General features: G+C 51.5%; 2 protein-coding genes across 3 annotated transcripts; one reads left to right on the top strand and one right to left on the bottom strand.

The window, feature by feature from the left end:
* Positions 1-21971: 21971 nt before the first annotated feature.
* On the top strand, positions 21972-33798 carry CAV3 (caveolin 3). The gene is made up of 2 exons (XM_039231420.1): positions 21972-22084; positions 33449-33798. The coding sequence occupies exons 1-2, from the start codon at positions 21974-21976 to the stop codon at positions 33788-33790; spliced, it is 453 nt and encodes a 150-aa protein (XP_039087351.1). The 5' UTR covers positions 21972-21973; the 3' UTR covers positions 33791-33798.
* Positions 33799-36805: 3007 nt separating this feature from the next.
* OXTR (oxytocin receptor) lies at positions 36806-60001 on the bottom strand. 2 transcript variants are annotated; one of them, XR_005528297.1, is made up of 3 exons: positions 59083-60001; positions 41615-41950; positions 36806-37971 (listed from the first exon to the last, which is right to left on the bottom strand). XR_005528297.1 is itself a non-coding variant. In XM_039231274.1 (2 exons), exons 1-2 carry the CDS (start codon positions 59999-60001, stop codon positions 41703-41705), a joined length of 1167 nt encoding a protein of 388 aa, XP_039087205.1. In that variant the 3' UTR covers positions 40912-41702. The 2 variants fall into 2 exon arrangements, 1 of the variants encoding a protein (XP_039087205.1); XM_039231274.1 differs by lacking the exon at positions 36806-37971 and having other exon boundaries at positions 40912-41950.
* Positions 60002-67954: the final 7953 nt, after the last annotated feature.

Below are 67954 nucleotides of genomic sequence, written 5' to 3'. Positions count from 1 at the left end.
TGACGAAGAGAGGCCAAAACCCAACGGACTAACATGGGCCGACACACATGGTTCTATCCTCTCACGTGAGAGCCTCAGGCAGGCAGGCCAGGCTGTGCCCCGCGGGTCCCCCTGGTGACCAGGGGCTCGGGCTCCCTCGGCTCACTGCATCCCTGTGGTGGGGCCCTTGCCTTCACAATCCAGAAGGGCTGCCTAAGCACCAGCCATCACATTCTTATTTCAGCCAACAGGAAGGAGCAAGGGACAAAAGACCCACTCCTTCCTTTTAAAGACACCACACTTTACGCTTCCCTCTTTTTGGCCAGAACAGCGTCCCTGGCCAACTGTAAGTACCGGGGAGGCTCAGAAATGCAGTCTGGATTCTGATCGGTCTCGAGGCCATGTTAAAAGCAAAATGCTGGGGCGCCTGGGTGGCTCAGTCCGTTAAGCGTCTGACTTGGGCTCAGGTCATGATCTCACGGTTCGTGGGTTGGAACCCCGCGTTGGGCTCTTTGCTGACAGCTCAGAGCCTGGAGCCTGTTTCAGATTCTGTGTCTCCCTCTCTCTCTGACCCTCCCCTGCTCACGCTGTCTCTCCCTCTCAGAAATAAATAAAAAACAGTAAGAAAACAAAACAAAACAAAACAACTACACACGCACAACATAAGTTTCGACGGTAAAGAACAAGAGGGAAAGCAGATACTGGGGGCAGCTGTCCGGCTCAGACACCCCATCCTCACCTTCTTCTCGCCTCTAAGGCCCCTTATACCTTTTCTCCCCCAGGTTCCCAGGCGGCAGTGCTGTGGACTGCTCCAGCCCTGCTGGACCCCTGGCTCTGTGCCACGGGGGCAGCCCCGGTCCCTATCGGTGGCCCCCTTTCCAGATGAGGAAACCCGCCCAGCTCTTCGGGACAGAGCCCGTCTCCAAACCCAGACCTGCGCGCGCACCACGTCGCAATTTTCATTCACCAAAACGCATGTGGCAAACGGGACATGCGCAGTGACCGCGCTGCATCCCAACCCCACGGCCCTCGACCTCCCCGTGCGCCCGAGACCACACGTAGGCCACTGCCCGAGACGGTGCCTCCACCGTGGAAAATACCCGAGGCCTCAGCTTGGGTCTCTCTCAGCCTGCGGCGTGTCCGGGGATGGCCCAGCCCCCAGGCCCCAGAGGCGCAGCCCCCGGTGGAGGACTTTTCCATTCAGCCCGGAGCACAGGCCGCCGGCTAGCTCACACGTGGGGGAGGAAGGGGTCTGTTTCAGGCAGCGCCCCAGAACCCCTTTCCTAGGGAGCCCGGGCCCCGCCCGAGGTCCCACCACAGGTCGGGGGTCCCCAGGCGCGCGGTCTAGTTAAGCACCATCCCCGGCTCCGCCCAGCTCTCTGCCCAGCCCCGAGGGGAGCAGGACCCCAAAAAGTTCGCGCGCCCTCGACACGCCCGCCCCCCCCGCCCCAGGCGCCCGCTTACTTGTCGCGGTGGCAGCCGACCTCCGGGGTGAGGCTGAGCGGCTGCGGGGCCAGGGTGCGGGCGGGGAGCGCACCAGGCCAGGCGCCCCCGGTGAGGCTGCTGCGGGCAGGCGTCCTCGCGGATCAGCTGCGCCCCCTGGCGTTCCGGCCCCTCCATGCGCCGCCGCCGGCGCGCCAGCAGCTCCCGCAGTGCCGCGATGATCCGGGTGAGCTGCTGCGGGTACTTTCTTGGCCGCCCTGCCGGGGGCTCGGCGGTGCCGGCCAGGGTCCCCGCCTCAGGCCCGCGGGAGGTGGGGCGACGGGGACCGCGACTCGGCGTGTAATTGGGCTCGTGCGGCCCCAGGTCCGCTCCCGCCTCCGCAGGCGCCACACCCGGCGTTTCCGCGCCCCGCCGCCCCGTGGCCCCGCTGAAAAGTGTCCCCCGCGACGCGAGGGGGAGCGGGAGCCTGATCGGCAGGCCATGGGGGAGGCGGGTGGGAGGGCGCCGCCTGCCGGACCCGTGCGCCCGCGCCCCCGCGCCCAATTCCCCGCCCTCCCGGAGCCCCCAGATGGAACCTCGGCTGCTTCATCACTCGCCCCCTCCCAGCAGGTCTGATGCATACATTTAATTTAAAAAGAAGTTCGGCAAAATATATCTTCATCTTGCCATCAGCAAACGACTTTCGGTGTGAGTAGAAAAAGTTAATAAATTCAGAGGAACTTTGGAGTTTTAAAAACATCGGTCCGCTAAGCGCCGGGTTGGTTGGGTTGCAGACCTTTACAAGTTTCCTAGCCTGTCCCTTCTGCCTTCTTTTTTTTTTTTTTTTTTTAATGTTTTATTTATTTCTAGGAGAGAGAGAGAGAGACAGCTTGAGCAGGGGAGGGTCAGAGAGAGAGGGAGTCACAGACTGAAACAGGCTCCAGGCTCTGAGCTGGCAGTCAGCACAGAGCCCGACGCGGGGCTCGAACCCACGAACCGCGAGATCATGACCTAAGTGAAAGTCGGACGCTTAACCGACTAAGCCACCCAGGCGCCCCATGTCCCTTCTGCCTTCTAAAGGGCTTGTGGCCCCGAAGGCTCCAACATGTCAACGGGGACCAGCCACCAAGAATCAGGCAAGGTCGTTTCGATGGCACTTCGAGTTCTGGGAGCCGATGGGACCATAGGGCAAACACCCTCCCGGACACTGGCATTGAGACCTTGGGGACACTGGCTTTGAGACCTTGGGGAACTTGTTTCGCCTCCGACCTGCTGTTTCCTCAGCACGGTTTTCTAGTTCCTTACTTTCTGTAATTGTTATTATTTTCGTACTCCAGATTTCTTTGGGACTGCACAGAGTTTTCAGTCTTTTTGGCTTGAGGAGTTAGGTTATTTCCATTGTTGTTTTGCACCAAATCCCTTTAGGCTGTACATTTACCTCTGAGTGAATCTTTACCTACGTCTCATAAGTTTCTCAAACTGTAATAATGTACGTTTTGATGGTATTTTCTTCTTTGTTAAGGGTCGCATTGCCTGGGTTTGCAGACTCTTGATATTCCAAACCCATGTTTGTTGATATCTCTCTACGTCCAGGAGAGGATGGGCCCTGCATGGAGCTCCAAGGCCCTAATCCTTCCGTGGGTACCCCCTGGGCATGGCCTATAGAGGGGGAGAGAATCGAAGTGGGACCATTCATTGGGGTCCTCAAATTCAATAACTATTACATCAGGATAAGGTTATACACACACCATGGTGAATGAAAACTCTCAACACTTATACTTGGCTCTCAACACGATGCCAATAATAGTCCTCTAGAAATTAATATTCTTTTTTAGAAGCCCTGCAGTTGCAGTGGTCTAGAAATTAATATTTTTATAAATCCCATAATCATCCTCTAAAGAATACAATATTACACTTTACTTGTGTATATGTACAGTGTTTATCACTTTAGTCTATACATTTACAATATACCAACATCTTTGCAACCCTATTTTAATATTTCCTCATTTTAGAAATATGCCAAGAACCTCCCAAAAGGGAAGCACCCCAGGCCTCTCCTGACTTTCTAAGGGGAATACCTGACCCCAGAGTCGGGCATGGGGCTTCTGCCAGTGTTTGGGAGAGAAGGAAATCCATTCTAAACCCCGGCTACGTCAGTGAGGATGGCGGTGAGGAGATGGAGCAGTGGACACCCCTCCCACTGCAACCTGGAGGCTCCTTTTAGCCATTTCAGGTGGAAGCTGCCCTCTCCTCTCCGTTTCCACACCGCCTCCCTGCTCTCTGAAGCTGCCACCTCTCCACTCAGCAGCGCCAAGCCCTTGTGGGTACGGAGACCCTGGGGTAGCAAGGCTCCATCCCTGCCTCCCTCCCTGGCACAGCCAGGCCTGGCCACCCTGCAATTGTGGGAGCATCAGGGGACCTGCACCTATACCCCAGGACTAGGCAGGACCCTTTCCTTCTGGACCTGTCACCCCCAGGACCCCTGCGCCAAACAGACGCGTCCGCAGAGCATAAAGAAAACATGGGTGGCAGGCAGGATGTCGAGTTTTGTGATGCATTTCCCCGCCCCTTCCAGCTCCTATCAAGGAGCTCCGGAGTCTCAGGCAATGGGAGAGGTGAAGGGAGTGAGCCTCCACTGACTTGCCATCTGCCTTGGGTCTTGCTCATTTTCCTTGACCTCCACCCTTGGCACTCTGGGGTGTTCCAGGTGGTGCCACATTCCTGGCACTGGTGGTTACAGGAGACTCGGCCACAAGCACTGAGGCCACGTACACCAGCTCTCCCCATTCACACCCAGGTTCTCATCCAGAACAAAGGCTGCCCCCCCTCCCCAAAGGCCTCTTCCTCAAAGAGCATCACCCGGTGGCACCTCCATCCGGAAGCCCTCTCAGACTTCTTCCCTAGCCCACTTGAAGGCTCCTTTTGGCTCTTTTTGATATTTAAAACTCTTCACCAGTTTGATGGGGCTGTGGGGAAACAGCACTAACTCTTTATCACTGCTGGGGTGACAATCGGCACGAGCTCCTTGAAGGACAACTGGGGAATCGACCTGTCCTCCAGACGTCACATGCATGCTCGAAGCTCCAGGATTAGAAGTCGATCCCACAATAAACTCACTCACAAAGTCTCAAAATGGAGACTCTCTCTGAGGACCCTCTGCAGCCTTAGATGCCATTGGGAGGCTCTCTATGGATTGACAACAGGGACCTCAGGATAGAGGAAGTGACAAAGGCTTGGTGCAGGAACGGTAGCCATGGATGTCTCTAACAATGTAACGATATGCAGGGATATGCAGATTGAGTGCTTGAATAGGTACAGACTATTTCCAGAAGGATACACTCCACATAGTGCTGAAAATGGTGCCTCTGAATGTTTCTACCTCCTCATGTATATTTTACCCTTTGTACAAACTAACGAGAACCTAGCAGTGGGAAGAAGACTGACCCTATAGCCTTTCTTAAAGGTCGGATATCATTTTCCATATGCACATGCTTTGTCTTTTCAAAATATAGCCATAATAATTAACTGACAAGAAACAAAAAATTTCAGGGTATTACATTCTCTAGGCACTTCTGCCTCTCATTTCCACCACAGTCTGTGGGCTGGAACCGTGCCTGATGAATCCCTGTACCTCCATTCCCACATCCTGCCTCCAAGAAGGGCTCAGGAAATACATGAGGAATAAATGAACGAATGAAGGAATGCATGAACTAATGAACAAATGAACGAATGAATGAGTGTAGGAGGGAATAAGTGTCTGAGAAACCTGCAGTGTTACGAGGTGTGGGCAGTCCCTGAGCTCCTAGATCAAACCTGAATCAGTGCAGGAGTGCTTCCCAGAGCTGTGCCAGGCTCCCTGGCTCCCTGAACCCTCACTAGCAGGAATTAGGGGCCAGATGATCAGGGGTGGGGGGGAAGCTCCCTCCTCCCCCTGCACACCTTCATCCCTGCCCCTGGCATTCCTGTCTTCACTCTCACTTTGCCTGACCCTTTTTTAAGTACAGACAAGTAGTAGACAGGACAGGCAGACAGACAGACAGACAAAAGCAGCAGAGCCAGGCTCAGAAATTCTGCTTGGCCACTAAGTTGCTTTTTAACCCACGGCAACTCTCTTCTCTCAACTGTCTCTTTAAGCTTCAGGTTCCTCATCTGTAAATGGGGAGACTAAGTGCCCTTTCCAGGCTGCTCTGCTGGTAAAATGGAGTCCCATATGGAAACCATTAGAAAGCACTGGCACGTGGTAGATGCTGTCACAGTGTCCCCTTCTCCACACTCTGGTTTGTCAGTGTCACCAACATCAAGCTGGAATAAAGACACCATTGAACAGTAAGCATGATTAGGAAACGAAGTATGTTAAACCTATCAAAGTGGCCATTAGAAAAATATAGAGAGAAGGCATGATTTTCAAAGCAGTAGAGAGAAAAAAAATGGAGCAAAACAATTTGATCGGTTTAAAAGTGAAACAATGAAATTATGATTAATTAAAAACCTAAAGTAATGTGGCCAAATGAGTCCACAAGATCAACAAGTACAATAAACATTAATGTTGTCAATTCCCATATTAAAAGGCAGAGACTCTCAGGACTCTCACGATGCCCAGCCACCTGTATTTACATGAGGAGCGGCTTCACAAGACCTCCCTCCAGGTTGGAGGCCCTGCCTTCCATCCCACCCACCTCACTTGTGCTGATGTTCCAGACCTCCAACCCTCAGAGCTGGCCATTTAGCCCCTTGCCCAGTGGGTGGCTGGGGGCACTTTGTGGTCAGTCCTGATGCAGCCAGCTGCTGGTTGAGTACCCTGTCACTCATTATTTTTTCTGCAAATCAGGAAGGATGCCCCTTGCTCCGCAGTCCCACCTTCTGCAGACAGGTAAGTGGCTACAAAGTTGCTGCTTTCAGGGCCCTTGGGAGCAGCTGCCCACAGCAGGGTGGGAGTAAAGACCCTCCTGAGCTCTGACACCCCCAGGGCCAAGCTCCTGGAGTGTGTGTGCACAGAGCACAGTCAGGACTCAGGCCTGTTCTAAGTGCCCCCGGTCCACTGTCTGCTGGGCCTAAATGGAAGACTTTGATCTTCCCTTCAGAAAAAAGGAATCTTAAGAATTACATTAGCACTGATGCTTTCCTGAGCCAACAATCTCTTATTACAAATGAAGAGGCCCAGAGAGGGGGAGTGACTTGTTCGAGGACACACAGCCCACCTTTAACGTGACCCCAAATTTGGTCATTCAATGTTGCCTTTGTGAATTTTGCCATCACCAGATACTCCTAAATCCATTCTTGATTTTTTTCTTTGAATTGATTTTAACAAAATACTTTTAATTTAAAAACTTTTTTACCAAAAAAATATTTGGTCTGAAATAAAGCTTTTTAGCACTTGCCATAATTAGAAGGTCATCCATAAAATAAAATAGGATGGAAAACAAATTAATATCTGGATAGAAACTGTTGTCATTCTACACTGTCAGTTGAGGGCTGTTCTTTCTAGATTAGCAAGTGCTAGAGAGAGTTATAGACCCATTAGCACATAGCTGAGCCCTTCACATTCATATAGTCAGAAGGACTGAAGAAGAGAGAGCTTTCTTTCCCTATTACCCTATGGTGTTTGGTGCGCTTTTGTCCACATCTCAAACGACCTTGGGGACTTGGTCTCAGGTGTATTAGGGCCCCACAGGGCTAGTAGTCACCCCACCCCAAGTCTCTGTCTTTCATCTGTAAAATGCGCATAAGAATATCTACTGCTGAGAGATGGTGGAGGCCATACAATCAAATGAGGAAATAGGGGCACCTGGGTGGCTCAGTCAGTTGAGCATCTGACTCTTGACTTCAGCTCAGGTCAACATCTCATGGTTTGTGGAATTGAGCCCTACATCGGGCTCTGCGCTGATAGTGGGGAGCCTGCTGGGGATTCTCTCTCTGTGCCCCCCCTCCATTTGTGCTCTCACGCACTCTCTCACTCTCTCTCTCTCTCTCTCTCAAAATAAATAAACGTTATAAATAAATAAGAAAGGAAGCAGGTGCATTTCCAGCATGGTGTCACCCTGTGAGGGACTTAGATGTTCCATCACTGTAATAAATCCGAGGGGGAGCGCCTTTAACAACACCCCTCATGGGAGGCACATGCAACTCTCCCCTTGTACAGATGGGAAGCCTGAGGCCCTGAGACAAGGCCTTCTCCCCTGTAGAGCCAGGACCGGCGTCCTCAGCCAGGAGCCTCTCAGGGGCCATGAATATGTTTCAGAAGGGGATTGGGGAAGGGAGGAAAGAAACACACTGACAAACACGTCAAAATGAATAAATGTCCAGAGAATATGATATTAGTCAACTATCCATTGCATTTCAACTCAGCTCTGATAATAGTTATACATAAATTGTATTTAATGAGGCACGAGGGTGTCTGTTAATGACGTGGTGTGGCTATGCCAAACAGGACTTAGCAGATGTCTTAAAATAGGCCTACCCACATAAAAGAAGAGGTTTGCCAAGGAGCCCTCTTACATTCATTCATTCACCCATTCATTCACTCATTCATTCAGCAAGCCGCGAGTGTGTGATTTCAGCAGAGCCCACATGAGAGTCCCTGATTCTGCTGGGTGGTGGCTCAGAGTCACTGCCTCCCTTCCCCACCCCACCCCCATGCTCCTCTCTATCTTATCATGAACTTGATCGCCCCTCCATCTCCCCCGGGGCAGGACCTCTCCTGTGCACACAGGGACTGAGGCTCAGAGAGAGCAAAGCAGAGGATCGCCCAGTGGGTGGCAGAGCAGGGATCAGCAGCCACACCTCCCTGCTGTGCCTCTCCTGGAAGCAAGCAGGCCTAGGAATCCCCTCCCCCCCCGCCCCAGACCCTGTCCTGCATCCTCATGAATGTGTACATGGCTGACCCCATCCACCCTCCCCTCCTTCCAGAAGTCTGCAAGGAATCCCATTACGGATTCATGTGGCACCGCCTGCATTTCTATGAAGGGAACACGGTTGCTCTCATTTGAACCTCACTGCTGTACTACCCCCTACTGCACTACCCCCTACTGCCACCCCTCCCTGTCACTTCTGTGAGGGAGGTTTTCACCTCTGAGAAGCATGTGCAGCCCTAACTCTCTCGTCTGGGACTTGGGATGAAACATCTTCTGGAAGGCTCTTCATAACGTGGGCGACTCTAATCACTTGTTCTGGGGTCCTAGAAGACCTTGTGCCCTAGAATGGGCAAGGGATGGGAGCAGGAAAGTGGGCTCGGAAATGCGGGAGGTGGAGTCTGCTTAAGTCCAGTAAAGCAAGGTCAGGAGTAAAACATGCTTCTTTTTCAAGGTTATGATCTAAGGAAGTGTCATTTCTTCTGGTCCCCAGTGACACGGCAGGTGGCCAGTTACAAAACTCAGAATCCCATATTCAAGTCCCAATCCCACTTCTGAATGGGTGATCTTGGGTGAGCCATTTATATCGCTGAGTCTATCATTACGATATACGTAAAAAGGGCATTCCAGGCCACCGTGTCTCCTCTCTGGTCACTTTGAATCAGATACAACATAAGCAGAAGTTCTCTGAAAGCTATTTAAAAAAAAAAAACTAAACATACAGAACAGTTGACTCCCTCCCAAACACACGCCAGGACAATGTGTATACCTGCTGAGTAATTAAAGACATTAGTTAAAATAGTTTTTCCCCCTGAAATTTCCCAGGAGTTCAATACCTCAGAACGTATCCTAAAAGCCCAGATGAAATAATCAAACACTAAAAATGAAATCATAAAGAGATCCAAATCCAAACAGTATCTTCTTTACATCAAGTAATAAAGGCAGAATAAGGCTGATAAACCTCGAAAGCAACAGACGGCCAGACGGCACATTTAGTACAGAAAGGCCTTCCACAAACCGATGTGAAAAACAGATTCTCTAACAGAAACAAGAGTTGCCAGAATTCTAAGACAATAAACTCCCCCAAAAATGGAAAGTGAATAATCAAGGAAAGAACTAATTAGATACTTCTTCTGTCCACCATATTGGCCAAAATACCAGTAATACTTAAAACTGCCCCCAAATCAAGCAGGATGGGCCCCTACCGTAATGCCATCCCAGGAGACACCTGCCAGCCAGATATGGGATTCAACACCTTCCAGGATCCATGCTAAAAGCAAAAATAACCGCATGAAATTTTTAATATCTTTAACCCAATATACCGAAAATGTTATTTTAACTCACTATGAAGTTAAGATTCTTAAGTTCCCTCCCCCCACCCCACTTTTTTTTTTTTTTTTTTTTGGAAGAGCACTGCTTCTTTGAAATTTGATATTTTAAATGTACAGCATCTCTCAATCCAGGTGCTAAACTTTTGTTGGAAAGGTTTTGCTCTTCCTAAGATTTTCTACAGAAAGATTCACATACCCATTTTGTTCCAAACATATTGAAGTCTTCCAATAACCAGACTGAGTATCAGGTTTTAAACTTAATTCTAGATTAATAAAATTCTAACCATTCCTCGGTCCCACTAGCCACATTTCAAGTGCCTGAAAGCCATGCATTGCTGGTGGGCACCTTACTAGAGGACATGCTCTGCAGGAAATCTGCCCAACTAGCTTCCTGTCCCGGCAGTAGGAAAAGGCGACTCTTGGGGCATCTGTGGGGCTCAGTCAGTGAAGCATCCGAATTCGGCTCAGGTTATGATCTCACGGTTCCTGGGTTCAAGCCCCACATCAGGATCTGTGCTGACAGCTAAGAGCCTGGAGCCTGCTTTGGATTCTGTGTCTCCTTCTCTCTGCCCCAACCCCTGCTAATACTCTGTCGGAAGGAAGGACGGAAGGAAGGACGGACGGAAGGAAGGAAGGAAGGAAGGAAGGACAGAAGGAAAGGGGGAGGGAGGGAGAAAAGGCAGTTCTTCATTCAGCCTCCTGAAACTCTACACAGGGACTCTGCTCAGCATCCATATGGCAAGATCTCCCCCTCCTGCCCCCCCACAGAGGTACTTCCACTCCGTGGACAGACCCCTCCCATCATCCTTTTCTGGTCCTGCTGGGACGGTTTCTAGAACTCTCCCCAGCCCAGTCAGTTGCTGGGCACATCTTTGATTCTCGTACTACAAACAGGAAATAATGACAAGAATAAGAAGGATAAGAATACAAAGTTGAAGGTTCCATTTACTGAGCAGAGCAGCCCATGGTTCCAAATGCTTTCTATTCATCATGAATCCACACCCGCCCATTTACAGACAAGAAACTGACTCAGGAAAGCACCGTGTTCAGTCCTGCTGGAGAATCCTCACGACGAGTGGAGCCCCCTGCTGTTGGGACCAGAGTTAATGGCCCCCGTACCTTCCCAGGCTGTTCCCTGTTCTGCTTTCAAGCTTTCCCCACCCCTCAGTCACCAACAGGGGCTCCGGGCTCTCCGGGCAGGATCAGGGTCACGGGGAGGCCCTCTGGGCACTGCTTCCTTCCAGAATAGCATTGGGCCCAGACAAAGGAGAAAACCACCAAGGGAGAACCTACTGAGTGCTGGGCACCGTCCTAAGCCCTCTGTACAGACAATGCTCACAGCAGCTTGTGAACTGGGGTCGGTCATTTCTACAATTTTACAGAGAAGAGACTTGCCCAAAGGGCTGGGATTTCAGTGTGGCATGTGTGTCCCATGCTCTGCCCAGGTGACTGGTGCTGTGTGCCAGCAAGACTACCAGAGTGGGGGACGGGGTCCCCCAGACCCCAGTCCCCACCTCTGAGATGATCAGATACAAATATCAGGAGTCTGTGGTCATGGCTGAGTAGGACCTACACATTGTCAGACGAAAGCATTCACATCAGTTTTCTGTGTATTCTACACGTGATGAGCCAGTTTGAAGGCCTGCATGTTGGGGGAGGGTTATGGGGCACCCGCTGGGCGCTAGCTCTCTGCTAAGCATTCGTGTGGATTTCCCATCCGAGTCTTTTTTTTTTTTTTTTTAAATGTTTTATTTATTTCTAGGAGAGAGAGAGACAGCGTGATCAGGGGAGGGTCAGAGAGAGAGGGAGTCACAGACTGAAACAGGCTCCAGGCTCCGAGCTGGCAGTCAGCACAGAGCGCCCGACGCGGGGCTCGAACCCACGAACCGCGAGATCATGACCTAAGCGAAAGTCGGACGCTTAGCCGACTAAGCCACCCAGGCGCCCCACCCATCCGAGTCTCTTAACAAGTCTGCAGGCTGGGTGCCACCACCCACATCCCACAGAAAACTCAGGTACAAAAGGTGAAGAGACCCATCTAAGCTGACAAAGGCATTGGTAGAGTCGGGGTACAGAACCACCTTCCAAAGCGGGAGGGGCTTTCTCCAGGCAAGCAGCATTCTGTAGCCTCCTGTGGGTCCAGCACCTCATCCTGTGACGAGTCACACAGGTCCCAGAAAGGAGGAGGGCACACAGGATGCATGGTCCCGGGGGGTTCATCTCCCCAGGTGGGGACGATTTCAGTGGCTTTTAGAGATGCCAGATCTCCAGGACCACCTCCCTCCCTGCTATCCCCAGCCCCTCCAGATTCAGGAGGCTGGGACAGGGACACTGGATCCAGCCTGTAAGCCTTCAGTGGCAGCGATGGGGGGTCCTCTCCAGGCAGAAGCACTCAGGAGTTGGGCACAACTCACACTCTCTTTGGAAGTCAGATACTGACTGGTGGAACGAGCCTGGATCCCGAGCCACCACATGGAGGCGAGCTAAGCCTCCCCTCGTGGAGCGGGGGCGAGACGTTCATAGGCCAAGCCACGGAGAGGAGAGGGAGTTGCTGCAGGAGAGCCAAACACATGCTGCTGAACACGGTGAGACAGGACCAAGCACTACACAAAGCTGCATCATAACTTAACATGAGAAACAAGAGCAGGGAGATTTTAACACACTGATTTGGTCTTGCCCGGGAAGGGAAGGGTCGGCAATGGGAAGATGGAGGGGAGAGGAGACAGGCGAGGGTGGGGTCAGGTCCTGTTTGTTAACGTGCCGAGCATAGCACAGCTTTACAAACATCTGAGCAAAAGCCAGGCTCGCGAAGCCTGAAGTTTAGGAGGGGGTGGGAGACTAGGAGGCTGGCCCTGGGCGTGTGGTTCATCAGGCACCGGTCACAGTCCACTTTCATGGAGCTAGTGGAGATGGAACCTTCAAGGAAAGCCTCTTCAGAGAGGGAATAGCAGAAAGCTGGAGGGGAAGGGTGAGCTCTGGACCCAGGGACAGCCAGAGGACATTCCAGGGGACAGCTGGTGGGTTTGTGAACCATCAAGGGGCAAACAGGAGTGAATGAGGGTGAAATTAAAGTCAGATACAGGCTTGGGATGCTACTGTAAGTCTCTGGAGAGTCTTTTTATTTTTATTTTTTTTAAGCTTTTATTTATTTCTGAGAGACAGACAGTGTGAGCAGGGGAGGGTCAGAGAGAGAGACATGCAGAATCTGAAACAGGCTCCAGGCTCTGAGCTGTCTGTCAGCACAGAGCCCGACGCGGGGCTCGAACCCACAAACTGCGAGATCATGACCTCAGCCGAAGTCGGATGCTTAACCAACTGAGCCACCCAGGCGCCCCAAGTCTCTGGAGAGCCTTGAACAGATGCTCTGATAGGCTCTCTGGTGGGAGGCCTGCTCAGCCAAAGGCGGTGGGACCTCCCCTCCCCCCCCACACACAGGGGACATCAGACAATGCCCAGAGGTGCTACCAGCTTCTGTAAGGCTGGGGATGCTGCCCCAGGTCCTGTGATGCACAGGACAGCCTCTTAGCAGAGGACGACCCAGTCCCAAGCGTGGTCAGGGCTCACTGGAGACTAGAGTGCAGACAGAAAGCAGAAGGAGCCCAATTAGGCTACTGAGTAATTCAGACAAAGTGGTGGCTTGGACCAGGGTGGCACGAATTGAATTCCCAGTGCTCTTAGAAGGAACAGCCAACAGGATTTCTGCAGGAGAATTCCAAGTGGAATGAGAGAGGGAGAAGTCAAAGACAACATCAAGGGTTATCATCAGAGCCATGAAAGAGGCATTTATGTGAAAAAAGTGTTAGTTGAGCACCTAGTAGGTGTCAGAGAAACAGGCATTAAAAAACCCCTTCCCTCGCTGACACTTACCATTGAGTGGGAAGATAGCTGGCAGCTAAGCCCCCACACAGTAATTTCTGGTAGCATTAAGCTCTCTTACTACGATTTGACAGACCTTACCAAGAGGACTTGGGGAGTTTCCCTGAGGAGCGGCCATCTGAATGCCCATCAGTCAGGAGATCTGGGGTAAAAACAGGCCAGGCAGGGGGTACAGTGGGTGCAAGTGCCCAGAGGCAGGGATGTGCACGTGTTTGCAGAGCTGCAGGAGGAACAGCGTGGCTGGACCAGGGGTGTGGGAAGAAGCAGACCCTAGACAGGCAGGAAGAGGTACAGAATCCACGGGGGCTCCAACTACGTCCGAGTTCATTTACAGCACAACTGGCTGCCATTGACGCTTTAGCTGGGAATCGTATTAACTCCCTACTCCAAGGAGGCCTCCAAGCTGCCACCAGGGAAGGGACCCAGGGGGCATCAGAGGAAGCAGGGAGATCCACCAGGAGACGAGCAGATGTCAGGAGAGGGGACGTTCTCTAGGCCCCAAAGCCTGGGAGTCAGAGGAGCTCACAGAATCTAAGAAAATAAGCTTCTGACAGCTGGGCTGGGGCCCTCTGCCTCGAGCTGACCCCAGGCCTCCTCTGCACCCTTGCTGGGATCCCATGGCGTTCTTCAAATAGCGACCGTTCTCAGCCACAAAGCCCTGCGACAGGTGTACAGCAACAGGGACTCAGGAGGCCAGAGGCCCAGATGTTGGTTCTCGGCCACCAGGCCGCAGCCAATTCTGTGAGTTTTAACAGCTATGGCGCTTTGGGGGGACATTCCCGGAGGAGTGCCCGCCAGACACGGATTAGAATCGGGACCCCACCAGCCTATGCTCCAGCTAATGCAAAAAAATGTTTGCACTTGACACTTACTGAAGGCAGTAGCGTGCCCAACCCACGGCAGGTGCTATTCTCTGGTGTGGGGATTCGTGTACTGACGTGTGCACCCTGCCCAGCCGCTTTCATTAATACACTCGAGGCCACAAGGTGTTGGATGTGAAGTTGTCAGCAAGTCTGTCTCACTAGAGCCGGACCTCATTGTGGGCACAGGGGGGCTCCTCTGATTCTGCTGAACCTCTGTGTTCATCTATACAGTGGGGGTAACACAGGATTATGAATTGGCTCCTGGGCCTGAAGCCCAGCCCGTGTCCAGTCTTTTTTTTTTTTTTTTTAATATTTTTTTATTTATTTCTAGGAGAGAGAGAGACAGCGTGAGCAGGGGAGGGTCAGAGAGAGAGGGAGACACAGAATCTGAAGCAGGCTCCAGGCTCTGAGCTGGCGGTCAGCACAGAGCCTGATGCGGGGCTCGAACCCACAAACCGTGAGATCATGACCTAAGTGAACGTCGGACGCTTAACCGACTAAGCCATCCAGGTGCCCCCCGTGTCCAGTCTTATGTGGTGGTTGTGAGTGACAGCCCAGAGGGCCTGGCATGGGGTTCAAGGCCTGCCTCCACCACTTACTGTGGCCTTGGAAAACTCAGTCAACTTCTCTGAGCCTTCCTTTCTCATCTGTAAAATGGGGTTCATAATCATACTCATCTAACTCATGGGGCTGTGTTAAATGAGATCGTCTGTAGAAAGAGCTCATCGTCGGTTATCAGCTATTTATTCCATTAACAAACATTTATCAACTCTCCTAGTAAATGCTACATCCTTTGCTAAGAACTGGTAGTTAAAAATGTTCTTAAATATTTTTATTCTTAAGTAACTCAGGAAAAAGGGTAATTCATAATATTTAATAGTTACTTTTCAAAATGCTTCCACATTTATTGTTCTCTTTAATTTTTGGTCTAACCCTATGAAGTTGCTATTATTATTCAGATTTTTTTCTCAAATGTTTATTTATTTACTTTGTGGTGGAAGGAAAGGGTCAGAGACAGGGAGAGGATCTCAAGCAAGCACCACGCTGTCAGCGTGTGAGCTGGGAGATCATGACCTGAGCTGAAATCCAGAGTCAGGCGCTTAATCGACTGAGCCACCTGGGAGCCCCAAAAATTACTTTTTCTTTTTAAAAATTCTTAATGTTTATTTATTTATTTTTAATAGTTTTTTTTGTTTGTTTGTTTTATTTATTTCTAGGAGAGAGAGAGAGACAGCGTGAACAGGGGAGGGTCAGAGAGAGAGGAAGTCACAGACTGAAACAGGCTCCAGGCTCCGAGCTGGCAGTCAGCACAGAGCCCGACGCAGGGCTCGAACCCACGAACCGCGAGATCATGACCTAAGCGAAAGTCGGACGCTTAACTGACTAAGCCACCCAGGTGCCCCATCTTAATGTTTATTTATTGTTAAGAGAGAGAGACAGAGTGTGAGTGGGAGAAGGGGAGAGACATAGGGAGACCCAGAATCCAAAGCAGGCTCCAGGCTTCGATCTGTTAGCACAGAGCCCAACGCAGGGCTCCAACTCAAGAGCCTAGAGATCATGACCTGAGCCGAAATTGGATGCTTAATCAACTGAGTCACCCAGACGCCCCCCTAAACATTACTTTTTAAAGACAAGTATCAGAACACAATAATGAAAGGTAACTTGTGATTGTGTTCAATCGAATTTATTTACATAGGGTTTGTTTTTGTTTTTGCTTTTAATCTACATGGGTCCTTTTTGATTCATCTAAAAGAAACATCCTCAGGGCGCCTGGATGGCTCAGGCGGTTAAGCGTCGGACTTCGGCTCAGGTCATGATCTCACAATTTGTGGGTTCGAGCCCCGTGCCGGGCTCTGTGCAGACGGCCCTGAGCCTGGAGTCTGCTTCAGATTCTGTGTCTCCCTCTCTCTCTGCCCCTCCCTCACTTGAGCTCTGTCTTTCTCAAAAATAAATAAACGTTTAAGAAAACGTAAAGGAAACATCAAATCTGTATGTGTGTATAGTCACTAACGGTAGAGAAATAAGGGGAAAAAATAACAATCCATGGAAGGAAAAAGAGAAGTTAGTAAAATCTTCTCTAGAAAGATGCTAGAAGTCATTATTATTCCAAGAAAAGATCTTCCCATATGTACACAGCCCTCCCTTGGCAGGAGAGCACACCTTAGGGCTCACACAGGGACCGAGTCTCCGGCAGGTGGCTCCGATGAGCCCCTTGGCGCCCTAGAGCAGTTAGCAAACTGCAGCCTGCGGGCCAAAATCTGGTGGCCACTTACTTTTCTAAATAAAGTTTTACCAAAACGCAACCATGTCCCTTGATTTCTGTGCCATCTGTGGCTGCTTTAGTGCCACTCCCACTGAGCTGAATCATTGTGATAGAGACTATATGGCCCACAGAGCCTAAAACCAGGGACAACTTCGTGGCCATGCAACCCACAGGGCCCCGGGGCTTAGGAGATACCTTAGCTTATTTTGCTGCTACCGTCTTGTGATTCATAATTATTTTCAACAAGGGAATGCACAGTTTTGTTTTTCACTGGGTCCTGCAAATTATGTAGCTGGTCTTGCCTAGAACATTTATTTTCTGGCCCCAAAGTTGGCCTACGTTTCCCTGTCCTTTTCCAATCCTTCGCTTTCTCCCTCTGCCTGAACAATTCCAGCCTTGGGAAGCCCACCTCTTTCTGAAGCAGTCTCTCAGACTTCTGGTCAACTGAGAGTCCGTTCTTCCTGGTATCCTTAACAGTAATCCCATCAGTTATCTTTACCAAGAGGCCTAAAAGGAGCCAGGCACTGAGTTGAATGAAGCCAAAGTCTGCCACTTACTCACCAGTCCTTGGGACCATTCAGAATAAATCTCATTCCTTAAACGTTTGTGGATTTGAGTAAGGTTCTTGTGTTCTTCCCTTAAGTCTTCTCTCCTCCAAACTCACATGGTTCTCTTTATCATTCAGATATGCTTCTAGTTCTTATGCCGTCTCACTTACCCTATCTAGAGAGACTCTAGCTTCTCCAAAACTCACTTAGAGAATGGAGCCCAAGTGTACAAGGCTTCAAGTGTAGTCTGACCCATGCAGAGCTGAGATCAGTCACCTCCATCATTCTGGGTGTATATCTTTGTTAATGCATCCTGACATCACATTCCTCTTTTTGGAAAGCATTCCAAAAATCTCTGGAAGGAATCAGATACGAAAATCTGGTAAGGGGAGATGGTGACCTTATCCTCATCATATAGGTGAGTAAATTGAAGCTTAGACAGAAGTGGCCTGCTGATTGGCAGATGGCCAATTACTCCCAGTTCTGTTTCCAAATCCTTAGTTCTCCCCTCTGTCAGTCAACACTCTTTGGGTCCTCAGTTTCTTCATCTGTAGAGTGCAGTGCTCAGAAGTGCTGTGATGTGTCCTCAAAATACAGACTCCAAAAGCCAAAGAGTAAACATAAAATAGATGCCCTCTGCCTAGATCTAAAACTCCTACAAAATACAAAAAGCTTTCCCATTCTTTTTTTTTTCTTAATGTTTTTTATTCATTTCTAGGAGAGAGAGAGAGAGACAGCGTGAGCAGGGGAGGGTCAGAGAGAGAGGGAGTCACAGACTGAAACAGGCTCCAGGCTCCGAGCTCGCAGTCAGCACAGAGCCCGACGCGGGGCCTGAACCCACGAACCGCGAGATCATGACCTAAGCGAAAGTCGGACGCTTAACCAACTAAGCCACGCAGGCGCCCCAAAGGTTTCCCATTCTATTCATCCCAGCCTTATCTCTCTTGGGGACTTCTGCGAACATGATCAATCTTGCTGGCTAACGTAGCCTTAAATCTAATAGTTAATTGAGCCTTCAGACTGGAGTGCTATGACTCTCCCAGTGAATCCACCTGTATCATCTTTCCAATTACTTCCCCTTTTCACATTCCACAGAGTTATGTCTTCCTCTTCCCATTTTCAAAGATTTTTTCCCCCCTCTCTCCATTAGCAAGCCAAACCGACAACAACAAAATCCCTTTATAATAAGAACACAGAGTCCTCCATTAAACCCCGGGGCACAAAATGGGCTTCGGAAAGTCACTCTCTCTGCTTTACTGGGCTCTCCCGTCATGAGCATCGCCCCGGGGTTGGCTTGAAAGCTTCACCTTTCAGTAGGTTCTCTGTAGCATCTTCTCTGCGGGTACACGGGCCGCTGGTGCCCTGGGAGGTTTGCGGCTGTGTGCGAGTACAGAGTCTCGGTGAGAGGGACACGCAGGCTCCGCCATCCACATTGGGCAGGTGAGGACACTAGGCGCAGAAAAGGCAAACAGCCCACCCGAGACCACAAAACTGGCTGGGGAGGGGGCCGAGAAAAGACCTCACGACTGACAGCTCCTGAGTGAAACGCTCTTCCTACGACATCGCCTTTGGAAATAGGATCGTCATAAATGAAACGAGAGACCGCTCTCTTTCTGCCTCTGGCATCTGGCTCCTCCCACTCTGCTCCTTGAAATCCGGTCATCCTCCTGGTCCCGCTAAGGGCCGCCGCCTCCAAAACGTGCTCCCTGGTCACATCGGGCCACAGCGTTTCCTTCCTCGGACATCCAAAGTGTGCATCAGCTGCCTCGCAACCTTGGTTCCTGAGCATTGATTGCCATGGCCAGGCAGGACCCTTCCAATGGGACAGCAAGGGTCCCTTTGCACGGCAGCCGCACACGGTGAGCCTCGACAAGCAGCAGCTGCTGTCACCACTAGTGTCACTCTCTGTTCCAGTTCCCAGGACTGTGAGACAAGCAACCCTCACATTTAGCTCGTGGACTCTGTGGTTTCGATATCGGGACAGGACACGGGACAGCTTGTCGGCTCGACGACATTTGGGCTTCAGCTGGAAGGCCCGGAGGGCGGTCTAGGGCTGACGTGCAGCCCAGCGCCTGGAGTCTCCCGAAGCCTCGGTCGCTCTCCCGTCTGACAGGCTGATGCTGGCTGACGGCCGGGGCCTTGGACCCTTCGCGTGTGGTCTCTCCACTTGGGCGAGTCTGGGCTTCCTCACACGGCGCAGCCGAGTCCCAAGGGCGGGAGCCTGAGAGGAGAGCGCCAGGAAGCGGCATCCGTCCCATGGGCCGGCCGCAAAGCCACCCGCCTCATTCGGCCGTGCTCTAGGGGCCGGGATCACCCACCCCCTGCCCGGATTAGAGAGGAAGAGCCCGGACCCACTGGAGCGGAAGGAGAGCACTAGTGGCAGAGCACAGACGTGGCCATCTCCGAGCAACACAACCGTCCATGATCGTTACCGCAGTCGTCACCACCGCTTCTGCTTCAGGATGAGCCTCTTCCTGACGGCTCCTCCATCGCCTGTGAAATACCGTTGCCTCGGTTGCCCCAACTTTTCACCAGACATCTGGTCCCGCAGCGGACAAAACGCAAGCCCGGGCTCAGCTCCCTGCCACATGGCAACACTTTCTTTGTCCCAACTCTTCGTAGGAGAAGGTACATACTCCCACGAACTCGGGGCCCAGGCAGGGGGGGTGAAGGAAAGAAAACCCCAATAGGTAATTCCTAAGAGGGTTAGCAAGAGAGTTTTCTAGTTGCCTGCCATTTACCCCCTAGTGACCACTGTGCTCGGCCACAAATCTGCATTTCCCAGCCTCGTCCGCTGAGGGACGTGGCCGGTGACACAAAAGTTGTCAAGTGGGACTTCTGCGAGAGCTTTCTAATGGAGCCGACCTAGCTGGCCCATGCCTTTTCCTGGCGCGCCTCCCCGCGTTTTCTTCTTCCATAGGCTGGCTGGAAGAGCGGCAGCCACGCTGTGCCCATGAGGTGGCTGGAAGAACAGCAGAACAGAACGATGGAGGTCTGGGACCCGGACGACATCATGGAGCTACCACGGTAGTTCTGTATTATGTGACAGAGGGGGAGAAAAGCCCCTGCCTTGCACCAGCCACTACTATTTTGCATTTTATTAGTGATAGCCTAGTGCAATTACTTACAGAGCGCAGGTTTTACGCCATGAGCATCCGGACTGTCTTCCTGCCTCAGACTCACTCAGCTCTGATCACCAGTGATCTTCCTCACTCATCATTCCGATAAAGACTCTGCTGTGCTGACGTCTTCAATGGCTTCCCACTACCCTTATAAAATCCATACTCTTTTTTTTTGTGTTTATTCATCTATTTTGAGAGATAAAAAGAGTTCTTACAAGCAGAGTGGGGGCAGAGAGAAAGGGAGAGAGAGGGAGAATCCCAAGCAGGCTCCATGCTATCATCACCAAGCCTGACGAGGGGCTCCATCCTGCAAACCATGAGGTCAAAACCGGAGCTGAAATCAAGAGTCAGACACTTAACCAACTGAGCCACTCAGGTGTCCCAAATCTGTACTCTTTAGTATGACATTTGGGTCCTTCCCACACAGGCCCGAGCTGAGCCTGCCCCCGCCAGTGCACACTGCTCAGCATCCTACTTCACACCCGTCCTCTGACACTTATGGTCTTTCCACCCAAGATGTTCTAGGTGGTGAACTCCTGCTTCAACACCTAACTCTAAAGGCACCTCCTCCGGGAAGCCTTCCCTGATTCCCTCAGAGTAAGCTATTGTGTCCTGTGGACCTCACAGGCAAGTCCTTTGTAATATATCTCTGATTCGCAGCACTTGCCACACCCGATTATAATTACTTATTTCTTAATCAGTCTGCCCCCCTTGTCTGGGAGCTCCTCAAGGCAGGAACACAGCCTGATTGATGTTTAGTCCCAGCTGTGGACACATCCTGAATGACTGGGTGGGTGGATGGCTGAACAGATGCACAGACCCGGCACCTGGGGACTCAGACTCTTCACCCTTCGTGCTGTGGGGGCCTTGAGTGATGGCTGAGTTGGAGAAGGACCCAGGAACATTGAACAGGCACCTAAGAGAGGTGCATCCCACTGATGCCCATGCAATGTCCGAGGCCCATGAACACCCTGGAAGCTGTCACCAGGGGTGGGACAAAGGGCAGCATAAACGTGGACCTCACATCCCCTCCATGTGACATCAAGAGGCATGGTCTGCTTCCCTGGAAGGCCAAGAAGTGGGAGAAAACGTTTGCCCTGCTCCAGGCCACCCAACAGCAAGGTCAGGTACTAACTATCCCAATGAGACTCCCTACCAGACAGTATTTCGCTTCCCGAAGCCCCTTCCCGCACCAGAGCTCATCTCTCCCTCTCCACGAGGGTAGGCAGGCGTTCTCACCACGACCCCATTCCACAGGTGGGGGTCTGGGGGACCAGAGAGGAGAGGCGTGCCCACGCTCACAGCCCGCAACAGGCGGGGCTGAGGACACCCCCCTGCCCTCCCAGAGGAGCCCGAATGCTGATGGCAGCAGGGCAAATTCATGGCGCAGCTCCACCAGCCCCGCTTTCCCACGGCCCACTGATGCCAGCACGCCTGCTCTCTCGGTGAGGCCCTGCTCCCTGGGCGGCCCCCGTAGGGGGAGCTGAGCCTTCCAGTAGAGTTCCAGTCTTAATTTTAGCTTGGAGGCCTGCCACAGAGGCTTTAGTAGAGGCAGGCTGAAGTGATGTGGGACAGCTGTCAGCTGGCATGCTGGGTGGGGCCTGTGGGGCCGGCGGGGGCTCAAGTCTGGGGACTCCGAACTGTGTCCCTGCCCCAAGTCTCTTCAGCCCCGCCGGTCACACGGCTCAGATCTCCTCCTGCGGCCCCCCGGCTCCGCGATCATGGCCGAGGACCACACGGATCTGGAGGCCCAGATTGTCAAGGACATCCACTGCAAGGAGATCGACCTGGTGAACCGGGACCCCAAGAACATTAATGAGGACATAGTGAAGGTAGGCTCCGCGGGCTGTGGGGGCGCCGAGGTCTGAAGAATGTCTGGATGCAGGCCGGTGGGCAGGGGCGGGGGGGTTCTCTGCTCTGGGCACAGTCGGCTTCCTGGACAAGAGGCCCTGTTTCTCTGTCTTCTCCAAACCCTCCCTCAAAAGCCAGCATGGACACCCCGCAAGGAACATTTAGCCTAAACAGGAGCAAGACCTCAGCAGCACAAACGTGACGCAGGTGTTGACCAGGGCGGGGAGGCAAGTGACAGAGGAGAGAGCCTCCCTACTCCTCTGAGGTTCTTCCTATTGGCTCCTGGCCCTGGTGCCAGGAGGAAGAGCAGCGGGTGGCTGATTTGGGCTCTTTCTCCAGCCAGGGGTCATGTCTGCGGTCTCCATGGTGGGCGTGGGGTTAATCCCCAAAAGGTGGTTGCCAGCCCTGCTCGCGGGGGCGCTCGACCCCCCAGAGCACTGCCCCATGTCCACGGCCGGCGGTGTGGGGGCCATGCCCAGCGCTCACACCAGGCCCTGCGGCCAGGCCAGGGCAGAGGCCTCTCAGAGGAACCCAGGCTCCTGAAAGGGAGCACTCAGAGGGCGGTTACCCGGCCTCTGGGGAGTCTCCGCAACAGCCATTGCCGGGGTCAGCCTCCTTCCTCACTGGATGCCGCCAGGCCCTCACCCTCACTCTAACCTCCACTCGGCAGCCCCGGGGATCTTTCTACAGCAGAATTCCTAGAAGCAGGGTGGCCAAGCACTAGCATGGGAGTCACTGGAAGGGCTTTTAAAAGGGCAGGTGCCTGGGGCCTCCCGGGTCTACTCAGTGCGTCAGAATCACAGAGCAGCCCTGTCCAATAGAAATATAATGCAGCCCATCATACAATCAACAGACGTCATTTTACATTTTCCTAGCAGCCGGGAATGTTTTCCAAAAATATTTTTTAACGTTTATTTATTTTGAGAGAGACAGACAGACAGAGGGCAAGCAGGGGAGGGGCAGAGAGAGAGGGAGACACAGAATCTGAAGCAGGCCCCAGGCTCTGAGCTGTCAGCACAGAGCCAGATGGGGCTCGAACCCACACACTGTGAGATCATGACCTGAGCCGAAGTCGGATGCTTAATTGACTGAGCCACCTAGGCGCCCCTAGCAGCCATGATTTTAAAGAGGCAAAAAAGCAGGTGAAATTAATTTTCATGATATTTTTAATTTAACCTAATATTTCCAGAATAGTATCATTTCAACATATAACTGATATAGAAGCAGTTATCATCTTCGAAATCCAACATGTATCCTACCCTTATGCTGCTTATCAGTTCAGATTCCAAATTAATCAGAAATCCTTACCCTGTATTTAGATCTCATAAACTGTGCTGTTGAAATCAATCCAACACACCCAAATTGTTTCAAACATTTAAAAAAGTCTTCCAATCTCAGAATTAAGTATCACTTCTTACATTTGAACTAAAATTAAAAAATGATTTAGAGTTCTTCTGTTGCCTTGGTCATAGGTCAACGGCTCAAAGCTTGTGACCACTGCATCAGACAGGGTTGCTCTGGGCTTGCTCTGAAACACAGCCTCTGCGCTGTCTTCCTTCGGTGGGATACCGCCCCCGCTGGAAAGTCTAACTTCTCCCCACGGCTTTCAGGCCCCAACTCAATCCGGCCGCAACCCTCTTCTTCCACCTTCCAGCCCTCACGCCAGCAACTGGCCACACCAGCCAGAACATACTCTTGTGTCTGTGCCAGGAGCACCCTCTCGCTCTCCTCCCTATGGGAAAGCCCTGCTCAGCTTTGAAGACTCAGCTCAAAGGTCACCTCCTCCAGGAAGACTTCCTCAGTTCCTCCAGGCAGTCAGTAGCTTCCTCCTCCACGCCTCCCCTTCCCTCAGGGCACTTTTCCTTAATAGCTCATCTTATGCTATTATTGTATTTTTCTACACCATTAGTGGCAGAAATAGGGTAATTATGCCTCAGTGAGAAAAGCTACAAGGGGGAAATTACTATACAAATGTAAAATAGTATTCATCACCGTTTGTGCAGTGCAGTCTGGAGGAACTGGTCCCAAAACTCTGATTTAACAGACCTGGATTCAAATTTACTCTCTTCTACCTCAAAGCAATGACCCCGGACACGTCATCTAGGTTTTCAGAACCTGAGTTTTCCTCTGCAAAATGAGTGAAATATCATTTACTCCATCAGGTAAAGGACTCTCAAAGCAGCACTGTGCAAGAAAAGTATAGTGTGAGGAGTAAAGAAAATAAAAGAATTGAAAGTGCCTAACACAGTAACGGTGTGACACGTGGGAGAGGAGCTGGAGCCCGGAAGAGCTTGCAAGACAGGACAATGAAGCCAGGGGCCCGCTCTTACAACCAGGTTTCCCGCCTGGCGGTCCCTAGCTGGCTGCTGGGGTAGAGGAGAGAATCCCAAGGGAAAATGTGGCTTCTGAAAGAGACCCACACCAGGTGACAGGCGTGGAGAGGCTCTCGGGCCCTACTGAGCCCAGAGTGAGCAGGCTCCAGGCTCCAGGCCCAGGTTAAATCCAAGGGAGCGATGGGGGCAGCCATACAGACGCAGCTGTTTACACAACCCTCCCCCGGGGCTGAGACCTGTCTCTCCCAAACCCCAGAAAACAGCCCTCAAATGGTAAGATTTCAAAAGGCCCTGCAAGTAATCTTGTCGAGAGGAGATTTTTATTCGGTATATTTATTGGACGTTCCTGGCTTGGGGAGTTATTTGACTTTCTTTCTTTTGTTTTTAATAACTGAGAAATGAAAAAGTTTTGAAATTCAGGATGAGGATCATAGAACGGAGTCGGATAAATAGCACCAACAGGTTGAAGTAGACTTCAGGTTTGTGTATGGTCTGCGAAAGAAGAAAGGAAAGGAAGAAGGGAGACAGGAGAGTTGGCTAGGAAGGGGGGGCCTGGGTGGTCCATCTGAACAAGAGCCTGGGGCACCTAAGCTTCTTTGATCAACTGGGGAAAAGACAAGATGGAGGGAGGAGGGAGAAAAAGAAAGTGAGATGAGAGAGACAGAGAGAAAGAGAAACAAGGCAGAGGCCGAGATGAAGGCTCGAGGGGCCTGTCAGGATGGTCACCAGGGCTAACCTCGTGGCCTAGGATGGGAGACAAGTAAGATCCTGAAATAAGACCGAGCTACCCAGGTTCTGGTCCCAGACTTGACATTTGCTCGCTGTGTGACTCTAGGGAAATCCCTTTCCTCTCTGTTCTGAATCTTGGCGTAGACAGACACTGGGTAGAGAAGAGGGAAACCCGTCCCCTCTGCAAACAGGTTCTGGGTTTCATACCTATGCGGAGCAGGAGAAAGACCCACGGTGATGTGGATTTGACCCCCAGCAGATGGGACGTGCTCTGTTTTGACTTTATCCAGAGTCAAAACTTCCCCAAACTTCCCCAAGTAAGGCCTGGTACTTCCCTCGAACCTGGGCTGGAAAATGAGTCCCAAATGCCGAGGGAGAGCCTTGTCCAGCCTAACAGACTTGAACTGTGGTTCCCAGGGTTTGGGGCTGGGTCTCGGGCACAGGGGAGGCTCATGGGGATTAGAGCTGAGGACCTGGGATGAGCACACCCCCAGTTCCCTCTGCACCCCCCACCCCAGAGTCACCTCCATTCACTGAATACTGCTTCCCGAGTCGTTACCGAGTGCATGCTGTGCACCAGGTGCTGTGCTCAGAGGAGACAGTAATGAGCCGGACAGACTCACAGCGCATAAGCCCCCCATGTCATGCCGTGGGGGGTGTGAACGTGTAGCAACAGTCCCCAGGGTTCTCCACCATTCCCTTCAGACCCACGTTGTAAACCTCCAGCCATCTTCCCGTGCATTCCTGCAGGGCCGCAGCCCCAGTGCAGAGGCCTCTGAGTTATTTCTGAGAGGGCTCAGGGCCGTCTCCCTAACTCGCACTGAGGCACCCAGACCCTGAGGCAGGGATGCTTGAGCCCAAAGTATCACACCACCTCTTCAGCCTCAGCCTTCAACCGCTCTCCCCTCAGCCACTCAAGGTCAAACAGGGGGACAGACATGACCCCAGCCCACCCCACCTCCAACCTACATCTGCTACTAAACACCCTCCTCCCTTGGAAAAACACAAAACCACACCCTGGGCCTATCAGCTCAGGTTAACAATCAGAAGACCCAGTGGCCACTAGCTCTGTGAACCCTGCTCCCAGTTTCGGCCCATCTGGACACACTGTTGCAGAAAGAGGAAACTGACCTGGTACTTCCTCTCAAGAAGAATCCAACCCAACAGAGAGGATGAGACTAAAATGATGAGAATATCTGGGAGAAGGTGCTACACACCATAACTTAGTGCCTGATGAAGTGTCACAGGGTTTAGGGAGAAAGATTTTACTCTCGTGTGGGAAAATCAGGAGCCACCTTCAGGGGGAGGTGGTAGCCCAGGTGCATATAAAAATGGGGAAAAAATGAAAATGTGAAAAGGGAAAATAAGGCTTTCGAAGAAGAGGGGACAAAATAAGTGAAAGTCACAACATCAGCAAGGATGTTGGGTGGAACTGGCAAACGTGAGAGATGAGAATAGCCATTCCGCCTACCTATGTCCATGGCAGACATTACTAATGGATCACAGCACTTTTGCAGGAAGCCATGGACCACTGGTGAGGCATTGTTGGCACACAGATGAAACCCCTTTGCTACTCTGCCTGCAGAAGAAAGACAAGGGTTGAGCACATGTGAAAAGGAATCTGGGAGAGAAAGCAGAAGGGGCAGGTTGAGACAGTTATAGGTCATCCATCCTGCCAGTCATTCTGCATTTGGCAATTTCTTCCTTTTGAAAATGTCTTACCCTCCGTCAAGTACCTCTAGGAAGGGATCTAGTGGACTAACTCACACTGAAGTGTTTACAATTTAGTGTTATGGGACTCCTTGGTATTAGCTAATCTGGTTTTTCAAAATATCATCCGTTTTCTTGGGGTGCGGGTTAAAATGCAGATTTCTGGGCTCTGCCACCCAGAAATTTTTATTCAGTGGGGCTGGTGAATGTTTTGCACTCTGATGTACAAACAGGTCTCCCTTGTCCCTGGAGAAAATAAACCTGGAATCCAGCTTTCCCTAAAGACACACTGTGTAAGTTATCTATCGCTGTGTAACAAATCATCTGAAATCTCAATGGTGTAAAGCCACAACCATGTGATGGCCTCCCACAGTCCTGTGGGTTGGCCAGACTCAACAGGGCAGGTCTGCTGCTCTCACTGGTGGCCTCTCACGTGGTGGCAGCCACCGAGGGCCCCTGCTGAGCTAGAACACCCAAGATGGCTCATTCCTATGCTCGGAGCCTTGGTGGGGATGGATGGAAAGCAGGGCTCAGCTGGGATGCTGAGATGGCTGGGTCTCTCCCTCATGTGGCATCTCCTCCAGATTCTAGGACAGGGTAAAGTAATGGACTTCTAACTCCACCAGTCTCTACATCAGGTCATAAAAGTGGACTTTTAATTTGGCGGCTCAGAGCTCCCCAAGGGAGAGACTTCCAGGCCTTTGTAAGGCTTAGTGCTCGACCTGGCCCATCGACCCTTCTACCGCATTCTGGTGATTAAAGCAAGTCACAGGGCAAGCCCAGACTCAGTGTAGGATGAGAAGAGACAAGGGCACAAACCCTCAGGATCATGACTAATTGGGGGCCATCTTTGGAGACTGGTTAACCACCCACCAAAGGTTGACAAAACACTAAACACAAGATACATGGCCAGAAACCAACACCAAGAGGGCCAAACTGTGGGCAATGACTTGGTTATCCCAGATTGTACACAATTCTACTATTGTTATCACCGCTTAGAACCCAAGAAGCAAAGCTCTGCCATTTCTCAGCTGTTTTATAAACAGCCATCACCTCCTTTTAGCTTCCTACTGTATACGCGGATGCTTCTCAAATTATCCGGGTGAGGGGCCACTTTTGTTATGACAATCTCAATCTGCTGCATACCGATACTTTTGTAAAATTCAACACAAATTAATGGCCAGGGAAGCGAAATGAAAAACGGGCATCTCCAGGGTAAGCCCCAATTTTTTATTCTTTTTAGACTTAACAGACCTAAAACTACTGGCTCACAGTTCTGTGACTGTTTTTAAATGCTTACTCTCAACTTCTGTACATACCTTGTCGGGAAGAAGGTCACTGGCCACGGACCGCCCTTTGAGCAACAAGGTAACGGGCAGGAAAAGGAAGACCCAGCAAAACTCAGCCTCCCCCGCCACCCCCCCGCCCCGGGGGTTCTGACTCCAAATCTAACTCTGAGTCACTAGGAATGATGGCCTAGTCCTCTTGGTGTGGAGTGTAAAACAAAACAAAACAAAACAAAACAAAAAGCTAAACACGGGAGGCCCAGAGAGGGAAAGTACCACGCCCAGAACCGTTTGATAACTCAGTGGTCAAGTGGAGACTGGAACCAGATGTCTGCGTCCCTGCCTAGAGCGATTCCCCCGCCACGGATACTCTATGTGAATTGTCCAGGGCCCCGGATGCCCAAGGACTGAGTCACACGGGAATCTGGGGAGGTATTTTTGACCGGGGGTGGCTGCTGGCCTTCCCCGAATCCTCAGGCAATGCCCAGACCTGCTGTCTTGCACCTTGCCTGCCCTCCTGGGAGACGGCGGGGGGCCCCGCTGGCGGGTTCCGATTAATCAGCTGGCTCTCTCGCTGTTCCAAAAATAAATATGTCAGAGAAGGGGACACCAACTGAATGAGCAGTCTCACTCGCCCTTCCCACCCCTTCCCTCCAACTGCACACCCAGCCCTGAGGCTCTTTTGAGGGGTCCAGCACCCCCGCCCAACCACCTTTCCAGCCATCTCCCCTCTGCTTTAGAAAGGAATTAAGAAATGAAGTCACTGTGTGCTTCTGATACACTGGCACAACTGCCGAGCCCTGCCTGAGCCGAGTCTTATAAATATCTCCCCAAGTAGGCACTGTGGACAAAGCCCTCCCAGTGCTCGATCTGAGTCAGGGAAACAGCTGGGCCTGACAGCACAAGCCCATCCCTCTGAGAGCACATTTTCCGATTCCCAGAAAATGGAGAAGCCACCCCATGCTCAATGCCCCAAGGCAATAATTCAAATGTCAGCGTCAATGTCTTCTGCAAAGTAATAATAATTAAAAGACACAACAGAGAGGTCCCTGGGAGTAAGACTATTACCGTAAACAGCAAATCCTTATCAGCGCAGGGGGAGGTGTGCACGCACGCGCGCGCACACACACACACACACATTCACATTTATGACTAGGTAGGTTGGAGACTTACTGTACTTAGGATCTAGGGTGTCAACAGATTTTCTGAGATATATTTGCATAGGAAGTTCAAAACAATTGAACAAATAATTACCTTCACTGAGCACCTACCATGTGCTAGGTATTGTGCTGAGTGTTGCCCAAGAGGTGCTGTGCCCAGCACAAAGTGGGGGCTGAACAAGGATGTGTTTGAATGGATGGGGGACATGCATGGATGTCTGTGGATGGATGGAGAGATCCACGGATCAATGGATGGGTGGGAGATGGGTAGGTGAATAGATGGTAGGGAGCAAATGGATGGAGAGACAATAAATTATTTCTATTCCTCATAACAAGGTTGTAAGAAACAGCAAATGCATTTTTGCACATGAGGGAGTGAAGCTCAAACAGTCAAGTCGTCTATCAAAGTCACTCATCAGAGCAGCACCCGCCCAGGGGTGCAGAGCCGCCTTCGAGCTTGAATATCCTCCTGAAGCAAGTGCTTTGTAACAACCGAGAACAACAGCTAACAGTCATTAACCAGGTATTCTGTGCCCGGCAGAGTTCTGAGTATTTAGATGTCTTAATTTATTTAATCCTCCAACAAACTTTATGAAGTGAATCCAGGAAACTGAGGCACAGAAAAGCTCAGTCACTTGCTGATAGTGACAGAGCCAGTAAGTAGCAGAGCCGGACTCAACAGTGTGACTTCAGACAGAGTTCTTTTCCACTCTGCCACGTCTTAGAGGCCAGACACCAGTAATCAAAGGTGTTGAAAGGCAGAAAACACTAGACTAGACCAACACGGCAGGCGGGGCTACAGAGGAGCAGGGTGGGTGGGTGGCTTTAAAGAAGGGGCTGGGAGGGGCGCCTGGGTGGCTTAGTCGGTTAAGCGTCCGACTTTCGCTTAGGTCATGATCTCGCGGTTCGTGGGTTCGAGCCCCGCGTCGGGCTCTGTGCTGACTGCCAGCTCAGAGCCTGGAGCCTGTTTCAGTCTGTGACTCCCTCTCTCTCTGACCCTCCCCTGCTCACGCTATCTCTCTCTCTCTCTCTCTCTCCTAGAAATAAATAAAAAACATTAAAAAAAATAAAGAAAGAAAGAAGGGGCTGGGAGCCCTGCCTTGGGGCAGGTGTCTCTGGCCAACAAGGACCAGACCTCAGATGCTGCATAGTAAGCATCCACCTCGGGGTCTGGCCCCGGCTGGGGCAGCGTGGAGAGATTAGATTAGAATCAGGATGCCTAGATTCAGTCTGGGCCCCGCTCCCACCTCTGGGCTGTGTGCCCTCCCGGGAGGCGAGGGGGTGGGGCTGGGGAATCTGTGAGTCAGAGAGGCACCATCCCAAGGACCAGCCACAAGAAGGGCAGGGGAGGCCACAGGGATGAGCGGGAGAGGGAAGGAAGGAGGAAGTGCCTGCTGGGACCAAGGCAGGGAGGCCCGTCTCGGCCGTAATGTCTCCTTTTGCTGGCTGAGGTCCTGGGGCTGCACCATGCTCCAGAAGCCAGACGAGTGCTAAGAGGCATCAGGCTGAGGCTTGGCCGTGATGGAGGAGGGGCAGGCAGCAGAGGTCAGAACTCCTCACTCCAGGATCCAGGCCCCAGGGATCCAACTGCCCCTCAGTAAGGGCTGGAATGATTCCCCCGACCTATCCTTCCCACCTTCTTAGATTTGAAAGCTCCCCCAAGAAACAGCAATTCTGAATTTTTGCCCCGTATAAGCCAGATGTAGAAGATGGCAGCCCCTTTCATCCACTGTCTAAAGCCACGAGACCTTCCCCAAACAACTTGGGCCTTCTTTTCCAAGTATCCAGCACACCGGTTTCCCATCTCTCCCTCCAAATCCCACAGTCCACCAAAGTCCCAGACAGCCACCACCTCCTGGAAGCCCTCCAGGAATAAGTGCGATCTTTCTGAGGAGATGAGGACCATGTTTGTGTTCTTCCTTTCAGCCCTGCCCTTTCAGCCGGGGGCCCATAACAGACCTCCGCTGAGCCCCCAGCACAGAAAGCTGGAGGCTGAGACTTACAGGAGTGGGGCCCAAAAGGCCTACTGACTCCCTGAGTCAGCGTTCCACATCACCTGTAGCCTGAAATGTTGGCGCATCCACTCTGTTCCCCATGAACACACCATCCCCTGGGTAGGGCCTCGTCCACCAATGTCTCCGGGGGGATCTGGGGATCTGAGGCACAGCACAGGAGCTCAGGATCTAGTCACGTGAGAATAACAGGACCCGCCACTGTACGTACACCACGGGTACGTCCACCTCCTCCCCCAAAAGTTACCTTGGAAAGGAAAGCACCACGGCAACGGCCCTGCTGGCACTAGAGAAATACAAGTTGGAGATGCTTTTGTTTCCTTTCTGCTCTTGCCTGAATTCCCTGCGATGCGGCTATGTAATTTTATGATGAAAAGTCATTTGACCCCCATGCCTAGATGAGAGGATCCCCTTGCCCCAGCAAAAGTGGGGAAGGGGCTGGCCCCGGAAGACTGATGTTTGCCCCCACAAGTGTCTCCTCCACCATTAGTCTGATCGGTTTGAGCATTCACTCAACCAACTTTTATTAAAATAGCCCAGGAACATGGAAGACGGCCATGCTCTCATTTTACAGACACGACAGCTAAGGCTTAGTGACGCTGAAGGACATCACATAGGAGAAAGCAGCTATGATGGTCTTCAATGTAAAACAGGGACGCAAGAAAGGTTAGTTAAGTGACTTGGCTGAAAGTACAACCTTCCCCCTCCCCCCAGGTTTACTGATGATTCTTTCCCACTTTCCAAATGGGGCCTCAGTCATCATCTCAGTGGAATGTATGAACTGGACTCTCAGAGCGCCCATGCTCCTCCCACAGCCAGGAGGGCTGGGTGGGCAGCAGGGGGAGGAGAGTCTGAGGCTGCCATAGGACTAGAGTGAGGGGGGAAATCCCTGTCTCCTGTCTCCTGCACAAGGTGCTTCAGGCCTGCTCGGCCACACCCGGGTTGCAGACACCTTTACGAGCCAGGAAGACACGCCCCTCACTTTGCTACATCCTAAAGTGACTCTCAGACCCGTGCGCCTCTCTCTAACCCCCCACCATCACCCCAAACGAGGCTATCATCAGGTCTCACCTGGAATATTGTGACCGCCCCTGCTGGACCCCACCTGCATCCTCTCTCCCAACCACCCCTGGCCCAAACAGCTGCTCAAAATTCAGATCAGAGAACGGACAACAGACTGGGGGCTGCCAGAGGTGGGGGGAGGGGGCAGGCGCAGGGGGTCCGGAGGAACAAGCCTCCACTTATGAAATAAACAAGTCACGGATGCATGGTGACTATACCCAACAATACCGTATTGCATATACGAAAGGTGCTAACAGTAGATCTTAAAAGCTCTCGTCACACACACAAATTTGTACCCGTGTGTGGTGATGGATGTTAACTACACTTAATGTGGTGATCGTCTCCCGATAGATACAAATACTGAATCATTATGTTGAAACTAATATAAAATTATGTATCAATTATACCTCAATTAAAAAAAAATCAACTCAGATCTGCCCACGCCAGTCCCAAACGCTCATCACAGAGTGACTGTCCCTCCAGGCCTCTCCGGCCTCACTCTGGGCACTCTGGCCTTGGCCCCCCGCCTTCCCGGAGTACCTGCCTCGCCCTGAGGCACACACTGTCCATCCCGTTAGGTCCCAGCAGCACCCAATATGCTGTTCCAGCCCAGGCGCCTGCCTCCACCTGGCTGCCTTCAGGTATCAGCCTGGCTGGATGTGTCCTCCGTAGCCCCAGGATGCCTGGGACTGTCTGACTCTCTAGGATCAGAAAATAACAGATTTGAGGACCACACCTCTAGGTCTGTGTCTACCTTACCGTTGGCTTTAAGCAAGTCACTCAACTCCGCAGGGCCTGTGTACCCACCTACGAGACGAGGGGCTGGACCAGCCCCCGTCTCACTGCTCTGGGGAAGCAGCAGCAGCACACGTGGAGAGCTTGCTAGAAATGCAGTCTCAGGCCCCGCATGCGCCATGCTGGGTCTGAGCCCCTGGCGGCGGGGCCCAGCCGTCAGGTGTAACAAGCCCTCCAGAGGGTCCTGACACTGGCACACCAAAGCTCGAGGAGTGGGTGGACGCCATGACCTGAGGATTGCCCCCTCCCGCCCTGCAGGTAGATTTTGAAGACGTGATTGCGGAGCCCGTGGGCACCTACAGCTTCGACGGCGTGTGGAAGGTGAGCTACACCACCTTCACCGTCTCCAAGTACTGGTGCTACCGCCTGCTGTCCACGCTGCTGGGGGTCCCGCTGGCCCTGCTCTGGGGCTTCCTGTTCGCCTGCATCTCCTTCTGCCACATCTGGGCGGTGGTGCCGTGCATCAAGAGCTACCTGATCGAGATCCAGTGCATCAGCCACATCTACTCCCTCTGCATCCGTACCTTCTGCAACCCGCTCTTTGCTGCCCTGGGCCAGATCTGCAGCAACATCAAGGTGGTGCTGCGGAAGGAAGTGTAAAGCCAGGTGGGGCGGCCGGGGCGGTCGGGCAGGGGGGAGTCAGGGGAGGCTGGCCCCACCATACGGCTCCAGGGGCCTGCCGGCCAGCTGCTAGTCCCTGCCCCCTCCCACCCTACGATGGGAGCACACGGTTTAGGGAAGCCAGAAAGAAAAGACAGTCCTGCCAGAGAAGCCCAGTGGCCCTTCACTCTGCCCCCCACCCCCGCCCCACCTCGCTGCCCCTGTGACCGGGCACGAGGAAAGATAATTTGCTAAGAGGCAGCTACTGCAAGTCTTTGCATTCACTTGTACTGTAACAGCATAAACCTGCACTCCGTTCCCACCCGGAGTCAACCTGTTGATGCACGCCGCCCGGGGAAGCTACCGGTGACTCCTCGCATTAGGAGGGTGGCTCCAATAAAGGGTTTCGGCTGCATCTTGGGAACGCTGTGTTTTTGTGTGTCCGTAAGGTAGGTGCGTGGCCTGATGAGCTCCAAAAATACAGTGTTGCTGCCCTGAGGAAGCGGGGCAAGTCGGCTGGCCCTTCTCTCTGCTAAACTGAAGAGCCAGAACAGAATTTGGTTTCTCTTGGGCTTCTTCTTGTTGGCTGGGCATCTGCTCCCCCGTGTTCCTTGAGAGACTGTATTCCCATGGAGACCCTGCGCCAGCCAGCAGTCACCGACAGAAGAAAACGACCTTTGGGCTGGAAGGGGCAGGAGACCCTCCCTGGGCACCACTGAGGGCAGGGCTTGGGTTCAGAACTCTCTGGGCCTCCCCTTTGGCTCACCAAACACCGAGCCCCTTGGGGGGAAGAAAAGAGCAATCTCACGTTCTTTAGAGATGCCTTTCCCAACAGTGTTATCCAGATCTTAGTCCTCAAAAAAAAAAAAAAAAAAAAAAGGTGGGTATGGCTTTTTTTTTTTTTTAATTTGCCTGGAAAATGCTATATATTTCTCTCAGAGATTTTCAACAGACTTTAGTACATTAAAGGCTCTGGCAAGTCCTGCAGTAAAGAAACTTGTTTACGCCAGTGTGTCCCAATCCCACTTTTTTTTTTTTTTTTTTTTTTCATACAACACCCATTTAAGTCTCATAAAATTGCGGTTCCACAGCAGGGTTTCAGAGGTATCATCTCACTGGTGCCTGGCCACGAGCCCAAGCAGTGTGGAAGAGTGGAATGAAAGGGGACAGGCAGCCTCAGGTCCAGTCTTGTCTCTCCTCTTAGTTGCCTTTTCTGGCCTCTATTTTATCATCCATAAAATGATCTCTAATGTCCATCTCAGCCCTAAAATTTTGCCTGTTTTTGTTTTTTCTAGTATCTATCTTATCATGACACTTTCAAGCACAGAGGAAAGTTGAAAGGGTTTGCTGTGAACACCTATCTGCACACCGTCCGGGCTCAGCAATGAACGTTTTACTGCTGCTGCTTTGTCGAGCTCTAACATCCACCAACCTCAGGTTTATTTACGCATTTTTATATTTTTTAAAATTTTTATTTATTTGAGAGAGATGGAGAGAGCAAGCACGCACAAGTGGGGAAGGGGCAGAAAGAGGAAGAGAGAGAGAATCCCAAGCAGGCTCTGAGCTGTCAGTGCAGAGCCCGACATGGGGCTCTCACTCACAAACCAAACTGTGAAATCATGACCCGAGCTGACACTAAGATTTAGACACTTAACCAACTGAGCCATCCAGGTGTCCCTCTTTATGCATTTTTAAATAAGCTGCAGATATCAGTATTTTTACTTCTAAACACTTTAGTAGCCATCTCTTGGTTGTTTCCAGGTGGGGAAGTTAGAGCCCAGAGAAGTCAGCAGACTTGCCAGAAGTTTAGACAAGCATCTGAGCACACCAGCTCCAGGCCATCGCTCTTGGCTGTATCCTGGGCCTCTTCCCATTCCCAGGTGGACTCAACCAGCCCAGGCTCCTCCTGCTGAAAAGGTTTACAGTCAGTATTACTTACATCCCCTCAAAGGGGCTGCCCTTTCAAACATCAGCCCATCAGTTTCAGACTTGGAATCTTGGATTATGCAGGGATTTCCCACCATCTTGGCATTTTCTATAACCTGATTTGACAACAACGCCAATTTTTCAAGCTTGCTCCCTTTCTCTAGGGGCAGACTATAGCACGTGCTCAGTTACCTGTCAGGTTCACAGAGCTGGAGAAAGGTCACCCATTTAAGATGCATGTATGTCTGAGTTCTGTTCCTTCCAGAATCTCCTTGAGGAGTAGCGGGAAGAGCCGCACACTGGGGGCAGAGTGGGGACAGGCCAGAGGAGGGAGGTGGAGTTCTACCCTCTCTCACATGCTACCTTCAGCTCATCAGGGAGTCCTGCTAAAATGCAGGCTTAGGGGTGCCTGGGTGGCTTAGTCGGTTAAGCGTCCAACTTTCGCTTAGGTCATGATCTCATGGTTCGTGGGTTCGAGCCCCGCGTCGGGCTCCGTGCTGACTGCCAGCTCAGAGCCTGGAGCCTGTTTCAGTCTGTGACTCCCTCTCTCTCTGCCCCTCCCCTGCTCACGCTGTCTCTCTCTCTCTCCTAGAAATAAATTAAAAAATATTAAAAATAATAATAATAAAAAAAAAACTAAAAAAAAAAATGCAGGCTTAAGGTCCCAGCTCCAGAGCGTGAGTCAGGAGGCCCAGGAATGAACACGAACCCATCTGTGGTTCTGCAAGTGCCCCCCCGCCCCGTCACTGGAAGAAATATGTGTTAGGGTCCCTTTGAGGTGACAATCCAGAGTCTCATTATCTCCAGAGTTAGCCCCAAGGAGTGTGGCTAAGTCGTACCAGAGGTCGATGCCTGGGTCTTAGAGCATCTTCTGATAGAACTCTGACACGTCGTGACTGCCAATAATGGGACCAGGTACCCCCACCCCCATCCCAGACTCAACCCAGGTGCACCTATGTCACCATCAGGCAGAAAACTCTGCACCCCCCGCCCCCACAGGGGACTCCAAATCTGCAGGGCACCAGACATGGTCACTGTTTTGAGGAGGGAGAAAGAGGCCAAAGCAATGCATGGGGGAAAAATGTTTATTCATTGCACCTTTTATAAAGCAGTTAAGGAAGCAGACACCTTGTTATCTGCCACATCATTCAGCGATGGGCACAGTCCACAGAAAAGTCACCACAGGAGAACAAAATCAAGGAATTCACATTTTGCATTCAGTGGGGTTTCATCGCAATGAAATACAACAGGTGGAGCACTGTGAAACAAGGGTCTTTGTAAAAGGCAGCCTCCTGCAGGGTAACCCACAGATCCGTCCCCAAAGGAGAGCAAATTGTGTGGCACTTTTTTCCCCAGGGCCTAAAGAAATAAGGCTCGGCGTCTTCAAGTGTTCACATGTCACTTTTGACCATCAGAATGAATCATCCCAGGAGAAAATGCTCATGGTCCAGTTTACTGGCGCCTCCAGCCACATGTTAGGTTTGTCGACAGGTCTGATGCTGTGGGAAAAGATGATTCACAGACCTCAGGCATGGGGTCTGGGGAAGGACAGAAACAACCGAGCTTCAGACACTGTCCTGGGCCACGGGCTCATGCTTCCGGGCTTTGGCAGGGGAAAGACTGAGACGGTGGAAATTTCCTCCAGCATTGGGTGGGGTGTGGACTCACGGGTGCTGCTGAAATCAAATCCCACGGATTTGCTATACAACAGACTCTGGCACCATTATAAGATCCAAGGAACCATCCAGAGCTGTCAGAGGAAGAGAATAAGGGAAACATCCCAGTGGCTCCAGTGCCCAAGAATCTTGCAACTCCAGGGGTCTCAGGGAGGTTGTGCCCCTAGTCAGGAAAATCCGTGAGTGGCTGTGCCCTCGAGCCCCAGTGGCCTCTGTCAGCTGCTAGGGAGACAACTTTCCTGGAACAGCAGAGACTGTAGCATCGCTGGCTCACGAACAGAAAGGCTCAAATGCCAAAAGGCCCTGCCACGGGTGCTTTGCTCCCAGAGTGCTCCGGGGTTGTCTATGTGGCCACAAAGACCCCAAGTGGGCATCCTGTTCGCTTTCCAAAAAGCAAGGACTGGCTGGTGTTGACGCCATCAGGACGTTCACAGCAATACTGTCTCAGGGCCCAAAGGTGATGCAGTGTTCAGTCCCCAGTCAGTACTGAAGATCCTGTGCTAAATGGCAAGAGTCTGAATACCGGCATTTCAGCGCATGACTGCTCCCCAAACATCAGGACCGTGCTAGCTTCTTGGACTGTGTGCATACATGCGTGCATAATGCAGGGTGGAGCGAGAAGAAAGTGTGTTTAGAGGGTGGATCTGTGACTTTTGGGAAGTCCTCTTGCTTGCGCCACAGTGAGTCCAAAAAATATGTGTAGAAAAAAAAAGTGTCCCAGGGTGCCAGTGAGCTGGCCAATCCCAGTCGGAAAACCTCTGATCCAGAACATCCTGTATTTAATAACCAAAGGTATTTCTCGGGCATGCTCACGTCCTACCTCAAGCCTGAGAGGACCCTTGAAGACACATTTCCTAAGTAAGCAAAACCTTTGAGACCCCTGGTGAATTACTCTTCTAAATAAAACACAACAGTTTGCAGCCACAAGATATCGCTTGTGCCTTTACTACAGCAAGGGCGGGGGAAATCACTCCTGGTACCTCTGGCCAAGTGGTACCATCTCTTGCAGAAAAAGTGAATAAGAAAACCATCCCTCCTAAATGGTGAGTCACAGAGAGAAACAAACAAACAGGCAGCTCAGGGGGATTCTGAGGGATTCATGCTTCCAGCTGGCCACCTCTGAACTTAGCTGGTAAACATTCTGTTGTTGTTAACTTCTTTTAAAGTGCTCAACTCAGTGGTTTTAGCCCTATTCTAAACATCACATACCATCATCACTAATTCTGGAAAATTGTCATCACCTACCCACCCCACCCCCACCCCCCAAAAAAAACCCTGTATCTATTAGCATTCATGGCCTCCAGCCCCTGGCAACCACAATTCTGAAGACTTCTCTACAGATCTGCCTACTCAAGACATTTCACAAAAATGGAGCCATACAGTATGCGGCTTTCTGCAATGATTTCTTTCACTCCCATACTGTTTTCAAGGTTCATCCATGTGGTAGCATGAATCACTCTATCTCATTTATTTTTACAGCCCCATAATATGCCATCATACGGACAGACCGTGTTCATCCATTCACGTGTTGATACACACCTGGGCTATTTCTGTTTTGGGCTATTATAAATTATGATGCCATGAGCATTTATGTACAAGTCTTTGTATCTGAGTAGGCTCTCATTTCTCTTCTTGAGTAAATACTTAGGGGTGGCATATCTGGCTCATATGGTAATTCTATGTTTAACTTTTTGAGAAACAGCCAAAGTATGTTCCAAGCGGCTGGACCATTTTCTATTCCCACCAGCAGTGTATGAGAGTTCCAATCACTCTGCATCCTTGCCAGTACCTGCTATTGCCCATCTTTTTGATCACGGCCATCTTAGCAGGTGTGAAGTGGCCCTTCACTGTGGTTTTCATTTGCATTTTCCTAATGAATAATAATATTGAGCATCTTTTCGTGGGCTTATTGGCCATTTTTATGTCTTCGTTGGAGAAGATAGGAAAATATGTCTTTTTTTTGTTTATTTGATTATTTTGTGCCCCTTTTCTTTAAAGATTTTATTTTCAAGTAATAAGACTCACAACCCTGAGATCAAGAGTCTCACACTCCAGTGACTGAGCCAGCCAGGCACCCCTATTCTGCCCCCTTTTAAAACTTGGCTTGTCTTTTTATTGTTCTGTTGTAAGAGTGCTTGATATATTCTGGATAGGAGTATCTGATTTGCAAACATTTTCTTCCATTCTGTGAGATGTCTTTTCACTTTCTTGACTATGTCCTTCAAAGCACAAAAGTTCTGCACCCCGTTTTGATGAGGTTCAATTGACCTACTTTGCATTTGCTTTTTGCTTTTGCTTTTTGCATTTGCTTTATCATGGCTATGAAATCACTAGTAGTCTGATTGTGACCTTAGTCCAAGGTCACAAAGATTTATGCCTGTTTTCTTCTAAGAATTTTACAGTTTTAACTCTTACATTTAGGGCTTGAAGCATTTTGAGTTAATTTTTAATACAGCGTGAGGTAGGAGTCCAGCTTCCTTCTTTTGTTTATTGAAGTATAGCTGACATACAAAGTGATATTGGTTTCAGGTGTACAACATCAAAGTCCCAGAATCCCATCCATTACTCAAGGCTCACACCACGGCAAGTGTGGTCACCACACAACCTGATTATGACATCATTGACCATACTCCCTGTGCTGTACTTTTCATCCCTGTGACTTATTTATTTTTCTAGCTGGAAGTTTGTATCTGAGTCCCCTTCACCAGCTTCATCCTTTTGCACATGGATATCCAGTTTTCCTAGGGCCATGTGAGACTGTCTTTCTCATTGAATTCTCTTGACACACTTGTCAAAAATCAATTGGCCATACATGTGAGGGTTTATATCTGCATTCTCCATTCTGTTGCATGGGCCTAGATGTCTACTGGTATGCCAGTACCACACTTTTTTAAGTTTTGAAACCAGGAAGTGTGAATCCCACTTTGTTCTCCTTTTTCAAGGATTGTTTGGCTATTCTGGGTCCCTTGCATTTCTGTAGGAATTTGGGAATCAGTTTATCAATTTGTGCAAAGAAGCCAACAGGATTTTGATAGAAATTGCACTGATTCTGAAGATCAATTTGGACAGTATTGTCATCTGAACAATATTTAAGTCTCTGATCCCTGAACATGGGATATCTTTCCTTGTATTTAAGTCTTCTTCAATTTCTTTCAATGATATTTTATAGTTGTCAGGGTATCAGTCTTGTACTTTTGTTAAATTTACTCCTATTTTATTCTTTCTTAAATGATTATATGTGGAATTATTTCTTAATTTCATTTTCATTTGGTTAATTGCTAGTATCAAGAAATACCACTGGTGGGGTGCCTGGGTGGCTCAGTCAGTTGAGCGTTTGACTTTGCCTCAGGTCATGATCTCATGGTTTGTGAGTTCAAGCCCCACATCAGGCTCACTGTTGTCATCATGTAGAGCCTGCTTCAGATTCTCTGTCCTCGGGTCCCTTTGCCCCTCCCCCACTCACACACTCTCTCTCAAAGATAAACATTAAAAAAAAAAAAAGAAATACCACTGGTTTTTGTATATTGATCTTGTACCCTGCAACCTTGATGAACTCATTTATTCATTCTAATCGGTTTGTACGGGAGGACGTATTCCTTAGAATTGCCTACATACATAATCATGTCATTTGCAAAGAGTTTTACCTCTTCTTTTCTACTTTGGATGCCTTTTATTTCTTTTTCTTTCCTAATTGCTTCATATAAATATTAGCTTCTTAAACATCTGTAACCCAGGGTTTAATCAGCTACCTATGCCAAATGGTTTCATAAGGGCCTGTCTCTAGGGCTACCTCCTGACATGTTGGCGCCTCAGGATACTGGGATGGGTCCATGCAAAGGTAAAAACACTGTGAAGTCAGGAGGATATTAGCACCACCCTCCGCAGCTGAGCTCACTCTTATCTGAGCTAAGAACACTAGGTTTCCACACACAGGGAGTTGCCAATCCTATACTTACTGTCTCAAGATCCCAGCATAAAGGAGTTAAAAGATACTGGGGTGAAATGACAGGTCCAGGAGAGAAAAACAATCCACCCACCAGCCAGGGGTGGCAGTGGGCCCAGGGTACATAAACACCTGTGGGAACCCAGGGGAGATCCAGGGATTGTCTGATGGCTGAGTCACGCCGTCATCTTCCACCATGAAGACTACTTCCCCAACCCCATGTCAGAATTCCCCACTTAAGCTACCTCAAGGTGTGAAAGGGTGCAAACTGAAAGGTACCTCATACACACACGCACAGGCCACCAAGGGGCAGACTGTCCGTGTTGGCACAAGCTGAGCCGCGGGAGGCAGTCCTGGCCCAGGCTGGTCACACTGCAGATGGCTGCGAGGAGCTCCTCTGGCTGGAGCTGTGGTGGCTCAGGACAAAGGTGGATGAGTTGCTCTTTTTGCTGACGCTGGTCTCTCCCGGCCGGCTGCCCCTCAGGTAGCTGGAGGAGCAGCAGAGGAAGCGCTGTACAAGTTCGTGGAAGAGGTGGCCGGTGAAGAGCATGTAGATCCAAGGGTTGCAGCAGCTGTTGAGGCTGGCCAGGAGCATGGCTATGATGAAGGCCGAGGCTGATGGAGGGCAGGAAGGGAGGGAGAGAACAGGAAGGGAGGGAGAGAACAGCCCATCACTACGGGAGGAGTCCCCATCCTTTCCGGAGAACGGCCTTTCCCAGGTACCAGGTGCCGGGTCACAAAGTCTGTCTTCCTTCCATATCCTAGCTGTGGGCGTGCTCTCCGCCTGCACTCCGCCCCCAACCCCTAACACTTCCCAGGCTCTGCCCAGCCCTATAACTCTCTCTATCCTCCCTCTCATCCAAAGCATACCCACTGCATGCTTCTGTCAGCAGGAGCTGCACTCTTCACGGCCACCTGTTCATTCATAACTCACCCAGCAAGTATCTGGTGCCTACGACTCGGAGGGCCCAAGAGCACAGGGTCTGGAAGCTGACAGACCTAGTTTGTGTTCTAATTCCGCCAGCAACACATTTACTTTAGTTCCCCCAAGAGACTGCTGTTTGCTAAGCCTTCCCAGGAGCTCACAAGAGTATCCAAACCTCACGGGAATCCTGCAAGGACTCAAAAATGCCTGGTATGCAGCAAGCACCCAATACATGGTGGCTGCTATCATGACACACCAGGCTAGGCAATGCGGACACAAAAATACCATGAGTAGCACCATAGGGTGGGCACGATGCAGGTCAGGCTGGGCACACCGAGGGGTGCAACTCTGAGTGAATCATGGCCAGCCCCATAGAAACCTGCATTCAAGCTGATACCTGATGGATGCTTACAAGTCTTCCAGGCAGAGGTAAGAGCATGGAAGGTTCTGTGAAGATACCCTAGGAGCAGTGCTTCAGCAAGGCAAATAAGACGTACACAGGAAAACGAGTTATACTGAAATTATTTGAGGCACTGTGCTGAAGCTGTCATGCTGCGGACTTACTGAGTTCCAGGCAAAATCAACGATCAACTTCAAGACTGCTATTCATGAATTCAAGCTTGAAGGGGGAAAAAAATTCCTAATCCTGGGGCACCTGGTTGGCTCAGTCAGTAGAGCATGGGACTCGTTGATCTCGGCATCATGAGTTGAAGCCCCACATTGGGTGTAGAGCTTAGAAAGAAAGGAGAGAGAGAGAGAGAGAGAGGGAAAAAGGAAGGAAGGAAGGAAGGAAGGAAGGAAGGAAGGAAGGAAGGAAGGAAGGAAGAAAAAGATGGTACGCCTGGGTGGCTCAGTCGGTTAAGCGTCCAACTTCAGCTCAGGTCATGATCTCACAATTCATGAGTTCAAGCCCTGCCTTGGGCTATATACTGACAGTTCAGAGCCTGGAGCCTGCTTTAGATTCTTTGTCTCCCTCTCTCTCTGCCCCTCCTCCACTTGTGATCTCTCTCTCTCTCTCTCTCCCTCTCTCTCTCTCCCTCTCTCTCAAAAATAGAAACGAAAAAGAAAAAAGAAAAATTCCTAATCCTATATACCTCCAAGCAGAAGCAGGGGGAAAAATCTGAGTTTCTTGCAGTGGACTTCAATCTGAGAAACCACAGACCCTTCCAATGAAGGAGCAGAATGCTGCAAGGAAATTATGAATGAAGGCAACAGCAAGAAGGGGAAATCTACTGGTCTTTGTTTTTTTCTGCAAAAAGTTTTCAAAAAATAACTCCCCAGAATTCAAGAGCTAAATCCAGGAAAGGATTTCTCACAGGGACAGAGGAGCCACAAGATCTCGATGCCACCACAGATGCAGAGCATAGAGACATTTGTCAGCAAAGTCACCAAGCACCAAAAGGAGAAGGGTGTTTGCAAAACAAATGCAGTGCTTTTCAAAGTGGGATCCCAGGATCACCTGGGAACTTGTCAGAAATGCAAATTCACCGGAGACCTACTGGGTCAGATTTCTGGGGGTGAGATTCACCAGAGTGTTGTAGACAGCCCTCCAGGGTTTTAAACACACACAAACACACACACACACACGCGTGTTTGAGAACCGCTGGTCTAATTACTTGATGCACCTGTTGGCACAAAAGCAAACTACAACAGATAAAAGCAAAAAAACAAAAAAATTGCAACAGAGAATGTTTAGAAAACAAAGGAGGAGCAGCTAGCTAATCCTTAGACTAAAATAGGAACAAACAGAAAAGTGGAAAAGTGAAGGGGGGGGAAAGCCAGTACTACTGAATCCCTCATTTCCTATAAAAGAGAATGAAAAAATAAATATTTGATTTGGATGGCTAAGAAGATCAATTTAAGTTTAGAAATTCTGGTGAAAAATCACCAAGACTAAAAAGGATGTCCTCCATCCAGATGGCCAACAGACACATGAAACGATGCTCAGGATCCTTCCTCATTAGGGAAATACAAATCAAAACCACACTGAGATACCACCTCACACCAGTCAGAGTGGCTAAAATGAGCAAATCAGAGAGCTCTAGATGCTGGCGAGGATGTGGAGAAACGGGCACCCTCCTACACTGTTGGTGGGAATGTAAACTGGTGCAGCCCCTCTGGAAAACAGTGTGGAGGTTCCTCAAAAAATGAACAACAGAACTCCCCTAGGACCCAGCAATAGCACTGCCAGGAATTTACCCAAGGGATACAGGAGTGCTGATGCATAGGGGCACATGGACCCCAATGTTCACAGCAGCACTCTCAACAATAGCCAAATCATGGAAAGAGCCTAAGTGTCCATCAACGGACGAATGGATCAAGAAGATGTGGTTTATCTATACGATGGAATACTACAAGGCAATGAGAAAGTGAAATCTGGCCATGTGTAGCAACATGGATGGACCTTGAGGGTGTTATGCTGAGCAAAATAAATCAGGCAGAGAAGGACAGATACCATATGTTTGCATGTATAGGAGGATTAGGAGGAACTTAACGGGGGACCATGGGGAAGAAGAAGGGGGAAAATAGTGGGGGAGAGGGAGGGAGGCAAACTATGAGATTCTTGAATGCAGAGAACAAACCAAGGGCTGATGGGGGTAGGGGAGAGGTGGAGGGGGAAGATGGGCATGGAGGAGGGCACTTGTGGGGATGAGCACTGGGTGTTCTATGGAAACCAACTTGACAATAAACTACTAAAAAAATAAAAACACTTCATGTATAAAAAAAAGAAAGAATGTCCTCAAAGTCATAATTAAACGTATAAATTAAAGGAGGTAAAACTGACGCATAAAAAGTTGAAATAAAGAAGGGCACTGAGAAGTAAGCTGTCAGACACAAAGGCAAGAACGTAGGTGTGCAAGGATCTAAACAAGGTAGAAGCTCGTAGCAGGAATGAAGTTCAGGCTTGGACAGGAAGGCACCACATTTGCCTAACTACATATAGTTACAATATAAGTGTATCTTTTTTTCTTAAGCTACTAGCCTGACTTTACATTTGAATCATTTAACTTATTTCTCCTATTTCTAAAAAGAAAGCATACAGAAACATCAACAGCAAAAAAGTAAGCAGTTAATGAATTCCCAAGTAATCATAATGAGACTTTTTACCTCCGCGCCGCCAGCCTGGGGGTGGGGAGGAGTTGAGACCAGAGCCAGCACCCTCTGCCCCCACCTGGTGGCCACAGACCTGAATCACAGGCCTGGCCTGGCTCCTTGGGGGATGGATGATCCTCTATAAACTGAACCTGCTTGTGATAGGCTGCCAAATGCCAAGGTCACATGCGGACTTTTAAAATTCACCGCTATGCTAACTATCCAGAGACATGAGTCCCCAGTGGTGGAAATGCAATCCATTAGCATGGAGGAGAGCTATTTGGGAATTTTAAAAAGTCTGTGGAGGACATTTCAAGGGAAGGAAGCAACAGGAATGAAGGCACATAGGCAAGAATGTTCAAGAACATTCAGGGACTGCTAGAGTTGGAGTAGGGGTGTTTCAGAGGAAAAGAAACTGGAAAGAGCTAGGCTGAGGAAGATCTTGAATCCAGGCTGTCTGAGCTTTAATCAATAGACAAGGGGGAGCCATTGATGGTTTCAGAGCAGGTGAGTGACCAATTGCACTTCACTGGCTCTCTGCTCTTACTGTACCTTGTTTAGGCCACACTGCTGCAACCTGCATAGGGTTGCAGAAGAACAGGCACAGAACAAAGCATGGAAAATAGTGTCCTCACAATTCACGGTGTTGTTTCCGAGGGAGCACACGGCATTAGCAATGCTGACCACTGGAATCGCTGCTCAAGCTTGCACAGGACCGTATGGTTTTCAAAGCAGGCTCATCCCCATTTTATATGTGAGGAAAGTGAGGCTCAGAGAAGGGACATGACTTCTCCAAGGACACACAACAAGTCGCCCTGTGTTCCTACCTGAAATTAATGACTAGGTCAGCATTCACAGGTCGGTACTAGTTGGCGAATCCTCTCAGTCCCTAAGCAAAGACACACGCTGGTCAGGCAATCACCCTCCTGGTGTGATCTGAGGGACAGAGAGACAGCGACTACCCTTTTTCCCACACAGATACAATTGCCCTTGGAGGCTAGGTACCGCCTGTTCCCAGGGATAGTCTTTTAATATCTAAGTATATCTGGGATGGAAAACACATCGCTTCCTATCAGATCACCATTGCTCCTGGCAGAAATGTCTCCTGGTTGAGACTAGGGACCAACAAACTATATAGCCCATGATCCAAGTCCCGCCTGATGCGGATTCTTCTAAATAAAGTTTTATCGGAACACAGCCACACCCATTCATTCATTTACTGTCTATGGCAGCTTTTGCATTACAAGGATGAAGTTGAGTTACTGCCTGGCCCTTTACAGAAAACATTAGCCCATCCTTGATGCCTGTAGGAGGGGCAAATATTAAAAAAAGCAGTGGGAAGGGGCTCAGAAGGGCAGGGGAAACCCCACAGGGCAGGCCCAGCGCCCCTCCTCCCATACTACAGAAGGAGAATCAAGTGATGGCTTTGCTCTCACGTTACTCAGACATGGCCCATGTCCTGGCTCTGCCACTTTGCACCTGTGAGTGACCTCGCTTAACCTCAGTTTCCCCACCTGTGACACAAGAACTTCTTTACAGAATCATTGCCAAGTTTCATTACATAGGAGATGCCAAGTACCCACCACAATGCCTGGCGCTCAATGAAAGTAAAAACTTAGTAAACTTTGCTCTTCTCATCATCACTCCCACGATGCCCGATAAATGCTACTTTCCCTAACTAAGAGTTAACACCAGCATGGGTGAAACAATGTGGAGGGGCCGCTCCCTGGGCTGGGCTGTGTCTCAGAATCTGAGACAGCTCAGGGTGGGGCACAGGACACAGGAGCTTCTGGAAGCTGCCCGGCCATGTGGCAATGTCTGTTCAGTGTGGCTCTCGGGCCAGACCGTGTGGCCAAGAATGTCAGCTTATGCGTAGATTTGTCCCCTGGCTCTAAATGCCTGTGTCACCAGTGGAACCAGCAGACCTGACCTACCCTTCTCAGCTAGCTGGCAAATTCCTGATGGGTTTAAACAGACTGCAACAATGGGCCACCTTCAGGGAGTGCTATGGGGGTGCCTGGGCTCTGTGTGTTGAAACAAAGACCTAGCATTTGAGGAGAATGTTCTCGCCTCATTCCCTATTACTTTGGGGGTCCTGGGAATGTCTGCTCTTGTCCAGCAAATGTCAGCGCGAAGATGTGTTTTAAGGCACACGCCTGGCGCAGCTGTTAGGAGCGGCTGTTTCTCCTGCTTGCTCCATTCCAGCTCAAGGTTCTAGGGCATGCCACCCTCCGGGTATTCTATACTGAAATGCTGTGTGACGGTCTTCTTTCAAAACACAGCCACCCACTGGGTAGCTGCTGCTGGTGCGGCACCGATTGAAAAGGTGACTCAGAGTGACGCTGCCTCGGGCCGGGTCTAGCAGGTGTGCAGCGGATGCTGTGGTGCCCCAGGGCCCGGGTCCACCCTAGGGGGCTCATTCCACCCCCACCCGCCACATGGCCAGGGAGCAGGGCCAGTTGGCCCATGGCTGAGTTCCTTTCGGGGCACTGCCTTTAGCTAGAGCGGAACACCATGTCACAGGGGCAGCCCACGTGCAATGACCAGCCTATGCAAACGTACAAAGGTCCACCCTTTGCCTTAATTCAGGCTTCTCTGAAGGGCTGTCCTTGCTCCCAAGCTCCAGGCCTGGTCCCCACCACACTTTCCACAAAGCGGAGAAATGACCAAGTCAGAGCGGAGAAAAGGAGGAGCTGGAAGTCAGAATCTACCCGAGTCCTCAGAAGGTGTGGTCTGTAGCCAGAACCTCCCCCGGGGCCAGGAGGGTGGGGGTGCAGTTCACAGACGGGCCCCTGGGGAGCACTGGCCCAGAGGTCCGAGGGAGGAGCCAGGGACACAGGATTCAGATGCACACCCCTGGGGTCTGAACCCTCCTCACCCCCAATCCTTCTCTGAGCCTTAACGTCCTTATCTATAAATTGGAGATGACACTCACAGGGACTTTAGGAAAACTGGGGGAAAAGTGCAGAAGGGTTTTGTGAATGGCAGTGGTAATTTAGGTGATTAGTATGAGTATTAACCGATAGGAGATATGACCAACTGCATCATTTTTCAAAGCCCAAAGTTTGGGGGCTCCTGACCCCAGGTCAGTTAAAGAAATTGTCCTTTGTTCTTTTTTCCCCCATGATTTCAAAAATTAAAAAACAAAACAAAACAAAAAATCAAAACCAGAGCCCTGGGATTGGATTCCAAAGGAACTCCAGACAGTTCATGAGGAAAAACCTACCTGGCCAGTGACATGAGACCCCCAAAGGGAAAGTGGCCAGGATTTCTCAACCCCGGGAGAGGCCAGGATTTCAGAGTTTCCACTAGAATCCTGTCTCTTCCACTTGCCCCCCCCCCCCATAAAAATAACATCTTTCCCCAGGACAGAGCCCTGAGCAGTGTGAACTGCTCTCTCTGGTCCTTGCTAGAAAGGAAGGGCTTGTGGGAGGCACTGGGCCCTCACACCTGCCTGGCCGTGAGCTTAGGGCATTTCTCTACGAGGATGTTCCTGCCTCCTTTCATGCCCGGTGCCCGGCGCTGCAGCACCAGTCCTGGGGACCTGCTCACAGCGAAAGCCAGACGCATAAGACAGGTGGTCCGCTAAACAAGGAGGTGCAGCACCCGCAGACAGGCTGGTGGGCCCAAAGCTGGGAACTAAGGGTGACTGATCTTCCAGCGGGAGCTCCTATGTGCCAAGCAGGAGAGGTGAGCACAAACGGCCGCCCAGCGAAAGCCAACATACCCTGCTGGGCCACCGCACTCCCAGGACACAGAAACAACTGTGTGTGTCCGCTCGGCACTGTGACTCCTGGAGGGGTGGGCGGCAGAGGGCCACTCGAGGACGGGGACACTATGCCCCGGAGCGCTCCACCCGCCTACAGCCTGGCTCTACTCAAGCCCCAAGCACTCCCATGTTCGGATTTCCCAGTACCCCCTCCGCCCTGCCACTGAAGGCCCAAATTAGCCCAGAACAGCTGACGGGCAGCGGGCCATGGCCTCTCTGGGCTGTGTGCGCCTGAGGTGACCAATGCATTTCACATACACTTCAAAGATTTATGGCTTATCTAACGTCTCTTAGCTGGATCACATCAAGCTTATCAACTTTGAGAAGGGCCCTCACTCCAGAAACCGATCTCTGGATTCAAGGCCTCCTGGCCAGGGGATTGGAAATTTGGCCATGAGCCCCTTATTCCTATAGAGGCTGTGTAGGAATCTGAGAACTGTGGTCTACCGAAGGCTTTTTTCTTTCTTTAATGAGTTTCGAACGTACACTTATATAAAGAGTGAATACTAGTATGCATTACACAGTGCCTTCTTTAAAAAGACCATGATTTTACAACATTGGAATTGCTTTAAAATTCACAGCTACATGATCTCCCCATGTATCATAAAGTCAGGAGTACGAGCCAAATGCGTGGGCTATGGAACTTTAAATGGGCTTCTGTTGTGTCACTGCTCAAATCTGGGGAACAGGTTGAGCTCACTGGGCTGAACCTAAGGAATAACCACCTTCTTGGAAACACAAGAGCCGGGGCCTTGCTGTAAACGACCAGCCCTTCTCTACCCTGCAGGGAATGACAGGCCCTGAGGCCAATTTCAGCCCTCTGTGCAATGGCAAACTGCACATTTTGTAAGAGAGGGAAGATACTAAAGACTTACTGCTCAGTACGCAGTCAGTGGGCCAGCTGCATAAGCACTGTGTAGACATAACCTGGATGTTTGGTAAATGGGCAGACTTCTGGGCTCCCTCCCGGACCTCCTTCAGGACCTCCTTCATTGGGATCTGCATTTTCGCAAGATCCCCCACGTGATTTGTGTGCTCGTTGAAGTTTGAGAAGTATCCCTCCAACAGGGAGACAGATAGCATTTAACTGCCCCAATGATCTCAACATATAATGCGCTGCTTTTCTTTGCCAGCTCCTCCTGCTCCCACAGCTCCCTTTTCAAATGCTGCTCCCTCTCTGAAACCCTCCAGGTTTTTCCCCCCAGGGAGTCAGAATCAACTGATGCCTCCTGGGGCACTCACCCGCGGGTGATAAATAAATATTTATTGATAACTAAAGATCTCTCTTAGTGCCTCATCCGTTCTTGTGGTCGTTACTTCTGTTTGCAGACTGGTGGCTGGGGATGGTGTGTCATTTGTGGCTCTGTCCCTGACTGCTAGCAGAGACTGGAAAAGAGGAAGCATTCTGTAAGGGATGGAAGTGAACCGAAGCATGAAATTAGCAGACAGGAAATCCTGAGAGATCTGCCGCCGCCACTGGCACGCTGGGAAGGCAAAAAGGCAATTTCCCTGCTTGATAACAGGAGGTAGCTCTAACACGATGAGTGGATTCTAATGCCGTTCCTTCTAGAAAAATTAGGCTCACACTCAGATCCAGCTCAGAAATGGAATGAGCAAGAGGGGTCACCATGTGTGAGGTGGGGGGCCATGGAGGGCAGAGGTGACAAGTACCGGAGAGCCTGGCTACGGCAGGAAGTACCAGCTCCCTGCGGAGAAGGACTGGAGACTGGCAGAGGCTGCCCCTTGGTGGTCGGGAATCGGGATCACAGGCATGGGGGGGCTGGGACACGACTGCCTGGTCACACCCCCTCCTTGGCCACCCCTTATGCACGAGTCCTCTGGGGCTTCTAAAATCCAGAGCTAGAACCTTCCCACCTGGCTTCCTGTTGCCTCCGCTAAGTGAGGCTTTTGTTTTTCTTCACCTCCTCACCTCCAAGCACCCACGGGCTTGCCTCCTCACTGGAAACTGCAGCCCCTCTGCTAAAATACACCTGAGCTCACAAGGATTCCCATCCCCAAATGCACTGACTCAGCCCAGGACCAGACATATCTTGGAATTGCTCTCCTTTGTAAAGCAAATTAAGCACTTACTATACCCCAGGCACTGCTACACCAGCACAGCCCACCCTCCCCACAAAACCGGCTTGGGGCAGGTTTAGTCAGCTTCCCAGGGTCATTGTGGCCGCCTCATCGTTCTACGCCTCGGGACCTCACAGCCTGGCACCAGCCCGGCTGAAAATGGGGGTATTGCCCCCAGAGCTCTGTAACCCACCTTGGCCTGACTGTCCCAAGTTCATGCAAATGCCAGCCGTTGGCCCTAGGAGGGCAGGTGAGGAGCTGGGGATTGGCTCCCTGCAAATTCTCCTCAGTGAAGGACTGAGGTACCAAAGCAGAGGTTGTGTGGACAGGACCCTCCGGCGGCACAAGTAACTGGCCTTCAGAGGAGGAAGGAGACCTTCTGCTGGGGGAAGCAGGGAGGCTTTCAGGGGAGCACTGGATGAGGCTGCCATGCCCAGCTGTTCGAGTTGTGCCCTGCACAGCTCCCGGGAGCATCATTCCTACAGGCCATAAGGTAAATGGTGCCCACTGGAACTGTGCCACAGAGCAGCCCACACTTGGACTTGCCCTTTGAAGGATGGCAGGTCTCCACAGAAGAGACTTGGGGTGGGCATTCCTCCCGTGGGAAGAGAATCAGCCTGGGTACAAAGCAAAAGGGACCTCGTCGAGACTGGCGAGTGCTCTGGCCTGGCTGGGGGTACAGTGGGCAGACTGGCCAGAGCTCAGGGCAGAAGAAGGCACCTCACTCATTAGATATTAGTTCAGTCCATACCTACCTACTGGGCCTAAACCAATGCTTCTCAACCAGGGGCCATTCTGCCCCATAGGGGACTTTCAGCAATGTCTGGAAACATTTTTGGTGGTCACCACTGACGGAACAGTGCCAGTGGCATCTAGTGGGTAGAGGCCAGGGAGGCTGTGAACCACCCCACAGCGCCCTGGACGGCCATCCTCCCGACAGAGATAATCTGGCCCAGAATGCAGTAGTGCCAAAGTCCAGGCATGCTGCTCCTGACCCAAAAGCTGGCAATGGGAAGGAAAGAGTCACCACGAGAGGTGCAGTACGGCTAAGATGGGGGGGTGGGGGTGGGGTCAGTGGGTAGCAGGGAGAGTTGGGAAGCAGAGACTTTGAACCCAGAATGCCAAGGGGGTGGTGCTATGAGTAGATGTGCAGCCAGGAGGGTGCATGTAGAGATACTGGGGTCACAAACAGGGTGCAGGGCTCTGGGGCAGGGCCGGGAACCAGCTCTGTAACGAGCACGGTGGACCACCTTGAAAACTGGCCTGGGGAGGGGAGGCAGTGCAGCCTGGCAGCCTCTGGTGTGAGAGGACTTGGGTTCGGACCCCAGCTCCACCACTTACTCAACAGCGTCCTCAAGCAGGTCATGCCTCTCTGGGCCTCAGTTTCCCCCCACTGTAAAATGAGGATAAAGCCCCCTCACCTTGCTGTGTTCAGGTGAGGGTGAGAGGTGGGGCTGGGTACTCACCCAGTGGTGGCTGTCCCCGACTCATCCGACTCCTCATGTCACCGAAGCGGATGCCCAGAGAGGGTGTCCTGTTCTATCCCCACTGTTCAGATGGGAGTGACAGAGGCCCAGAGGTCACACAGAGATGTGCCTCAAATCAAATCACAGAGACGGTGACAAGACCAGGTCTCCGAAGGGGGCTCTCGCCACTGCTCAGTGCTGTCTCCAGAGACTGACGCAATGGGGTCAGGCAGAGCACAGGTCAGCCCCCACCCGGCCTCTGCCCCTGGCACTGAGCCCTGTGGGGTTCCCTCTGCTCCCGGTAGCTGCTGGCAGAGAGCGGTGGGGTTGTCAGGTGGACCAACCCCTCAGGCAGCTGACTGGCCAGCTCAGCCTCTCCAGAGATGCCCTGAAGCCAGGGAGCTGACCTCCTGACCCACAGCCCCCCAAAGCCTCCCCAACACCGCCCCCAAACATCCATCAAATGGGAAAAAGTATACGGCAAAGCTTCATCCAACAGACCTATCTCCCTTCCTTCCTTCCTTCCTTCCTTCCTTCCTTCCTTCCTTCCTTCCTTCCTTCCTCCCTCCCTCCCTCCCTCCCTCCCTCTCTCCCTCCCTCTCTTCCTTCCTGCTGTTATTAATCAAACTTTTGGGGGAAAAATGGGTGAAGTCACCTGGGGCAGGAACTCAAAAGGAAAGGATTAGCATTAGCCAAGAACACAATTCACAACTGCTTAATGCCAAGAGTGTGATCGTTAACTGTCCATCTAATTGCAATTTATACTTAGAAGGGCCAAATTCAAGAGCTCTTCGGGGCAAAGAATTACCTGTCCAATCTCCTCCTGCCCTCCCTACTCACTGCTCTACATACCAGCGGGTCACCTGAAGAGCAGACCCCCCGCCAAGGTGCCTGGCCCCTCCAAATCTGGGCACAATGTCCTCGGAAAGGTGAGGTGGGCAGGGCCACATTGGAGGGACCACAGTTCCACAGCGAAGGGGAGAAGCTGGGCACCTCATTTTCAGGTCCCTGGGCATTTCCACCTTCCTCCTAGGACACCAGCCCTGACATACGTTTGGTCGCCCACTCACCTCTTCTGTTGTTGGAGGGCTGCTTAGAAAACCCTTATTTCTGGGGTGCCTGGGTAGCCCAGTCAGTTGAGTGTTGATTCCTGTTTTCGGCTCAGGTCATGATCTCAATATTCATGAGTTTGAGCTTGCATCAGAATCCCTGCTTGGGATTCTCCCTCTCCCTCTTTCTGCCCCTCCCCTGCTCATTCTCTGTCTGTGTGTGTCTCTCTCTCTCAAATAAATAAATAAACTTAAAACAAATGTTTAAAAACAACAACAAAAAAGAAAGCCCTATTTCTCCGGAGTCCAACTCCACACCCCATTCTGGCCCGTCTCCAGCACCTTCCTCCTCCCGTATCTTTCATATTTGGTCAACAAGGACTGGCTGAGCTCCCGATGGACACCCAGCCCTATGCTCGGCAGGGACACACAAGGTGCCCCTGTTGTGACAAGGCTCCTAGTCCAGCCCTAACAGGTTTCCCCTCCACATACCAACCTCCCTATTGCCCAGCAGGCTCTGCTCCACGCCCACCCCCTGCCGCCTCGGCTCTCAAGAGAAAATTGCCCGTCGCCTCCCTCAGGAATACCTGCCAAGGTTCTCAAAGTCAGTCTCAAGAACGCAAACAAAACTTTCAGCAAGGAGGATGGGTACAGGGGAGGAGGAGAGTGACACTGATCACGTGGCCCCCAGGCGTCACGGGTCCCATCAGGTCATTCTCCCAGCAACCCCACAAGTAGGCTCTGCTTCCTTGACTATACACAGAATGAAGCTGTGGCTCAGAGAGGTACAACCGCTTGCTCAAAGGACACACAGGAGAAAAATGGCAGAGCCAACTCCAAGCACGAGCCAACCGTGTGGCTCTTTCTCTGCGCATGCGATGTGGGATTCCACAGCGGCTGTCCGCTGTCTGGGCCACCAGATGGATTGCACGGTCCTTCTGCAATCCCCATGCAGCGGAGGTCCCCACCCCATTCTCCGGGCATTTTCCTGCTCCCATGGAAACCGGCCATTTTGAGAGAAAATGGGGACTCTTCTGAAAGACACCTGTGGCTCATCGATGAGCTGCGAGTGAGATTTTTTTTTTTCGTAAATTCAAAAGCTTCTCCTCTAGCTTCTAGGCACCTTCTGCTGAACAGACAGGAGCCACGAATAGTGTTTGGTATGTACAGAGAGCACACCTGTCCAACCTGTTCCCCCCTCCTTTCTCATCTCTGCGCACTGGACCAGGCATTTCACAAACACTAGACACAGAGACCCAAAATCAGCCCCACCGTACCCAAGCAGCATCGATGAATCCCTGTAAATACAGATAATACCCCCACTTCTCCATCCCCTCTCTCAGAACGACCCCAGGGTCCGAGTCCTTGGGACCAGCAGCAAAGCAAACCCCACTGAGTTCAGGGTGGAAAGGGTGGCCAAATCTTTGACAGTGGGATTTGGTTGTGCAGGATCCATCTGGGACACATCCAAACCTGCCTTGGGTGTCTGGCCGCACCAAATCGGGGCTCCAAGAGCAGGTGGCTGCCTTGGGTGGGGCGGGGCTCAACCATTACCACGATGCTCCTTTCCCTTCTTCTTCCCTCGCTGTTTTTTCTTCTCAACAATGGAAATACTGAAATTGAGAGTTTCCCTCTTTGCTTTAGCTCTTATGAAAAGGAAGCCCTGTGTACGGCTTACCTCCTCCCACGGAGCCTTTATTATTATTATTACTATCATGTTACAATCCTCCTATACCTTCTCCCCCCTATTTTTTTTTAAATTTTAAATGTTTTTAATTTACTTCTGAGAGAGAGAGACAGCGTAAGCAGGGGAGGGTCAGAGAGGAAAGCAGACACAGAATCCGAAACAGGCTCTAGGCTCTGAGCTGTCAGCACACAGCCCGACACGGGGCTCGAACCCACGCACCATGAGATCATGACCTGAGCCGAAGTCGGACACTTAACCGACTGAGCCACCCAGGTGCCCCCTTTTCCCCTTTCATCCAAGTTTCCTTGTATCTACTTATCTTGCCGTGGTGCCTGAATCTTTGTGGCCAACCTCCACTACTTGTGGAACAAGGAGAGCTCTAAACTCATAAAGGCAGTGTGTGTTGTGAAGGATGGGGTATGAAGGAAAGAAGTCCCTCAAGGGAGAGCGATGTGAAAGGCGCATTGGGGTTTGGAGAGAACGCCAGAGCACACAGACCCTAAAGGAGGCAGGGACTCTGAGTCCCATGAAGGACCGGGAGGCCAGCTGCCAAGGCTTCTCCATCCACCCAGCCCATGATCTGCAGCCAGCAGTTAAAGAGCTTCTCATTCTCTCAGAGGTGTTCATCATGAAGCTATTGGCAGGAACAGGCCCCACGCTTGCCCCTCTCCCTCCACCTCCATCTGTAGCTGTCCGCCCCTGGGCTTCCCTAAAGAAATGTCAGGCTGCTCTCAATGGGCTTCCTGAACTTGCAGCCTCCGCTCCCCAGGAGATGAGCAGAGCAAGGGGCCCTGATCTAGATGTTTAGCATTTCTTTTGAATTCCCTTCCTCTTGGAAAGCGGGGGCTGTGCATTCATGCCACGGTGCTGATCAAAATGTCTTGGGTGGCTTGAGTGTAGTTTTCTTTTGTCCCTTAACACTTGTCGATAGCCTGGGGACAGAGTCATGTCTCCAAAATGACTATAAACACCATCGTTTCTGATGGCCTAACCCACTACTTACAGGAATCTCAATTAATGCCAAGTGGGCCCAGAGCTTGTGGTCCAGCTGAGCCCCTGTCCACTCAGACCCCGGCTGCAGTCCTGAGGCCGAAGCACGACTTCGTGCTGGTGACCAGCGAGGCTGGTGACCAGACCCCAAGTCCTCGGTGCTTGGTGGGCCTGGCACGTGGGGACTGGGCGCTGGCCCCCGGCAGTGGCGGCACCACGAATCCCCTGCTGTCTGCATTTGTTCCCTTCTAAGAGCACCAAAGACAGAGTGCTGGGCAAGGGGAAGGCCAGAGGGACCTGGGCTCTGCACGCAGCACCCACCCTTTCCTCTGCACTGGGAAAGAAACACAGGGACAGAGGGAAGATGGGAGGTTCCTGGAGTCTGTTTATTTCCCTGCTCCTGGAGCCTGAGGACAGGGGTCCGGCTCTACTGAAGGGCTTGCTCCGGAAACCCGCAGGGAACCACACGTACCCAAAAGACCTCTGGCCCCCACTTTAGCTGAGGGTTCCTTCTCACTCTCTCTCTCTCTTTGTGTTTTAAAGACAGAGAAATGGACTGTCTGATGTACTTTTAAAGTGTAGAATCGGGGCACCCCGGTGGCTCAGTGGGTTAAGCATCTGACTTTGGTTCAGGTCATGATTTCACAGTTTGTGAGTTTGAGCCCCCCACTGGGCTCTGTGCTGCCAGCTGAGAGCCTGGAGCCTGCTTTGAATTCTATGTCTCCCTCTCTCTCTGCCCCTTCCCCCTGCATCCCCCCCCCCCATCATGCTCTGTATCTCTCTCTCAAAAAGAAACATTAAAAAATAAAATAAAGGAGAGCAGGGGACCCCTCACCCGAAACCTCACACTAGTAAGGACTGGAAGGAGGACTCCCCAGTCTATCCACCTAGGATGTGCTACCAGTATCAGTCTCACTTCCTCAAGGGTTACTGCCTGAGCTTGTAAGTCTCAGGTCTGGGTCTTCAGCTCCTGCCTGGGAAACAGGTGCAGCCTGATGCCCCGACTGGAAACACCAACTGCTGGCTTTTGCCCAACCCAGCTCCCTAGTTGTGTGTCCTTCATAAGAAGCCTGGCAAAGGATGAAATAGCTCTACTCTGCCTCCAATTTGCTGTGTGACCTGGAGCTAGTACCTTCCCCTCTCTGCACCCCTGAACACTTTCTTCGAGGCATGACTGGGGGCTGCACCTTGGAGCCGGGCTGGCTTTGGTGAGTCTCCACAGCAATCCTCACCCCACACTGCCCCGGCCTGCCATCCCACAGGTGCTCGGTACATGTCGAATGATAATTGCTCTGGCCACTAGGCAAACACTGCATTAACAGGGAGGGCTGGATAAAGCCAGGAGTCTGTGGTTTCTGGAAGAGAGCAAAGCAAAGTTATCCAGCTGAATGAGGGGAGACTTCTGCTTCCATGGAAAGGTTGTATTTTAGACTGTTGGGAGCAGGTGTGATTATACTTAAAAATGGGGCATTTTTGCAGAAAAGGTGAAAGCAAATTCCTCCATGTTTCCTTATACGCATTAGACGCACCTGCATCCCAGTGCAGTGTTAGGTGCTGAGCCTCAACCCAAAGGGTGTAAGTCGTTCACCACTACAGATCATCCCGCCTGCTCTTTGCAAATGAGCCGCTGGAGACCGTGCAGTGAAGGCAAAGCTGCCTGGAGCCTGCAGTGGCCCAGCGCTGGCCACAAGCCTCAGGACCCAAGGCGCTCTCTGCTCTCCCAAGCTCCCTGCCCACAGACCCCAGTCTATGCTCTCCTCCTGGCCTGCCTGACAATGGCCACCCTCAGCCCCTACGGCTTCAGTCCTCCAATCTGGAGGGTGCATCCCCTGCCTACAAAAATCACCCGGCCCCTTGGGTCAAATCAGGTTTGCATCTGGGCTCCTTTCCTTTTCCCACCCTACCCGCCCCCCCAAGCAACAGTCCCTGGTCCTAGGCATCCCCAGCCCCTGCGCACTTGGCAGCCTCCTGTGATGCTCACTGCCTGGTGAAGGCGAGGGGTTCAGGGACTCTACCTCACATCCCCAAGACGCCCCACCCAATACTTATTGTGTGTTTAGGCTGACTTGAATTTAAAGTCAAGTTCAACGTCAATGTAAAGAGGTGGGAGCTTTGGACCCGAGGTCTTTTTTTTTTTAAGTGTTTATTTTTGAGAGAGAGTGTGTGATGGCCAAGGGGCAGAAAAAGAAAGGGACAGAAGACCTGACGCAGGCTCTGGGCTGACAGCAGCGAGCCAGATGCGGAGCTGGAACTCATGAACTGTGACCATGAGCCATGAGCCCAAGCCTGGTGCCCCACACCTGGGTTCTTAAGTTAATTCCACCAATCGCTAACCAAGTGGAAAAGTCACCTGAACCTCAGTTTTCTCATCCTATAATAATGAATAATATGCCCCATATGTAGCCCAAGGACTGTGCTAAGGACTTGGCGTGCATTTTTCATTTCATTCCCTTCCTGCCTGATGAGAGCCGGCAGTTTCATCATGGCCATTTTACAGAAGGGTAAGTCAAGGCTTAGGGAAGCTAAGCCCCAATTCCCTTGATAATGGAGCCCAGTCTCAAACCCAGCTCTGCAGGATTCCAAAGGCCACTTCTCCCGCATGAGACCCCTAGAACCCGGACGTGCGGAGGCAGCGGGGCAAGGACGCTGCCCGGCCGCTCTCCCTCCTTCAGTTTCCCACCAGCGCTACCTTCCTTGGGCGCATTGGCGTCCCAGACGCTCCACATCTGCACGAAGAAGAATGGCGTCCAGCACACGATGAAGGCCAGCACGATAATGAAGGTCATCTTGACGGTGCGGATCTTGGCCTTGGAAATGAGCTTGACGCTGCTAACGCGCGCCAGCGCCGCACGCCCGGCGCCGCCCACGGCCACCGCGCCCTCCGGCCCCTCCGCCGCCGCCGCCGTCTTGAGCCGCAAGTTCTGCCAGATCTTGAAGCTGATGAGGCCGTAGCAGACGGCGAGCACGATGACCGGCACGATATAGACGGCGAGCGTGATCCACGTGATGTAGGCCTTGGGCCCCCAGGGCTGGATGAAGACCGCCCAGCAGTCGAAGACGCCGTCGGCCACCTCGCGCAGCGAGAAGATGTGCACTTGTGGGGCGCTGGCCACCAGGCACCCCAGCCACGTGGCGAGCACCGCCAGGCGGTCTGCGCGGCGACGCAGCGCCCGCAGCGGCTGGCAGATGGCCAGGCAGCGGTCGAGAGACATGAGCAGCAGCAAGTAGGTGGAGGCGAACATGCCCACCACCTGCAGGTACTTGACCAGGCGGCACAGGAGGTCGGGCCCGTAGAAGCGGAAGGTGACGTCCCACAGCAGCTGCGGCAGCACCTGGAACACCGCCACCACCAGGTCGGCTATACTCAGGTGCTTCATGAAGAAGAAAAGGCGCGAGTGCTTGTGGCGCGTGGTGCGCAGCGCCAGGAGCACGCACGCGTTGCCGCTCAGCGCCAGGAAGAGGATGAGGCACAACACGGCCACCTCCACGCGCGCCAAGGCCTCGTTGCGCTGCGGGGCCCCGGCGGTGCGGTTGCCCTCCGCTCCCGGCGGCGCCTCGCTGCCATTGGCCGCCTCCGCGCTCCAGTTGGCTGCAAGCGCGCCCTCCATGCCCGTGGCTGCCGTGCGCCCCTGGCCTCAGAGCCCTTTAAGGAGTGCGGCGGCGGCGGGGTGGGGCCCGGCACGCAGTCCGGCGTGTCTAGGGCGGGGTGTGTGTGTGTGGGGGGGCTCCTCGGGTTCCACTGCCTGAGACCCCTCTGACCGATGTGCTGGGTCGGAGCCTGAAACAAACCCAGAGGGCAGTGAGAAGACCGCGCGCTTCTCTCCCGACGCACGTGCGGTTCATCTGTCCCCTCCCCAGGAAGCCCAAAAATGATTTGGGACTAGGAGCACAGCCGCCGCCCCAGAAATCCTCGCTTGAGGTACTTCCTCTGAGCCACTGGAAATGAGTGGGAATCTACCAGACTGCCAGTGCCTTGAAAAGCGAGGGTCGGAATCAGCCCCTTTCCTCCGGGGCTGGGCCTCGCAAACAGGCTACCTCTCCCAGAGATTTCCAAACTAGCGACCTGCCACGCCCCTCCCCAGCACATCCATCTTCCGCAAGACGCCCCAAACAGCCATCTCTCCTAGGAAACCTTACTGCAGTTCTTTCCTCCGGAGAGCCCCCAGACAGCTACTTGCTTGGGAAACCCTAGCTCAGGACCATCCCCTTCCAACCTCCTATTTCTAAGATGCCTCCTCACCCCCGAACTTCCACAGTAAGTGCTTCCGTGGAACTCCAATCCAGCGCTCCCCTCTCCCCCTGAAGGTCTCTCAAAACCTATCCCCAGGAGCCCCAACTGCTATTCTTACTACCCCTGCCATGAGGATCCTTCCGAGCCCAGCAGCGTCAGGAAGCCGAGCGCGCGTCTGAGCCCTCGACAGTTAAGGGCTGTTCATATTGATCCTGAGCAGTCTCTTTCAAGGCTCTCGGCGCACTGGGCGTGCCTCCAGGTGCCAGGGGCGCCAGGCACCCCGCCACCTCCACTTGGGTTCCCGCAGCCCCAGCCAACCCGTCCACCCGTGCCCAAGACCCAACTACCTGCACCCAGTCCTCGAGCTGGCCTAAAGTTGGCTCCCTGGGGAAGCGGCACCGCCGTGGACGGCTCCAAAGACGCGTGCGCTCCCAACTCAGACTGGGGTGGCTGCTGGCAGCACCCAGTCCGATACTTGGGCGAGGTCTCAGATTTCTGAAGCCTCAGCTGGAATCCCCTCGCTCGCTCCTAACCGATCGCTGGGTAGGGACAGAAGGCGAGCGAGGAGCGCAGCCGAGGCTGTGCGCCCTGACCGCGTCAGGATGCGGCGCTGGCTGCTGGTGGCCGGCTTTTCTGCAGCCTGGGGCCCGGGCTGCACCACCACAAGAGTCCGCTGGGGGGCGCGGAGGGCCGCCCCGGAGACCCCCGCGGAGCCGCGTTGCCTCGTCCAGCGATCGCCCCAGGGCGGCAACAGGCTTATTTCAACAGAAGCTTAAAACAGCAAGAGGGAAGGAGCTCATAAATAACCCGCTTGGTTTCTTCCTTTCTTGGTTTACAAGCTCCTGACTCTCAGGCAAATGGGAGGTTTGAATAGCGGTGTTTTCCCCTGAGTGGATGGTGATGAAGTTACAGAAGCATTTAACTGATATTTCCCAAACATCAGGTTAATTTCAGCGCTTTTTATTTTTCCCTTCCCAAGAGCTTGATATACTGGATTTAGCAGTGAATTCAAGTAAATCCTTGCATTGCAGTGCTTTTGTTCCCATTCGCATTCCCGAGGAATGAGAAATGCCTTCTATTCTAAACGCTGGGAGAGAGTTCGGCTTCATTGTTTAGGTAGCTTTAAGGAAAGGTCTCAAGAAAAGAATCGATCTTCATTTTAAAGCGATTCTTTCAGTCTGCGGCCAGAAACCATTTCAGCCTCTTTGCCACACTTCAGAATTAAAACCCAACATGATGCCAAAGGGAAAAGAAATGTTAAGGACGGCTTCTTCTGACTCCAAACTCCTTTTCTTTTCCAAAACCAGGTGGTGGTTGTTTTTTCTCATAAGTGATTTTACAGACGCCGAGAATTAAGACAGGGAAAAATAGGTGAGGATTCAAAAATGAACAAGGCTCTTTAAAATTTAAACGCATACTTCCTCCTGACATTTCATTTCTCTCTTTTAATTATGTGGAGAGAATTGAGTTAGCCAAGCACTGGGTTTGCTGAATCCACAATTACAGCCCTATGCCAAGCCATCCTAGGGACAGACCATCCCTCTGTGCTGGTCCCGAGGTCCTTAGAGTTGAGTGAGCGTTCCAGGATGGGCCTGGGAAGTCCAGCAGCATTGGAAAAGGGTGAAAGCTGTCTTTCTTGCTCTTTGGGAGCTGCATCACAATGTTGTTACAAAACAAAATTCAAATGAATAAATTTTAAAGATCTTACTGGGTTCATTCAACAGTTCGTAAATCAGGCAGCCTCCCATCTAGGAGATGAAAAGGAGCTCCAAGGAGCTTTACAAAACGAAAGACTTTTATACACAGAAGGGAGCCCCGGAACACATAATACAGAAGTTATACAGGCTACAGAGCGACTGGTTGTTGCAAGGGTCTATGGGGCACACAGGGGTCTATCACACAGATTGTTCACTGCTGCCCATCAGGTAGTTCCTGACTGACTGGTCTGAAATGCCATCTCTGGGAGAGCTGAACCTCAATCCCAGTCTGGTGATGTGGAGCTTAGCATATGCAACTCCGTTCTGGATCCTTGTCTTGCATTTGTTTGTTTGTTTATTTTGAGAGAGGGAGAGAGAGAACATGGGGGAGGAGCAGAGAGAGAGAGGGAGAGAGACTCCAAAGCAGGCTCTGCAGGGTCAGTGCAAACCCCGACCCGGGGCTGGATCTCGTGAACCATGAGATCATAACCTGAGCAGAAATCAAGAGTCGGTGGCTTACTGACTGAGCCACCCAGGTGCCCCATGGGGCTGTTGTCTTGTTTTTGACGTTAATGACTAGTCTTTGTCACACAAATTACAGAAAAAAGTTACAAACTAGTTGGGTGATTGACTTGAAGAAGTCAAGTGATCTTGACTTTTTCCCAGGGCCTCAGTTTCCCTCTATGTAAAATGAGAGGGCTGGTCAAAATAGCCCATCTCTGATATCGGACCCTTTTGGCTTTCTGAAATTTGATGATGTACGCCATCTGAGAACCTAATTCTAGAAGGAAAAACACATCTGCCCCAGCCCATGGTGGGATGAGGAAGGGTTTTCCCTAAGCACCCCTGATGGGATATATTATATTTACCTGTCACCTTTTACCATAAAATGTGTGGAAAAAAAGATTAATGGATTTCCCAGGCACATCCCTCGGTAAATTAATCACTAGAGTCAGACCCTTGCTTCCTAGAATAATATTTGTGTAAATCTGGCTGGAGAGCTCTGTGTGAGAAAGCAGGTCATTCACAGACGTGGCCCATCCTTCCCGAGAGAAAGCAATGACAGAGAGAAAGCATGATACTTCCAGTGCCATAAACATGCCCATTGACAACGGATGTGACCACACGCCCCTATTAAGGAACTGGCATAAATAAATGCATCCTCTGTTTGTAGATGCTGTTGGCCTAGGTGACAACACCACAGACATAACTAGAGAGAAAAAGCATTTTGGGGAATAACTGAGCCTGTAATAAAAGCAGGCTGTTCTGTTCCTTTTTTTTTTTTTTTTTAAACATTTATTTATGCTTGAAAGACAGAGACAGAGCACGAGTGGGGGAGGGTCAGAGAGAGAGGGAGACACAGAATCTGAAGCAGGCTCCAGGCTCTGAGCTGTCAGCACAGAGCCCGACTTGGGGCTCAAACTCATGAACCATAAGATCGTCAGCTGAGCCGAAGTTGGACACTCAACTGACTGAGCCACCCAGGTGCCCCCAAAAGCAGGCTGTTCTTTTGCAGAAGAAAAGGTTTACTGAGAATCTGGACCTTTGGAATCTGTGACTTCTTTTGGAGAAGTAGGGCCCTGAGGAGCAGAGAGTCATTTCAAAGTGGTTGCTAGGTTCCCAACAGGCAGAACAGTTGGGATTCTCATGTTGTCTCTCTTACAGATGAGGAAACTGAGGTTCAGAGAGGGTGAGCGGCTTGTTGCAGGCACACAGCTGGTTCAAGGCCAGCGTGGCTGCAGTGAAGCACGAGATGAACCCAGAGAGGTCCACCAGAGTCAGACCACCCAGCCTGGCAGCCTCGTTAAGGGACTCTGCGCTCTCTCTCTGGGCATCTCTCTGACGCTGGGGGCCAGGGAGAGGCAGGTGGCTAAGCGGTGACCCGATGGAGAGATGCGATAAGACATAATGCATTTGCATCAGCTGGAGGAAGGACTGGAAGGGGGCAGGACGCCAATGGAAGAAGAGCCCACCGAGAATGGGGCTCGCCTGAGCAGCAGGCTGTCGGGGTTGGCATGGCAAGGACAGATGGCTTGCCCACGGTCTCGCTACCATCAGAAATGAGGTCAGACCGTGGCGCCTGGGTGGCTCGGAAAGCTGAGTGTCCGTCTTCCACTCAGGTCATGATGTCATGGTCTGTGCGTTTGAGCCCCTCAGTGAGCTCTCTGCTGTCAGCAAAGAACCTGCTTCAGGCCCTCTGTCTCCCTCTCTCTGCCCCTCCCCCTTCTTGTGCTCTCTCAAAAATAAATAAAACATTTAAAAAATAATAAAAGAAAAGAAAGGGAAATGAAGCCAGACCAAAGCTCTAGTCTTGGAATAGACCGAGCCGCCGCCTGTGTCATGAAAGGCCTGAGTAGCACTGAGAAGGTTCTGGAAGGACCTTTTGGGGAAGGAGAGGGTAAGGGGGCATGGTCTGAGGAAAGGGGAAACGAGAGGGGATTTGAAACAGGCCCTCCGGACACCCTAAGACAACCAAGCTTTCCTTTCCTGTCTGCCGCCCCTGCCTGGGTCTCTCAGTCCATCTCTGGTAAGAAGAAGGAACCTAAGGGAAATTCCAGTGACTGGACAGCTCCAAACACAAACAGTGTCCCGAGCCCCAGGCAGCCCCATGTCTCCCCCTCCTCCACCAATTCCAACAACCTACTTGATTCCTTTTTTATTATTAAAAAAAAAAAAAAAAAAAGGCATTTCTTCCCAGAGGGGCACCCAACAAAACATCCTTTCTTCTTGGAAAGTTGAGCACGTTGCGACAAAATGTACTACTTCCTGTGATGTGTTATGCACATTCATTCAGTAAATATTTTCTAAGCACCTACTAGGTAGCCAGTGGGGTGACCCTGATCACGGCACCCAGAGGCGGTGCTGAGTCTGGGGTTGAACTCGACCCACCAGGGCTCCTGAGGAGGGTGAGAAAATCAGGACAAGCAGAAAGACGGGAATCCCTGACTGAATTCAGAGTTCCGATTCCACCCAGAACACGCTGCCTTGTATGACCAGGGGCAAGCCCCCAGCTCCCTGGACTGTTCCTGCTCCTTAAAATGAGGGTACTGGACAATCTCTAAGGTCTCCTACTGTTCCAGCTGTCGTTTTCTCTTTTATTATTATTATTAGTTTTATTGAGAGAGAGAGAGAGAGAGCAAGCAGGGGAGGGGCAGAGAGAGAGAGAGAGAGAGAGAGAGAGAGAGAGAGAGAAAGAACCCCAAGCAGGCTCCAAGCTGCCAGGACATAGCTGGACATGGGGCTTGAACTCATAAACCACGAGATCATGACCTGAGCCCAAACCATGAGTCAGATGCTTAACTGACTGAGCCACTCGGATGCTCCCTATCTGTCATTTTCTAAGTCTGGGCAGCAACCACACAGGGCCAAGCGGGGGGCACAGAAAGGACTGTGTGGCGAGGCATCCCCAGGGCACAAAGCTTACTACGCGCACACAGCCCGGTACTCACTAGGGGCACACAGCCCGTACTCACTCACTCCGTGCACACAGTCTGGTACTCACTCCGTGCACACAGTCCAGTACTCACTACGTGCACACAGTCCGGTACTCACTACTTGCACACAGCCTGGTACTCAAGGAAGAGTGAGTAGGGGCCGTACCGGAAAGGCTATGGTGCTCTGCCAGGCCACCAAGTCTTCAACAACTGAAATACCATTTTTCACCTATCAGACTGGTGAGAATGAACAGGAAAAATCCCCCCGGGGGGTGGGGAGCTGACTCTCTCACACACTGCTGATGGGAATGCATTTTGGAACAGCCTCCTTTGAAGGAAACAGGACAGTCTGTAGGTAAAGCCTTGAAAACCTGGATACTCTTTCACACAGCGATTAATCCTTCTAGAGACATAACTTAAGGACACAGTTGGGCAAGAAGGCAGAGAAATATGTACACAGATGTTAACCAAGCATTATTGATAACGGTGAAATAGGACGAATGGAACCAGACGATTGTTACATGCCCCCAGTGAAAAGCGACAGAAAGGTTAAAAATGACCTTTCTGTGTTAATTGACATGGAATGGTTGTGTGTGTGTGTGTGTGTGTGTGTGTGTGTGTGTGTGTGTGTGTGTCTGAGAAAGGAAGACGATGGTGGAGGAGGAGGATGACAGGGAGAGGGAGGGAGGAGGGACGGGGGGTGAGGAAGGAGGAGAATTCTCTCTCTCGCTAAAGGATGTTACAAACACATCCACAGCAGTTATCTCTGGCTGGGAGGCTTATGGAGGGGCTGCAATACGTGGATGATCTGTACCTTCTGGTAGTCATAGCACATACGGATTATTTTCACAATATGAAAAGAAAGAATTCTATTTCCAAAAAGCCTTATCCCAGACTGACATGAGGAACCCCAGCCTCCTCTTTCTGCTTCACCTTTGCTGTGCACAGTGTTCTCCCCACCCTCCTGGAGAAGTCAGGGCATTCCTGGCAAGCCTCCGGGGGGGCTGGGCAGCGGGAACCCCCGTGGAAGGGTGCAGAGTGAACACAAGGGCTCCTTTCTTCCCGCCCCACCCCCAGCTCTTGCCATAGCGCCTCCTCTCCACCTGTAAGGTGTTTGTGACACTTCATCGACAGTGCCCTAAGGGGCCATGCTCCAGCAACACGTCCTCACAAGAAAGACACACTGTCCAGCACGGGGCAGCCCAGGTGGAGGAGCTTTTCCCTAAGAGCAGCATCCCAGAGCTGAGCCAGGGAACCCGACCTGGGGACAGGACCCCAGGACTCCAGGGCAGTAGCGCTAGGAGGGACAGATGCACATCTACGGTCACTTCCCACAGGACAGGCCTGCGGCGTGGAAAGGAGGAAGGGCTTATCTGATGTCACCCAGTGAAACAAGCTGAGCGGCAACCCATACACCGCTTACAGGATGCCGAATAAGCTCCCCTCTGAGCGGACTGTCTCTCCAACAGGGCACTGAGCCCACACGCTTCCAGTCCCCAGCACACTCTTCATCTCCCCCCCCCCACCCACAGCCCCTTGCAAGCCCCTGGCCTGCCCGTCTGTCTCTGCTGCCTCCTGCAGCAGGCCAGGCTCTGTGCACAGGGCCCCCGACGCTCCCTGCCCTCTAGCAGCCCGTCCCCTGCAGCCAGTACCCTTCCTGCTCATCCCCTTGGCAAATCCCACGCCTTGCCCACTTTACAGATGGAGAAACTGAGGCTCGTGGCAAGAAGTGACTGCCCAAGATTGCCCCATTAACTGGTGTCACAATGCATTTCTGCCCCTTTCTGGTCTGTTGCTCCTTTTCTGAGAACTGAGTTCTGGAACTCTGGACGGTGCAGCGAGGGGACGGCCACTCCCATTGCTCCTTCCGGAATAGATGATGCTGAAGCCTGAGCAATCCTGAGGTCCCCTTATCTCCACCTTCACGTTCCTTTAGAGTTCAAGGCTGGCAGAGGAGGACTCGATGAACTGGCTCACGCGCGGCCCCTAGAACCAGCGCTGCATGGAGGGATGAAGGAGGCCTGCGTTCAAGTCTTCATGCTGCCACGTACCCTTGGTGGTACCGCGAGCGACATCCCCAGCCTCCCTGTGCCTCACTTAACTCCACTACCAAGCGATGATGATGGAGATAATAGCCATGTGCTCCAGTTACCATGGATGGGTACATAACAAATTGCTCCAGAAGGTAGTGCTTTACAA

Source organism: Hyaena hyaena, unplaced genomic scaffold, assembly GCF_003009895.1.
Source record: "Hyaena hyaena isolate Hyena2069 unplaced genomic scaffold, ASM300989v1 scaffold_56, whole genome shotgun sequence".
Classification (NCBI taxonomy): Eukaryota; Metazoa; Chordata; class Mammalia; order Carnivora; family Hyaenidae; genus Hyaena; species Hyaena hyaena.
Note: the sequence above shows the minus strand (reverse complement) of the source record. Positions and strands in the feature narration are given on the sequence as shown.

What these genes read in the sequence shown, in the direction of transcription:
- OXTR (XM_039231274.1), bottom strand. Translation starts at nt 60,001, where the DNA reads ATGGAGGGCGCGCTTGCAGCCAACTGGAGCGCGGAGGCGGCCAATGGC. An exon ending in CGCCAATGCGCCCAAGGAAG is followed by an intron (nt 41,951 to 59,082) that starts GTAGCGCTGGTG and finishes GCCCTCCATCAG; the next exon opens with CCTCGGCCTTCATCATAGCC.
- CAV3 (XM_039231420.1), top strand. Translation starts at nt 21,974, where the DNA reads ATGGCCGAGGACCACACGGATCTGGAGGCCCAGATTGTCAAGGACATC. An exon ending in TTAATGAGGACATAGTGAAG is followed by an intron (nt 22,085 to 33,448) that starts GTAGGCTCCGCG and finishes CCCGCCCTGCAG; the next exon opens with GTAGATTTTGAAGACGTGAT.